Consider the following 54,260-nt stretch of genomic DNA (forward strand, 5'->3'; position numbering starts at 1 on the left):
TAGGGGGTGAGTCGGGGTAGAGCATCTTGATGTCTACATCGTCAATCGCATACAAAGAATCACAAACTCTTTCCAACTTGGGAGTTCATAAAATTGGCAAGTCAAACACCTCCTCTACGCGGGAGCCCAAGTCCATGAAAGAAGCCCAGTTACAGCTGGACAGCCCAACGGATAATTTACATCTCCTACATGTCACCAAGTGCCATGTAGAAGCTGGGGGGCATTTGTGGGAACCTAATTAAATCAAACCCTAGGTCAAATAATTCCTACCATTTGGGGATTATTTGACCAAATTGGGAATTGATCAACCTAATTGGGAGTTACTCAATTTAATTGGGATCCAATTAAATTGAACGTTACCTAATTAAGTTGAGAATTGATTTGGTTAATTATCACGTTCCCCAATTAAATGAGGAGTTACCTATGAATCGGGATTTGATTTGATGCCTACCACAATTAGGGATTTGATTTACCCTAATAAATCAAATCCCTAATTAATCAAATCAATCCCAAAAGGGGAGGAATAATTCCCTTCCATCTACGGAATTATTCCTCTGAAACCCTAGCCTCCGAGACCACTATAAAAGCATAGCCACACACAAGGGTTGAGGTACGCCTAAATTCCTACTAAACTCTACAGAAGTTATTTCTCAAAAACCCTAGCCCCCCCTCTCTTTCTCTCTCTCACACAAGGCTCCGGCCACCACACACGGCTCCGGCCACCCGGTTTTCCTTGAATTACCCTACCTAACTTAGGCATCGGAGGGCCTTTGGCCAACACCTCCCGGGTGTGGTCCTTTTACTCTGATCTGTCTTGCAGGGAGAAAGAGAGGCCGAGAAGACGAAGGAATATTAGGCGAATATTCTCGTGGGAAAATTTGCTCCCACAATATTCAGATAAATAATGGGGGCGTGGTGACACAAGTGCTCACGTTGTTGAAGAATTTTGGTGGTGGCAGTTTCGCATGCAAGACTTTCAACTTGCGCAGAAAATTTCTAATTTACTAATAATATCCTAGTAGAAACATGGATATTAATTTACTTGTGACAACTTTCACCTTTTGATAGGAAAAAATCTTAAAGAAGGGTGAGACTCCTCTGGACTCTTTGAGAGTGTGCTATTACAACTTACGTTGGATAATATTGAATAATCAAATCTTCTCTACAATTATTTTTTATTTAAATAAAATATATCGAAATGTTATTGATATAAAATCAATAATAAATCACATAGAATTTCCGACTGAATAATTGTGTAAATGATAATATGAGTCCAATAGCCAGATGATGTTAGTGTTTAATAAGCTTCTGATAAAAATGGAGGAATGAGTATATTGAAGAAGAGAGTGAAGGAAATAAAATGCTCTGTAAAACTTTTTGTATTTCGTTGGGTATATCAAGCTGTTTCACTCACAGCTCATATTAATGTTAGAAGAGAGAGAGAGAGAGAGAGAGCTAGACAAATCCTAGCTTCAATCTCAACCATCCAACTACACTATTAGTAAGATTATGACACCTGTCCAGTCAAGTCCTATGAGACTTAACAAACCGTTTTGACTATTATAGATAGCTTAGCCTATGAGCTAAGTATAACACTAAACCAGCAATTACATACTAAATCAGTTTACCATTTTTGCACATTAATACTCCCCTTCAAATTGTGAACTGATTTCACCCCAAGCAATTCTCTGAGATAAGAGAATTGTTCTCTTGCCAAAGCCTTAGTGAAGATGTCAGCTACTTGCTCCTTTGAAGGACAATAAATCAAGTTGATTACACCCTGTTGTAGAGCTTCTTTGATGTAGTGATACCTCCGGTTTATGTGTTTGGTTTTCTGATGAAAGATCGGATTCTTGGTGATAGCAATGGTTGAGGTGTTATCACAGTTTAGGGGTGTTGCCACAGTCTGCATTTCACCAAAATCTTCTAACACAAACCGTAACCAAGTAGCTTGTGCAGTTGCCTCTGATACACTCACATATTCTGCTTCAGCTGTGGATAGAGCAACACATTGTTGCTTCACAGATGCCCAAGAGAATACTCCACTACCGAATGTAAAAGCATATCCCGATGTACTCTTCATATCATCTTCTGATCCAGACCAGTCACTGTCACAGAAGCCTACCAAAACCGATCCTTCTCCTTTCTTATATTCCAAACCAAAGTCAAGTGTACCCTGAACATACCTTAGTACCCTTTTGGCAGTTCCATAATGTTTATTTGTGGGCGAATGCATAAATCTAGCCAACAGACATGCAGCATACATTATATCCGGTCTAGTTGCAGTGAGGTAGAGTAGACTTCCCACTAGTTTTCTGTATTCAGCTTCATTTGAAGCTCCACTTTCATCATCTCTCTTCAATTTGTCAGCTGGTACAAGAGGAATACCAACCGGTTTACAATCCTGCAGACCAAACCTTTTCAAAAGTGTGGAAGCATATTTCTTCTGGTGTATGAAAATGTAGTCTTCACTTTGGATAATTCCCATTCCTAGAAAGTGATGTAGCAAACCCAAATCTGTCATCTCATACCTCTGCATCATATCAGTCTTGAAATCTTGCATTAGCTCTTGAGAATTCCCTGTATAAACTATATCATCCACATAGATAGATACTATGACCAGATCCGAGGTTCCCCTGCCTTTAACATATAATGTTGCCTCACTTGTGCTCCTTTTAAAACCACATTGCACGAGATAAGAGTCTATTTCTCCATACCAGGCTCTAGGAGCCTGTTTCAAGCCATACAAGGCTTTGTGCAATTTATACACTTTATCCTCTTCTCCTTGCACAATAAAACCATCGGGCTGCTCTACATACACCTCCTCTTGAAGCACTCCATTCAGAAAAGCTGATTTCACATCTAATTGATACATTTTCCAACTGTTCTTTGCAGCCAAGGCAATGAGAGTTCGTATAGTATCCAACCTTGCCACTGGTGCAAAGGTTTCATTATAATCTATTCCGGGCTTTTGTGCATAGCCCTTTGCAACTAGTCTAGCTTTATGTTTTTGAACCGAACCATCCAAGTTCAACTTAGTCTTGTACACCCATTTTACTCCAATTATAGGTTTGTTGAAAGGTCTATTTACCAATTCCCACGTCTGATTCTTCTCAATCATGTTCATTTCATTTTCCATTGCCTTCTTCCAAGCTTCATCCTGTGCAGCTTCATCAAAGTTCTCAGGCTCCACTATGCATGAATGGCAACTTGCATAGATCTCACTCAGATTTCTGTACCTCAAAGGTGTGTCATCAATCGAGGGATCATCTGCAGGTTCTTCTTCTGTTTCAGGTTCTTGGAAAGTAGGTTCTTCTTCTGATTCAGTTGTTCTCATATCTGACAGTTCATCCGCAGGAAGTGGAATGCAGATTTCTTTCACTTTGTGTTGCTCCCAGTCCCATTTGCCATGCTCATCAAAAACCACATCCCTTGAAAGCAAAACCTTCTGAGTTGCAGGATTCAATATTCTGTATCCCTTCTCACATGTACCATAACCAATAAAAACTCCTATGGCACTTGTTGCTTCTAGCTTATTCCTTAACTTTCCAGGAATAAGTGAGTAACACACTGAGCCAAACACCTTGAGATGTTTAACTCCAGGCTTTCTCCCACTAAACTTCTCAAAAGGTGTAGTATTCTCCAAAGCTCGGGTTGGACTTCTATTAAGTAAATACACAGAGGTATTCACTGCCTCACACCAAAGCATGTAGGGAAGCTCCTTGTCATGAATCATGCACTTTGCCATTTCTACAATGGTTCTGTTTTTCCTCTCCGCAATGCCATTTTGCTGTGGAGAATAAGCTACTGTGAGTTGCCTTTCTATTCCCAGATTTTCACAAAACTAAAGAAAATCAGCTGAGATGTATTCTCTTCCCCGATCAGTCCTCAACCTCTTCACATGGTATCCGGATTGAAGCTCCACCATTACTTTGAATTTCTTGAACACATGGAATGTCTCGGACTTGTTTCTCAGAAAATAAACCCAGCACATCCTTGAAAAATCATCTATGAATGTGATAAAATATTTATTTCCACCTAGGCTTGCTGTTTGCATTGGACCACACAAGTCTGACTGAATCAGTTCTAATGGCTCCTTGGCTCTCCACTTTGATTCCTTAGGAAATGGCTCCCTGTGACCCTTCCCAAATACACAACCATGGCACAACACTTCACCTTTTTGGATTTCAGGCAGCCCCAATACCATTGCTTGGCTCTACAGTAGCTTGAGGCTTTGAAAGTTTAAGTGCCCAAACCTCTTGTGCCATATCTTGGAGCATTCTTGCACATTTGTTTTCAAGGCAATCTCCTTGATTGTGTTGAAAGTTAAAGGAAAACACCTGTTCCCCTTTTGCTTTACACTTACCACCATGTTACTTAAGGAACTATCATCAAAGATGTCAACCTTGTGATTTCCAAATACAAGAAAATAGCCATGCTCTGTCATCTGTTCTACACTTAGCAAATTTTCAGCTAGACTAGGTACAAGCATAACCTCCTTTATATACCTCTTACCCTTCATTGTTTCAATGATCAGTGTCCCTTTTCCTGCCATTTCAACTAAAACTCCATTGCCTACTTGAACCTTTGCTTTCACTTCTCTGACAATGTCTATAAGCAAGTCTTCCCTGGATGTCATATGATTGCTACATCCACTATCTATGTACCATTCATCACTCATCTTCTTTACTTCTCCAGAATGATTAGCAAAGAATAAGTTTCCGGTTTCTTCAACCTGATTAGCAAAGTTCACCTGTTGCACAGCCTTGTTTGTATGACAATATTTTGCAATATGCCCAATTTTGTTACACTTGTGACACTTGACCTTGTTCTTAAACCAACACTCTCCATAGTGCAATTTATCACAGAATTTGCATTTATTTCCAGTGTTGTCTGTCTCATTTTTCACAGAGGAATTAGACTTATTACCTCCATCACCCTTGTTGCCCCATTGCTGCCCGTGTGGTTTGGCATTCTTCTGAGACTTACTGGTGTGACCATTAGACCGTGTTGCCTTTGATCCAACGTTGAAGCTAGCAAAAGCCTTCTCTGCACTATTGTCACCATGCCTATTAAGACTCTGCTCATATCCTTTTAAAATAGCAACAACATCCTGAGCATCAATAGTGTCTAAATCTTTTGTATTCTCTATCACAGCTGCAATACTATCATAGGACTTAGGCAGACTAATAAGTAGTTTCTGAACAATTCGTTGATTGCTTAGATCCTCACCATAACTGTTCATTTGGTTGATCAGATCAAACAACTTAGCAATATATCCAGACAAAGATTCATTATCACTCATCCGAGTATATTCAAAATCACGCCTAAGACCCTGAAGTTTCACAGATCTTACCTGCTTATCACCCACAAATTCTTATTTCAGAATATCCCACGCAGCCTCTGCAGATTCCTGAGTTGCAATTAGTGGAAAAATTTGATCTGATACAGCCCCTTGGATAATACCCAGAGCTCTAGCGTCCTTCACCAAGTTCTCATGCATCAGCTTCGTCTCTGCCTCCTTGAGCTCCTCCGCCTCCTTCGTCGGAGTTTTGTACCCATTCTCCACTTGATCCCACAGCTCGTGCGAACGGAAGATGGTTTTCATTTTGATTTGCCAGAAATCGAAATTTTCACCATTAAAAATGGGTGCCCTGAGTTCTCCTCCTCCAGATCCAGACATGTTAGTCTAGATTACTGATTTGAGCTCAAGAATCACACAACAAGCTTTTGCTCACAGATTCGAACCCAACCTCACAGTCACAACGCCCAGAAATTCAGACCCAACCTGGCTCTGAGGCCATGTTAGTGTTTAATAAGCTTTTGATAAAAATGGAGGAATGAGTATATTGAAGAAGAGAGTGAAGGAAATAAAATGCTCTGTAAAACTTTTTGTATTTCGTTGGGTATATCGAGCTGTTTCACTCACAGCTCATATTACTGTTAGAAGAGAGAGAGAGAGAGAGCTAGACAAATCCTAGCTTCAATCTCAACCATCCAACTACACTATTAGTAAGATTATGACACCTGTCCAGTCGAGTCCTATGAGACTTAACAAACCGTTTTGACTATTATAGACAGCTTAGCCTATGAGCTAAGTATAACACTAAACCAGCAATTACATACTAAATCAGTTTACCATTTTTGCACATTAACAGATGGATGGTAGAAATGTAAACAATGCACTAGATCCTTCAATCAATATACATACCAAAATACTTAAAATTACATTACAGTACGAGATGTTGCCCAATAAGTGACTCCTATTAAATTTGCATAATGGATCATCTTCAATCAAAGATCTGACACTTCATTGTGAACAAAGAAGGAGCCAGTAGGGCCATCATTGGGCAGCAATGCTAACTTCACAATCCTGGCACCACCTTCTTCGACAGGCAAGACGCCGACATTGCAGTTTATATCTGTTTTGACAAAGCCAGGGCAGACCGAATTGATACGAAAATTGAGGTACTTCTTTGCTAGAATCCTTGTATATGCGTTCAGTGCTGCTTTTGAGACTGTATAGGCAGGCATAGAAGAAGGCCAGCCCTTACTTTCAAGTGAACCCTCCTTGAAATCTTTTAGAAACTCAGTCAGTACCTCATCTACTCTCTCTTCTGTTAGGTTTTCAGCATCAGTAAAAACTCCTTTAGCCCAATCGCTTGGTATGTTGTTTAACTTCCCCGCACCAGACGAAACATTAACAATTCTCGGTGAGTCAGATAACTGGAGGAGTGGGATAAGTGCTTCAGCTGTTCTTTTAGCACCATAATAGTTTATTTGCAAGCATTCTTCTGCAAACTCATAAGTTTCAGTCACTAGTTTACTCAAATCAACTTCTCCTCTTTCCTGCATCAGCCAAAACAAACTTATTATTATGGTGCTTATTGCCCACCACTTACAGATCAGTTTAAATTCTCACTTTGGCACGTACATTGAAGTTTGCCAAACCACAGATCAGTTACAGATCAGTTTAAATTCTCACTTTGGCACATACATTGAAGCTTTTAGTTTTTTATATGATAAAAATTATGCAAAAGACTTACCATGGCACCAGAGGCTATAACAGCTTTAAAAGCATCACCGTCTAATATGCTTCCATAAATCCCTGCATTGTTCACCTGTGCAGATTCCAACTGTTTCACTTTCTGTTTTCTTTTAGCAAAGAAAAGAACAGATTTTTTTTATATAGAAAATGAAATGAAAAGAAAGTTGATAGATCCTCTGAATACTCTGACAATCTCTTTGTTTTTACAACCATACCAACCATAAAGGCCAATGCCTTTAAAGAAGCACAATAATTATGCTACTTTGCCAACCCCTTAATTCCAGCCACTGATCTTTCTAGGGTACTTGTAAATTGTACAGAAAGGGATCATATCAAATATGAAAAGATTCCGAGAAACAAAAACAGAGTGGCAGACATAGAGTTAGATTTGAAAGTAAAATCTTCCACAACTGGTAGTTACGTTAATCTTGTTTTGTTCTTCAAAAAGCCTAAGACTTCTAATCATTAAAAAGATTAACTTGATGATGATATTATTAAGCTAGTTATTACTTGGTTTGCTATTTTTATTCTCCAATTTCATTTTCTATATTCCATATTTAATCTCCTTCTATCAAACCTGCCGATAGGATCATATACATACCAAGATAAACTTTTTCAAGAAACTTGCCGCTAGGATCATATACATACCAAGATATCGAGTTTCCCAAACTGGGTTTTGATGAAGTCTGCCAAAGAAGCAACAGTAGCAGGGTTAGCCACATCAAGTTGATGAAAAACCACTTGACCTGAGAGGCCAGACTCTTTGAGTTTCTCAACAGCTTCAAGACCCCTCTTCTCATCTCGGGCAGTTAAGACTACGGTGAACCCATTTGAGGCCAACTGCCTTACAGTTTCCAATCCTATACCTTTGTTTGCTCCAGTAACAACTGCATACCTAAGAAAATACAAACACCAAATTCATAGAAACAAAAACAATTAATGGGATTGGGAATCGGGCAAGGAAACAAAGCATAAAGAAGTCTAAAGTGCTACCTCTTTGTTGGCTGTGATGTGTTTTGAGCAGCCCTTATTAATTTTGTTAGCCCAAATTGCACCCACGTGTCTAAGAACCTTTGTAAGAAGAAATCAAATTTATTTCTTCATGGTGGAGGACACAGCAACCTTTGTAAGAAGAAGAACATTATTGATTCTTTTGTTCCTATATACACTGGAGGGAGGAAGCTTCTAATGTTTTCTTAGAAGTAATTGGAAATTGTGGTGAAAGAGGGACCAATATTTGTTTGGATTTTTGTTTTTAAGATTTTCAATTAAAAAAATGGCGCCGTGGTGACGCAAGTGCCCACGTTGTTGGAGAATTTTGGTGGAGGCTTTTGCAGAGCAGAGTAAGCAGTTTCAGTGGTGAATTTGACTACTCTTTTGTTTTTAAGATTTTCAAGGAAAATAATGGGGCGTGGTGACGCAAGTGCCCACGTTGTTGGAGAGTTTTGATGGAGGCAGTAGCAGAGCAGAGTAAGCAGTTTCGCATGCAAGGACTGGTGAATTTGACTACTCTAATGACCAATAACGTGGCCAACCTGTTAGAGGAAGATTAAAATGGGAAGCCGCAATTGTTGAAGTTGGTGGCCAATAATATTGCATGGAATGATGATGTCTTTGGTGGGAGACAATGCATGGTGCAATGGTGAAGGAATTTTTTCCTTCTTTGGCTGGCCATCACGTGGCTTCGTTGGCATGTGGTTGCTCTCATTTGGAGAGCTGCATGGGTTTATAAAAGGAAGAAATGGTGCATGCAAAAGAAGAGTGGGCATTTGTGCCTCACCATTTGGAGCCATGAGCACCATTGCTCAGAGAGGCTAAAATAGAAGTGAGAGATACTTCCACAAAGAGAGAAACACTAGAGAACATCACCATGAAGGTGGAGATAAACTCTTCTTTGGCTACACAAGATGTCGATGGAAGATCAAGCCATTTCAAAGGTTGAGTCTTCTTTATTGGTTCCTTGTGTTTGTGAGAGGTTTATTTCTTTGTATTGTTTTTAGTGTATTCTTTCCTATTGAGCAAGAACTTCTTGGTGTTCTTGGCTCGTGTGTGGTTAGCTTGAGAGTTATTTGTTTGGATTTTTGTTTTTAAGATTTTTAAGGAAAAGAATGGGGGCGTGGTGACACAAGTGCCCCCGTTGTTGGAGAATTCTGGTGGAGGCAGTTGCAGAGTCAGCAGTTTCGCATGCAAAGATTGGTGGTTTTGACTACTCTAATTGACTAATAATGTAAATAATAATATCCTATAGAAACATGGATCAAATTACTTTATAAGAAACAAATCTTACATACACACCACCTTTCGAAAATTCTGTCTTTTTCTCCCTTACTTATCATCCCCAATAGATTTGAAATACGTACATTGATGGTTAAAAATCTTAGATAGGACCACCTCACCGGTAGCACACTCAAATAAGGGCAAAACCCTCTGAATGTAGGTCTTAACTCTTTGCGAGTGTAATTTGACATGTGGCTGCCCTACACAAGACTCTCTCGGCGTTTATAGAAACTAGCAGTAGTCACCCTACGGCCCAAAACCAAAGGGGAAGGTCAAGTCAACTGGCATCTTACTGTGAGGACAGAAACACCTGAACTTTTTTTTTTTTTTTTGGGTGCAGTTTGCTTTGTTATTAAGTTAACGTAAAAGAAAGTTAACACAAAGACATTGCACTAATATTAGTCACGTAATTATTTATTGTTCAAAAAAATGGGCTTCTACTTTCTTTTCAGTTTAGTAAGAGGGCCTTATTTCCGTTCCCTTCTTTGCCTTCTACTTCTCTGAGCTTGTAAACTACGAATCCAAGAAAGACAGACCAAGAATAAGTTGCTTAGCTGCAGACCTATTGATATATGAGCTGCAAAAAAAATATAGCCTCCAACGACAGCCTACTGCGTACGATAATACAAAACCAAGCCTCATTTTTCATGAACAAGAGGGCTATAAACTGGGAACCACATGCTGCGACTCACATATTCCAGACTCTCCTCCTGCAACAAGAAGATAAAAACCAAAATAGATTTCAGGAAAATGACAATTTTTCTTCTAAAACTCTGGCAATATAAGCAAAAGCTAGCAAAGCAATTTTCAAGGTTCTTGGTTATGGTTGTTTGACTAGATGTTTATTAGAATAGCATTTTCTGTATGCATACGCCTTCACCTAAATATGTCCTCTTTGGCATCTTCAGACCTTTTGCAAAAGTAGTCTAACATGTAGAGCTTGCTTTCTAAATCAAAATTCGCTTAGACATTTTGTGTGTTTTAAAAAGAGCTTTTGTATTTTGTGGAGGGAAGATTGAATATCAGTTCTTACTTTTGACATGTACATGAGCTCTCTGGGAACCACATCACAATGTCCTTCGGCTAGTTCTTCTGCAACAGCTGCCCGAAGGACAGCAGCTCCAACCTCCACTGTTATATGTCGGATACTGCACCATATACAATAGAAACAGTCGGGTAATACAATCAACCAGTTGCCCCACCCTCCTCTCAGTTGTTACAGCAGTTGAGAATTGCGATGCCATTTTTGATAAAAATCAGACGAGCTCTTAATGCTGCGAGGAGCTGAGAATATTATCTGTGAATAGATGGATACAAGATGCCCTTTTGGATATCTTCATCTGTTATATATGAAGCAAGGCTGGACAGAATGATTGTGTCAGAAATTAATTTCAAACTTCAAGCGATGTTCACCTCTAGCATTTCTTATTGTAATGACACTTATCAAACGAGAGTTTCTTATATGGAAATTTTACTTATATGTGAAACAAGAAACTCCAAGTTGCAATAATGCAAATTAGTACTTGGTCCTGAGGCACCATGGTTGTCTTATGGGAAGGTTGTGGATCTTTGATAATGCTATAAATACATGTCTTAATCACGGACGTGGTACAAGCATTGTTGGAGTTCTTAATTAACTCATGTAGACATGTGTGTGTACAACATGGAATCGGTATCCTTCAGTAAAGAATAAGAATGCTCGGAAAATATGATTAAGCAAATCTGATATCAGAGTATTCGGTATGACCTAGAAAGATGTTCTAGTCATACTAATACAAATCATATAAGACTTGACAATCTCATTAGGGTTTCACACGCACCATGCCCTAGCAATGAGATTAAGAGTATTGTAATAGGGAAAGACCGTATTGCATTGTAATTCCAACTGAATAGGTTCTCTACTTATTCTACTTAGCTTGGATATCCATGACATACTGCTAGGTGTCACTCATGGATGGTTGAAGCCCTAAGAACTAATGATCCTAGCTAATATGGAGAATTAAATGGGGGTTTTAATTCACAAATCAATTACAAAGAGTTCAAATTGCCCACGACCTTGCTAATTAGAACCTATTGGATCGCACACTGTTAAACTTGAGTTATTTGAGAAACCGTTATGGAGATGATGAATTGAAGAGATCAATTAAGCTTAGTTAATTTGTTAAGGCAAAATTAATTATGAAATTAAGTTAAATGACACGTAATGTTGGAATAGACTTTAAACGGGGAATTTTGAATTCTAGGCTCATTGGGCTTTATGGGTTGTATGACAACTTAAACAAAATTGAGCCCAAGAGGCCCAATTTCAAGAGATAGGCGTTCATATGGGCTTTTGATTACTAGAGTCAACTTGTTGACTCAAGTAAAAGATGACTATCATTTTTTTGAAGCCTTATGGGTCATTAGTGAAAATCAAGAGAGAGAAAGAAAGCTCCAGTATTCCAAAAGTCTCTCTACACTTTCATACTATCTTAGTGATGGATTACTAGCATCATCCACTCACTAAACTCACCATCTTCTTCTCAAGCTCTAGTTGGTGAAGAGACTTAGAGGTTACCTATTTTGGTGACTTTTGGAGAACCTCTCAAGTTAGAGTTTTTGAAGGAGTCATTCAAGCTTCAACAACTTTGGTGGAATTCGATCATAGGGTTGAAAGCAAGCACCAAAAATAACTCCTCCTTCCAATCTTCTTAGAAGTAGGTTCTAGGAAAATAGTACAACCATCACTTGGCTTAAAAGATTCATGGGAAAAAGTTTGTTGTTGAACTCATAGATGCATGCTTAAGCTTCCCTTGCCATGATTTTATTTATCTATGTTGATGTTCAAATGAAACTCATGATTTTCTATAGGTTTTCTTCACTTTTACCCATCTTTACAGGTTTGGCTAGTTACTCTGCAATTGGGACTACGAATTTGGGTGATGTTGGTGTCCGTCCTAACAAACCTATGGAGATTGATCAAGTGGAATGAAAGGACCCGCCCCGAATTTCCCAAAACCCGAGGCAAATCCTGTGAAAATTCCCGACATCACCCTGATGTCGGGTCCACTTCTAAAGTTATACCCTTTTTCCCAAAATGGAATAAGGGTACGAGACTTTCTGCCAAAATTTCGACAGAGTCTCCCTTGTAAATTGAACATTTCCCAAAATTACAACATGCATAAAAACACATTTAATAACCACAACTGGCAGCATGCACAATATAATTTCACGCAATTCACATAAACTGCCTTCGGCCTTCCAATAATTCTCAACTACCAAGCATGCTAGCAAATAAATTCATTCCTTAAACAAGGCAAACGATAAATTCAAATATAAATTATGACTACTAAATTTCAACATACATCATCTAACTTTTTCAATTTCAACATACGAGGTTTTAACCTCCTAACACAATCACATCTATGTCTGCGGCTGCACCTAATAACCTTAGGCTGCCTACGTACCCTCACTGAGGGATCAAGCCACACGTAGTTCTTCCATAAAACCTAATTCCACATATAGGCAATACCTTATTTCATTTCTCTGTATTTCACATAATCTCCCCATACGCCGGTACTACCAACGCCACGTATGGGGCCTGTCAACACGCCGGATAACCTACGCCATGTGCGACCATACCATACTATCACAATATCTCCCCATACGCCGGTACAACCAACGCCACGTATGGGGCCTGTCTCAACGCAGGATAACCTACGCCACGTGAGACCTGAACATCATATCGCAATATCTCCCCATACGCCGGTACAACCAACGCCACGTATGCGGTCTGTCGACACGCCGGATAACCTACGTCACATGCGACCTCACCATGTTATCACAATATCTCCCCATACGCCGGTAGAACCAACGCCACGTATGGGGTCTGTCTCAACGCCGGATAACCTACGTCACGCGAGACCTCAACATCATATCACATATCTCCCCATACGCCGGTACAACCAACGCCACTTATGGGGTCTGTCGACATGCCGGATAACCTACGCCACATGCGACCTCAACATATTGTCACGTAATCTCCCCATACGCCGATACTACCAACGCCACGTATGGGGCCTGTCCGCACGCTGGATAACCTACGCCACGTGGGACCTAACTTTCACAGGGTGGTACTTAGGGTAGTGCTTATAGCACTTCAACTTAGGGTAGTGCTTATAGCACTTCAAACTGACATACTCTCACTTATCTAGACTTATTTCTAGACCCACGATCATTCACATAAACATAAAGTTCATAATTTCCATTATTAAAATAATATCTAAAAGTTTCCTACAATGATAATAAACACTTTAAAAATCTCAACCTAGTCAACATAGCTCAACAACGCTTAAGACCTGTCATTACGGTCATTATAATCCTCCTAGGAAGGTAAGACTACCTCGGAAGGCTCACTGTCAACCAAGGGTCAAACTACCCAATCTTGGTCAAACTGGCCCACGGGGCCCATGACCTCCAAATTCCAATCCGAAGGTTCCTAGGGGTTCTATAAGGTATAGGACACTCGTCCTGCAAGTTTAGTCCAGATCGGACGGTCAGATCGCTCATGATCGCACGATCTGACGGTTAATATAAACATAAACTTTAAATTATTAAATCAGAACATTTGAGGCTCCGAATCACGATCCGTGAATTCCTACACGATCCTAGAAATACCCAGATTAACATATATTAAATTCAAGACCATCCAACGGTCCCAATCTATCGAACCCGGATAACGCACAATAGGTGGTATCCCTTTCGATAGTCAAACGACATCCGAATTGAGATCCGCGAAATCCTACGCACTCATGAAAACCTAAGGATCTCATTGAGACAAAGTGTAACTTCACTACCCTCGCCCACGCGCCGGCAACGCTGGGTGCCCAAAGTGATTACGCATCGTCGAAAAATCTCAAAATCACGGCTCCAAACTCCAACCCTAGATATAACACCCTATTTGGAGCCACTTTTGTTCCTGGACCTACCCCAAAAACTGACTGGAAGTGGCCGAAATCGTGATCCCAAAATCGGCCGAAATCCAATTCAAAAATCGAGTTACCTATGTTCAAAATCGATGCAATCCTACCCAACCATCAGCTAGAGCATGGAAAATAGGTAAAAATCCATACCTTACTCGTCTGAATTGGTTGCCAGAGGAGAGAGATCGAGCTCCTTGAATTTTGGGTTAAAACCAGTCGGATTTTTGCATTTTTCGGCTATCACAGGTGGTTCCAGGGGCTGAAATTGGTCGGGATGGGAAGAGGGAGGTTGCCCGGTTCTTTTGGACCAGTGCCACCCCAAGTGGTGGCCGGATGCAACAGTGGTGGCCCAAAAACCACCGCGGTGAACAATAACAGGGGGTCTGTTTCTGCGCACAGGGAGAGAGAGAGAGAGAGAGAGAGAGAGAGAGAGAGAGAGAGCGAAAAATCTGATTTTTATAAAAATCTCATTTCGAAATAATTACGATTGTGCCACTGGGTTTCTTTCGACCATATCTCTCTCGTTACAACTCCGATTCGAGCCCACTACGTGTTTACGAACTCATCTCAGTACGACCTATCCAAAAATACTAGTCACTGCCCCAAACTCTCTCCGGGTAAGAAAATGACCAAAATACCCCTATCTCAAGGGTAAATTTGTAATTTTCCTTAAATAATTTCAATAAGGGGTTTAATTTGGAGTCGGGGTGTTACATGGAATCTCCTAGGAGCCTTCCTTAATGTGTTCTTGAAGCATTCCTTAATGTGTTCTTCGAGCATTCGTGGCTTGGCATCTGGCGAATGCTCTGGTGCTTGATCCTTGTATTCAGGTTAAATGGCTAGACCAGTTTTGTTATTGTTGCGTTGCGTGGTGTTTTCTTCTTTCTCCTCTTAGCTAATCTTTGATTCTCCACCTATCTTAAGGACTACATTTTCATAGGAGGTTTCTTTGTTAGTGTTGAGATGATACAGCGTGTTTGAGGGCTTTTTTATTTTATTTTCTTTCCTGGCCTGTTTGCATGATTAGTCTGTTCTTTGTGTTGTTCCTTGCATATTTCTCTTCTTTCATCACCAATTGCTATTGGAGTTGGCTAGAGATGGTGTGCTTAGTGGATGTTTTCTTTCTTCTTGGTGTATTGTGTTCTCTGCCGGGTGCTCTCAATGTCTTGTGGCTGTACAAATGTGATGTTGGACGAAGTGTGAAAAATTAATTAAAATAAAGTGGAGTGGGTCAAAGTTGTAAGAAAATCATGCAAGAGAGGAAAATTCCAATTAAATGTCAATTATGGCGCTAGGACAAGAAGGAAGGCGTATCATTGGGATTTTCTAATTGATTAAAGAAGTTTGAAGCAATTATGATTCTGTTAAGATTTGTATTTAATTTAATGTTTTATTTTATATTTGGAAGAATAAGTTATCTATTAGGATATTATTTTGTTATTATGATTTTACCTATGATTTTTATTATTTTCTTGTTAGGTAAGTTTAGGAATATGCTAGAACATAGGGTTTCCTACTGTTTTAGGGTTTCTTCGTTTTCTATTTAAGCCAACTCATGACATTGTATTTGTCAGTTTATTCATCTTATTTTAATCAATATATTTGAGGTTTACTCAATTTCTCTGATGGATTTCAGTTTGTTGGTGGATTCCGACATTGTTACTTGTAGGGTTATCATTCGATTTCCCTATCCCTATATCTCGCTGCGTCAAAAGGACTATAATTTCATAGCACGACTCTTTTGGCAATTGGATTGTGTTATAGTGTTCTCGTCGGAGGTCTATGTGTCGGTTTGCTGTTTTATTTTATCTTGCTATAGCATTGATCATGCGTGACTGTTTCAGACTCTCTTATTAGTCAATGATATATGATATATGTGGTACTCTTTCCTATCCTGGAATTTGTCCCTAAACAATGTTTTAACTAGGTCACTGTTTCGTGTCGTTCTATATGCGCTACTTTGATTCTATAAATGAATTCCATTTCTAAAAGAAGAAAAAAAAACTCCTTGTGTATGTGATCCAGATGCGACTGCCTTACTCAATACTCTTTTAGCCTTCATTTGGCAGCGTTGTCTCTCTTCTCAAAACGCAAGAAACTTGCATGCATCACAAGATGCTACAGGAAAGAACAAGGAGTAGTCACCCTAGGACAGCTAAGTCTTTCCCCTAAAACCAAAGGGGAAGGTTATCAAGCCAGCTGGGAGCTTCCGGTTAGGCCAGAAACACCTGACCTTTTCTTTTGTTATTTAAACAGTGTGCCATGGTGAAATTTTACATAGATAAAACATCATATATGCCATCCTCTTATTGAATGTAGAAAGAACGTCAAAAGGATCTGTTGGTGTCCAAAATACTTAAAATTACAGTACAAGATGTTGCCCAATAAGCAAATCGTATTAAATTTGCATAAATGGATCTTCTTCAATCAAAAGATCCGACACTTCATTGTGAACAAAGAAGGAGCCGGTAGGGCCATCATTGGGCAGCAATGCTAACTTCACAACCCTGGCACCACCTTCTTCGACAGGCAAGAAGCCGGCATTGAAGTTTATATCTGTTTTGACAAAGCCAGGGCAGACTGAATTGATACGAAAATTGAGGTACTTCTTTGCTAGAATTCTTGTATATGCGTTCAGTGCTGCTTTTGAGACTGTATAGGCAGGCATAGAAGAAGGCCAGCCCTTCCTTTCAAGTGAACCCTCCTTGAAGTCTTTTAGAAGCTCGGTCAGTACCTCATCTACTCTCTCCTGTTAGGTTTTCAGCATCAGTAAAAACTCTTCTAGCCCGATCGCTTCGTATCTTCTCTAACTTCCCCATGGAAGATGAAACATTAACAATTCTCGGTGAGTCAGATAACTGGAGGAGTGGGATAAGTGCTTCAGCTGTTCTTTTAGCACCATAATAGTTTATTTGCAAGCATTCTTCTGTTAACTCATAAGTTTCAGTCATTAGTTTACTCAAATCAACTTCTCCTCTTTCCTGTATCAGTAAAAGCAAACTTATTATTAAGGTGCCTATTGCCCACCACTTACACACCCACCCAAAACAAGAAAAATGTTGATTAAAGTTTGCCAAACCACAGATCAGTTTAAATTCTAACTTTGTCACATTCATTGAAGCTTTTAGTTTCTGATAGCTATTGATAAAAATTATGCAAAAAAACTTACCATGGCACCAGAGGCTACAGCAGCTTTTAAAGCATCACCATCTACTATGCTTCCACCAATCCCTGCATTGTTCACCTGTGCAGAGTCCAACTGTTTCACTATCTGTTTTCTTTTAGCAAAGAAAAGAAGAGACATTTTTTTATAGAAAATGAAATGAAAAGAAAGTTGATACAACCATACTGTTTCACTATCTGATTACTCTGACAATCTCTTTGTTGTTACAACCATACTATTACCAACCATAAAGGCCAATGCCTTTAAAGAAGCACAATAATTATGCTACTTTGCCAAACCCCTCAACTCCAGCCACTGATCTTACTAGGGTACTTGTAAATTGTACAGAAAGGGATTATATCATATATGAAAAGATTCCAAGAAACAAAAACAGAGTGGCAGACATAGAGTTAGATTTGAAAGTAAAACCTTCCACAACTGGTAGTTATGTGAAACTTGTTTTGTTCTTCAAAAAGCCTAGGACTTCTAATTATTTCAAAGATTAACTTCTTGATGATATTATTAAGCTAGTTATTACTTGGTTCGCTATTTTTATTCACCAATGCCATATATTTCATCTCCTTCAACTAAATCGCATTTGGATTATGAGTTAGATTCAAAAGACAGAAACTTTTTTCAAGAAACCTGCAGCTATGATCATATACATACCAAGATATCGAGTTTCCCAAACTGGGTTTTGATGAAGTCTGCCAAGTGTCACGGCCCGCATGTTCAAGGCCCAACCCGTTGGATTGATCATGCTAGACCTCTTAGCCCACATGTCCAGATTCGTTGTACAGTAGTAGGTAGACTACGGTTGGTGGCAGTAGTTGGTAGATGCCGGTAGGTTACATTGTATCTTAGCCACCTACCATGATGGTAGGTGGGATAGGGAATGTATATAAGGAGGATGTCACATTGTGAATCCTCACCTCACAACTTGTAAAGCATTGAGTAGCAATACAAGCATATATTCTCCCAAACGTTCTTATTGTGTTCTTGCTCTTGCAATTGTTCTTTGCTTGTTTCGATCTTATATTGTAGGAAGGAGGCTGACTTAGCTTGTTCGAGAGGCGATCAAGGCTAAGGCCGCACGGAAGGAAGACTCCGAAAAAGTCATCCCGTGACAGTTGGTATCAGAGCAAAAGCTCGAATCATTCAAAGAAGCATGTCGAAGAGCGGATCATCAGATGTGGAGACAGACCTGTCCAAGGTCAACATGGATCGTGGGGGCAAATCAAAGAGGGAACGATCTAGAGATGCGGTGGCCGTGATGGAGAAGCGGCTTTCTAAGATGGAGAATGCCGTGGTCGAGCTCGATCAGCGACTCGAAGAGGACGTCCTTACGAAGGGGGGCTTCGAGACTGTAGCGGATGAGCTTCAAGGCCAATTCCAGGGAGTACTCAACTCCGCGCTAGACGACATCAAGCTAGATGTTCAAGCCAAGTTAGATCATTTCTTAGCGGAGCTTACTTCGCTTCGTGATGAGATGAAGGATGTGAAGGGAGATTGGGCTTTGTGCAAGGAAGTTGTCTTGAACAAGACCCGGACTCCGAAGGAACCCAAGTTGCTAGATTCTTTCAAGCCCAAATCCTATAATGGGAAGAGGGAGGCGAAGGAGCTAGACACTTTCTTGTGGAATATCGAAAGGTATTTCAAGTATCTGAAGCTCGAGGATGATGAGCCCAAGATCAATTCGGCAACGTTGTTTCTCACCGACAATGCTCTCATGTGGTGGCGTCGTCGATCTATGGAGATCGAACAAGGTACGTTTACACTTGAGACTTGGGAAGATTTTAAGAAGGATATTATGTTGCATTTCTATCCAGAGAATGCCAAGTATGAGGCAAAGGAGAAGCTAAGATGGCTGAAGCAAACCGGGAGCGTGAAGGACTACGTCGCCACGTTCACCAACCTGTTGTTCGAGGTGCCTAGCATGATAGATGAAGACAAGCTCATGTACTTCATGAGTGGCCTACAGAATTGGGCCAAGCTGTAGTTACAAAGGAGACACGTCCAAACTTTGTCAGAGGCAATTGCTGCAGCTGAGTCTCTTGTAGAGTTCAAGAGGAGTGATCAAGGCGACTCCAAGTTCAACGGAAAGAAAGGTGGCAATGGATCCGGGGGGGGAGACAACAAGCCAAAAGAGGGTAGCAAGTCAGGAGACAAGTCTGACGGTCACAAGTCATCCTGGAAGAAGAATGACAAAGGTGACAAGGGGAAAGACAAGTCAAAGCTAGCTTGCTACTTCTGCGATGGACCGCACATGATGCGGGATTGTCCGAAAAAGAAAGCTCTGAATGCTATGAACCAAGAGAAGGGAGAGGAGGCCGAGAGGGAAGCAGGAATGGGGGCCATTCACCGCTTCAATGCCTTGCAGGCCAAAGGTGCTCAACCACAGGTTCAAGCTAAAGGAGTAATGTTCGTCGATGCCATGGTGAATGGCAAGACAACCCGTTGCCTGGTGGATACAGGTGCTTCGCACAACTTTATGTCCGTGCAGGAAGCAAAGAGACTTGGGTGTCGAGTCTCGAAGGAAGCAGGCAGTATGAAGACGGTGAATTCAACTGCCAAGCCCATTGATGGGGTAGCTCGTGGGGTGGAGCTACACATTGCCACTTGGAAGGGAGTAGCTGACTTCTCCGTGATCTCGATGGATGACTACGATGTCGTGCTAGGAATGGAGTTCATGGACAAGGTAAAAGCATTTCCCATTCCCTTTCACAATACTATGTGCATTACACAGGGTGGAACAATGCCATGCATGGTGCCAGTAGTGAGACAACAAAGCGGGACGAAGCTTTTGTCAGCCATGCAATTTTCCAAATCTTGGAAGAAAGGCGAACCGACGTTCCTTGCAACTATGAAGATGAATGTAGTTGAGAAGGAAGTCCAACCAGTTCCGAAAGCGGTGGAGGCAATCCTTAAGGAGTTTGCAGATGTCATGCCCAAGGAGTTGCCCAAAACCTTACCACCTAGGAGAGAGGTGGATCATGCCATTGAGTTGGAACCGGGTGCCAACCCCCCTGCCAAAGCGCCGTACCGAATGGCACCTCCTGAGTTGGAGGAATTGAGGAAGCAGTTGAAGCAGTTGTTGGACTCTGGGTACATCCAACCGTCCAAGGCCCCTTATGGTGCCCCAGTTCTTTTCCAGAAGAAGAGGGAGGGAACACTAAGGTTGTGCATCGACTACAGGGCGCTAAACAAGGTGACCATCAAAAACAAGTATCCAATCCCTTTGATTGCAGATTTGTTTGATCAGTTGGGAGGAGCGAAGTACTTCCCCAAGTTGGACTTGCGCTCAGGATACTATCAAGTGAGGATCGCACCGGGAGATGAATCAAAGACCGCATGTGTGACAAGATATGGGTCTTACGCGTTCCTTGTCATGCCGTTCGGCTTGACTAATGCCCCTGCAACATTTTGCACTCTTATGAACAAGGTATTCCATCCTTTCTTGGACAAGTTTGTTGTGGTTTACATCGATGATATTGTGGTGTACAGCAATTCTCTGGAGGAACACCTTGAGCATTTGCAGAAGGTCTTCCAAGTTCTAAGGGAGAACCAGCTCTATGTGAAGAAGGAGAAGTGCTCATTTGTCCAAGAAGAGGTCGAGTTCCTTGGTCACAAGATACGGGGAGGACAATTGCTCATGGAGGAGGGCAAGGTGCGAGCCATTCAAGAGTGGGAACCACCAATCAAGGTACCTGAGTTGCGGTCTTTCCTTGGATTGGTGAACTACTATCGCAGGTTCATCAAGGGATATTCAGCCATAGCCGCCCCCTTGACGGATTTGCTGAAGAAGAACAAGACGTGGGAGTGGACACCCCGATGCCAACATGCCTTCAATGAGTTGAAGAGGGCTCTTATGGAGGAACCAGTGCTGAGACTTCCAGATCTTAGCAAACCTTTTGAGGTACACACTGATGCATCAGATTTTGCTATTGGTGGTGTACTCATGCAGGATGGACACCCATTGGCTTTCGAGAGTCGGAAGCTCAATGACACGGAGCGGAGGTATACCGTTCAAGAGAAGGAGATGACAGCCGTAGTGCACTGCTTGCGGACTTGGAGGCACTACTTACTTGGTTCTCAGTTCGTGGTCAAGACCGACAATGTTGCCACAAGCTACTTTCAGTCCCAACAGAAGTTGTCACCCAAGCAGGCTAGGTGGCAAGACTTCTTGGCAGAGTTCGACTACAAACTAGAGTACAAGCAAGGGAAGACAAATGTCGTTGCCGATGCCTTAAGCAGGAAGGCCGTACTAGCAGCTGTCACACAACCCCAGAGTTCTCTCATGCAGAGGATACGAGAGGGCTTGTTGCATGATCCCCAAGCCAAAAGTCTGTTGGAGCTTGTCAAAGATGGGAAGACAAGAAGATTTTGGCTCGATGATGGGATTCTCTATGCAACAGGGAAGAGGATCTATGTTCCAAGGTGGGACAATCTGAGGCGAGAGCTACTGAAGGAGTGTCATGACTCGAAGTGGGCAGGACATCCGGGCACTCATCGGACATTAGCCTTGATGAGTGAAGCTTACTATTGGCCACAGATGCGGGAAGATGTAGACTCGTTCGTGCGGACTTGCCTTGTATGCCAACAAGACAAGACATTGCAGAAGCAGCCGGGTGGGTTGCTAGAGCCACTTCTTGTTCCAACCAGACCATGGGAGAGTTTGTCCATGGACTTCATTGTGAGTCTACCCAAGTCGGAAGGGTGTGGCTCAATTTTGGTGGTAGTCGACAAATTCACCAAGTATGATACCTTCATCCTCGCACCGGCAGATTGCAATGCAGAGGAAGCTGCAAGCTTATTTCTGAAGCATGTGGTGAAGTATTGGGGGATCCCCAAGAGTATTATCAGTGATCGTGACACTCGTTTCACTAGCAAACTTTGGACGAAGCTCTTCAGGCTATTGGGCTCATAGTTGAACTTCTCTACCAGCTTTCACCCACAAACAGACGGTCAGACGGAGAGGGTGAATGCGCTATTGGAGCTATACTTGAGGCACTATGTGAGTGCCAACCAGCGAGATTGGGCAAAGTTGTTGGATGTTGCTCAGTTCTCATACAACTTGCAGCAGTCGGAGTCGACAAGGTCAAGTCCTTTTGAGTTGGCAACAGGACAACAACCTATAACACTGAACACTGTAGTGTCAGGCTACACGGGGAGTAGCCCTGCTGCATACAAAACGGCAAAGGAGTGGCAGGTGACTAATGAGCTGGCTCGGGCTCAATTGGAGAAGGAAACTCGGAAGATGAAGAAATGGGCAGACAAGCATTGGCGAGACGTTGTGCTCCAACTAGGTGATATGGTCTTGTGAAGCTTAACCCTTCTTAACACAAGTCCACTAGAAGATTGCACAAAGCGTTGTTGAGGAGATATGAGGGTCCATTTCCTATCATCCGATCAGTGGGAAGAGCTGCTTACCGTGTGGTACTACCACCTCGATTGAAGATTCATCCAGTGTTCCACGTGAGCAATCTCAAGCCCTACCATGCCAACCCCAAGGAGCCAAGTCATGAAGAGTCTCAACGAGCTCCACCTTTGATGGTGACTTCATTTGACAGGGAGGTTGAGTGCATCATGGCCAAGCAAGAGGTACGATGCAAGGGTGTACTGAGGTACTTTGAGTACTTTGTCAAATGGAAGGGCCTGCCAAAGTCCGAAGGCAATTGGGAGAAAGAAGAGTCCTTGTGGAAGTACAAGGACATCATCGAAGCATTCGAACGAGACGGATCTACCGCGGCAGCGAGGACGTTACCAGATTAGGTGGGGGAGAATGTCACTGCCCGCATGTTCAAAGCCCAACCCGTTGGATTGATCATGCTGGACCTCTTAGCCCACATGTCCAGATTCGTTGTATAGTACTAGGTAGACTACGGTTGGTGATAGTAGTTGGTAGATGCCAGTAGGTGACATTGTATCTTCGGATCTACCGCGGCAACGAGGACGTTACCGGATTAGGTGGGGGAAAATGTCACGGCCCGCATGTTCAAAGCCCAACCTATTGGATTGATCATGCTGGACCTCTTAGCCCACATGTCCAGATTCGTTGTACAGTAGTAGGTAGACTACGGTTGGTGGCAGTAGTTGGTAGATGCCGGTAGGTGACATTGTATCTTAGCCACCTACCATGTTGGTAGGTGGGATAGGGAATGTATATAAGGAGGATGTCACATTGTGAATCCTCCCCTCACAACTTGTAAAGCATTTAGTAGCAATACAAGCATATATTCTCCCAAACTTTCTTAAGTGTTCTCATTGTGTTCTTGCTCTTGCAATTGTTCTTTGCTTGTTTCAATCTTGTATTGTAGGAAGGAGGCTGACTTAGCTTGTTCGAGAGGCGATCAAGTCTAAAGGCCACACGGAAGGAAGACTCCGAAAAAGTCATCCCGTGACAACAGGCAAACATAGTAGCTCTGTCTGCAAAACTGAAACTTAATAAGGTTTAAGATGAAAACAGAGGATACAGCAGGATACAAGCTGAGCTGCCTGCTTTCAACATTGCCGTTGATACAAACTTTCCTCTCAGTCTATATGCCTTTGCTTTGGTCTCAACACCTTTTTTTTTTTTTGGGTCAAAATCTCAACACGTTATTTTCCATTCTTCGTATTTTTCATTCTCATTATTGCTAGAAGGACCTTACATTGCATTCCTAATTGGCAGGCATTTTCTCAAACAAAGTCTATGCTTCTTCTAATAGCTTCAAGTTCCATTGGCATTTTCTCAAACAATGTCTATCCTGTTCTTTGTGACTAAATTTCCCTTACATACAGCCACATCGTGACTAATATTAAAACACTTAATTTGCATTGCAACCAAACTAATCTCTTCAAATTTTGAACCACTTGATGCACAGGGACTTGGATTGTCCCCACCAACTTCATCTGCAGGAGTTTGTTGTGGATATAAGGAAGGCCTTCGAGGCATTTGAAGGTTCTCAATGTCTCCTTTGAGCATCTCCACTACTTTATTCATTGAAGGGTGTTCACTGGGCTTCATTTGTACGCACCATAATGCCACCGTCATCATCTGCTTTACAATCTTCTTTTCCTCATTTGTTGCATCATCTCCTATTTCTATGTCCTTTCCTTCTTTCAACTGATCAGAAACCCATGTCGGAAAGTAGATTTGGCTAAATTGGCTTGAATGTTCTGTACCCACATTCACTGGCGTACCCTTAAATTTTTTAACGTTGGTCTAATTTTTGTCGGGATTTATTTATTAAAAACAAAAGTGCGTTGTGCACCTTGGATGCTCTTAACAACTTCACATACAAAAGCTTCTAACACTACAAACAATTAGCCACATTTGACAACATTCAGCTATCCAACTATGATCAAATAAATAGATACACAACATTTCCTATAAACAATGAAAATATTCACCAGAATAATTAAATGGTTAAAGGATTTCCAATTTTTTTTTTTTTTGTATTTTTGTATTTTTGTATTTTTTTTGTTTCCATAGATGTATCATGAATAATGATCATTGGTGGAGCTAGGTCCAAAACGATTAGCTGCCATTAGGTTAATTAGTCCACGCGTTTTTGGTTTTAGATGTAGCTCCTTGACTTTTATTACTCTTTTTATTGTGTCGATTTACCCTTTGAGGTAAATAATGAAAACATTGAAAATCTAAATTTAATGAATTATTTACTTGTAATTAAATTTCAGAATTTAAATTTGGAATTCTTTCATTGATAATATTTAACTAATATATGGGTAAAATACAAATTAATCAATGAATGTAAAGGCCCACATATTATACTAATCAATTAGGCAAGCACCCACATTGTATCTAACATACACGTAAAATAGTGTTCTTATTAGCAACGAAAAAAAACTTAGTAATAAATTGTGTTACCTATAAGTTATGAACATAAATTAGAATACTACCTATAAGTTAGGAACATATATGTGAAGACTACCTATAAGTCAGATACAAAAATAGACAAATAAAATTGCATGTTGCCTATAAAATAAATGTACATAAAATACTATTATTCATTGTCCAAAATATGAAAAAACACATATATATACCTCTGTAATAGGCAATATGACAATATACCTACACCATAGGATAATTTATACAAAAGTATATACTATACCTCTACCATAGCGTGAACAAAAATAAAAATAGTTACCTACAACTTTTCAAAGAAAACGAAAGGGGAAAAGAATCTTGTAATATGGAATGCCATGATCTTGGGTTAAATTCAAAATCATCAGCATGAGGAGGCTTTAGAATTATATGCGGCAATGTACAGATTGTCTATTGACCGTACAAGATCAACATTCTCTATCATAGTGTGTGTCTATATATATATATATATATATATATAGACAAAAAAGTAAGAAAATATAATAATAAGGTTTCACAGTGGTTATGTTCGCGGAACAATAGGGAATATTAATTTACAAACACTACAAAAAATGAGGCAATAGTAACTTTTTTTCATGACTTCTTTGGTGACTGTTGGTGGTGCCACAATAACCATTTTCAATGACTAAACCCTTTAGGGCTAGTTTGGCACTGCTGTGCTATAAAATAATCGCTGCCAGATTTACTGTGAGAGAAAGCAGTTTGGCGTTTGGTAAAATTTTTGTTAAAAGTATTGTCGGTATTGATTTTACGCATAATTAAAAAATGATTGCCGCATAATCATTAAACCCAGCGCCTCTTCGAAACTGATTTCTGCATAATCAGAAAATGAAAGCACCTTATTAGCTACTTTCTCTTATAGCTTTCTCTCACAGTAATTTTAATAATGAGTGATTTTCTCACAATTTACCAAACAGGTTGGGCTTCTCAAAATTTTAAAAAAATCACTTATTACCCCAAATAAGTAATGCCAAACGGGCACTTAGTTACGCTGCAGTTACGATTTAGGAGTTCGTAATATATGAAGCGTCACAATTGCCTTTTGTTACGATTTTTCTCACCAATCGTGACAAATTTGGTTGACTCAAATTGCTTCAAAAGTATATTGGGGCCATAGCATATCTGTAATGACCCAAACCTAAAATTCACATTTAATTAGTCACTTATTATGAGGAAAGACAATTTTGCCCTTAGAATAATTTATTAACGAAAAGTTCACTTTTTGATCAAAAAGGAATTTGAAAATTCTACATACACTATTGCGTAGAGCACGACGAAACGAGTTCGTAGACATGAAGTGGACTCGAATCGGAGCTTTAACGAAGAAAATACGGTTAAAATATCACGAGGGGCAAAATGATAATTTGGAAGAAAAAAACTCATATTTTAAAATCTCATTTCTCTCTCTTCCCTAAGTTTTCCTCTCTCTCTCTCTCTCTCTCTCTCTCTCTCTCTCTCTCTCCCGCTGTCCTCCTTCCCGTCGCCCTCTAAACTCCCATACCACATGCCACCGGCCACCACAAGCCGCAAGACCGGAGCCAAACGACCGGTGTCACGCCGCCACCACACCCCGCCCAGCCCGCTGCCAGCCACCGCGGTTCAACCGCCGAAAACTGAAAAATTGAGCCAGTTTTGCACAGGTTTGCAACCTCTCGTTCTCCCTTAATTCTTCTCCAAATTTGTCGAGTAAGGTATGGATTTCTACCTATTTTTCATGCTCTAGCTGATGGTTGGGTAGGTTTGCATCGATTTTGACCGTAACTAGCTCGATTTTCAAATTGGAATTCGACCGATTTTTGGCCTCCGTGTTCAGCCACTTTCGGTCAGTTTTTGGGGTAGGTCCAAGAACAAAAGTGGTTCCAAATATGGTGTTATACCTAGGGTAGGGGTTTGGAGCCGTGATTTTGAAATTTCCCGGTGATGCGTAATCGCTTTGGACACCAAGGGCTGCCGGCGCGTACGGCGGCGCGTGGGCATGGGTAGTGAAGTGGCACTGTGTTTTGATGCGATCCTTAGGTTGTCAAGAGCGCGTAGAAATTCGCGGATCTCAATTTGGATACCGTTTGAACCTCGAACGGATTTTCTATATTGTGCGATTTTCGAGTTCAATACTGACAGGACCCGACCCAATTTCCACTTTGGAATTCGAGCCAAGTCCTGTGCATGTCCGACACCTGGCGAATGTCGGGCACAAAGGACCTTTTTACCATTCTTGTTTCAAATTCTTTTTAAACTCTCCCTTAGACTTCTGCCGAAATTTTGGCAGAGTCTCCCATGTAATTTGACCAAATCCAAATTTTTTCCACCTGTTAAACAATCAAATAATTTCACACCAACTGCCAGAATAGGATAACCACTTATTTGCCAGATTCAGTTTTCCACTAAAACCAAATATCAGAGCAAATTCTAAAGTTCACAGGATTTCAAGAATTTTTTTTCCACAAAACTCTACCTTACTTGGTGATGCGGAAACTAGGGATGGCCCAGTGGTGGATCCTGCGCACTTCTATGGCCTGGGGGCGAAAAACAGGTTGAAAATGTGAGTGGACAAAAATAATGTTCTTGAAAACAATTTTATAAACATAATAACCCCCATTTAAAAATAAGAAGGGATCTAAATCGAGGGTTTGTCTATATTTCAATACAGGGTATTCAAATAAGCATGTAAAAACCTACTGATGACTGTGCTTGTATAACTGAACAAATATGTAAAGATATAAATGCACGAATATCAAAAAAACTGATATAAAATAACTAAAAGTCATAATTGAATAAAAGAAAACTCAAAATCCTTTAAAAATACCACCTATTTGTATCCTTGTCATATCCGTCAATTCCCCTGGCAGGTCTCGGGTGCCACGCAGTCTACCCTAGCCGCAAACTGGCGAATCAGGGGACTATGATCAGCCTGATCTGCCGGCAGGTCCTCGATGACACCAAGTCAGCTTGAGTCGCTCAGTCAGGATGCAGGGGACCGTAGTCAGCCTGATCCGCAATCCTGGTAGGTCTCGGGGACACAGAGTCAGCCGAGCCGCAATCCTGGCAGGTCTCGGGACACCAAGTATGCCGAGCCGCAAATCCTGGCACTCACGGTCCGAGCGTCCCCGAAACTCGTGAGGCAAAGTCAAGTGCACTGACGTAAACTGAAATCGGACTGGATGTCCGTAGACATCGGTCCAACTCTGGGTAATCACCAAATAAAGGGTGGGTACATGGTGGTTCTAAAATAAACTATTTTTAGAAAAATCTAATAACTCACTGCCTTTTTTGTGAAACTGAAATGTAACTGATGTCTCCTATGATAGAGTTCTCAAACTCTGCTTTTTATATTTCTGGAACTTCAGTAACTAAACGACACGTAAATCAAAGCATTGTACCCCCTCAAATCACGTTCGAAATGAATAGTTCATAAAACTTCTTCAAGATCAAATAATGAAAGTAATTCCATATAAACTGATTTATAAGAGCTTATTTGTACAAAATCATTATAAAATCATTTAAGTAATCTCATTGATGTAAATCATTTATATAACTCATGCATATAAGATTGTTTACGAAAGAAAGTCCACTCACTGGTGGTCCGAACTAGCTGGACCCTTAGTAAGTCCATCCTGTAGGTCGACCGGACCTCTGGTGCCTGATTAACCAAAGATAATAAATTAATAAACAGTTCAATAACAGAATTAATTTAAATACCCTGCCCCGGCTCCCAGAACTATGTGCACTCGTTTTAAATTTACTCTTATGCCTATAATAGCTTTTTAGATAGTTAGAACGGTCTTAAGAGACCCGAAGCCTCACTAAGCGATAAGCTGCCAGATCGGCCGATCCGGGACCTCCATGACAATCTGAGCTTCTCTGAAAGTTTCTTACAGAGAAGGAAACATGTTTCGCGAATTTGGTCCGAAACGTACGGTCGGATTGGCCAAAATCGCATTATCGCTTTAAATTCAAACCCTAGCCCCAGGGTTCGCTATTTCGGAGTATCTGGGACTCCGATTCGCAATCCGTCGAATCCGACATGATCCTGAAATCATGTAGTACGACATATCCAAAATTCAGCGCTATCCGACGATTAGACGACACTATACCCAAGGATCGCGCGATATGAAAAATCCATTCGGGGCTCAAACGGACTCCGAATCGAGATCCGCCAAATCCTACGTGCTCATGACGACACGAGGATCACAAAACTGCACAGAATTACTTCACCACCCTCGCCCACGCGCCCCAGCACGCGCGGGCAGATTCGGGTTTCTAAAGCAATACCAGGTGGCTGAAAAATCACGGAACCAAAACTCCAAACTCCTATACTAGGTAAAACACCCCATTTGGAGTCACTTTTGTTCTTGGACATACCCCAAAAAGTGACCAGAAACAGTAGATCACGGCGGCCGAAGTTTCGGCCAAACTTCAAGTCGAAAATTGATCGCTTTAGAGCTAAAATCGATCGAAACCCATACATCCATCAGCTAGAACACGAAAAATAGCTGAGAAACCATACCTTACTCGATCGATTTGGTGGAGAATTGAAGGAGAAAATCGAGCTCAAAGTTCAAACTGGAAATCCTGCGAAAATGGAGTTTTCCGGCGAGCTCCGGCCACGGCAACTTTGGCGAAGGGTCAAGAAACGTCGGCGGTCGAGTGGTGGTTCGTTTGGTACCAACGGCGGAGATCGGCTCCAAGTGTGGCGGCCGTGGCATCAAGGAGAAGGAGGAAAGGTCGGCGGCTGGAGCAAAAATCGGGAGGAGAGAGAAATGAGGAGAGAGAGAAGGAAAAAGGGTTAAAAATCTGACTTTTTGGCCAAATTACCATTTTGCCCTTCGCGGTATTTTGATCGTATCTTCTTCGTTACAACTCCGATTCGGGTCTACTCCGTGTCTGCGGACTTCCCAAATTCTTTCTTGATCAAAAAGTCAACTTTTTCTCTATTAAATTATGTGAGGGCAAAATTGTCTTTTTGCTAGAAGATATTATCCTTACTTTGTAGATATTTTATTTCTTTTTAAATATTTTGTTTTGGGTTATTACAAATATTGTTGAGCCGTTGGATCGTAATCAGTTTCGGATATGTTACTCTAGACAATTTCAGAATCGTGTAGGATTCGACGGATTGTGAATCGGAGTCCCGGATACTCCGAAATCGTGAACCCTAGGGCTAGGGTTTAGAAATTATGCGATTGCACGATCGTGATCACTCCGACCGTCCGATCGAGACTAAACCCTCGGGACATGTGTCCTAGATATATTGGACCTTCTAGCGGCTTCCGGATCATATTGTGAGGTCATGGACCCGTGGGGTCCCGAGTTGATTTTTTGGGACCTTAACGCTTTTTGAGTCCCAAGATACTGCTAAACTGGAAGGAAAGCTTTTATGGGCATAGGAATAACTTTAATTGATGCATGTACTTTTAGGAGCCGGGGGTCAGGGTTTTTAAATTAATACTATATTTTTATACTACGTTGTATAAAAATATTGTATTATATTTTTGAGTCAGGGTCATTGAATCATGCACCTGGGCACCAGTTGACCTGCAGGAGGGACCTTCAAGAGGTCTAGTGAGCTCAGACTATCAGTGAGTGGACTCTTTGTTTTTATAAATGAATTTAAGCAGTTCAGTTATAGTTATTGATCTTGAATAAGTTTTATTCAATGATTAGCGTTTTATAAGCTGTTATATGCTTTTAAATATTTTGATTTGCATGTTGCGGAGTTAAATTTCCTTTAAAGGATATAGGAAAATAAATTCTAATTAATTATCAGATAAATGGCAGCAGAGTTTTAGAGTTTACATAATTCAGTTATCCAGCAGATTTTCTTCAGAAATTTTATATTGTCTTAAACCACCTTGTACCCAGATACTAAATATTGCCTTCGTAATATATTGGTTGCCTTTGGTTTAGTCAGCATGCTTGATAGTTGCCCCACAAGTTCCTTGGTACTCAAACTCGTGTAGAGCGAGTAATGTTGATAAAGGTGGACCACGGTCCCCTGAATCCTGCGAGTTGCGGCTCGGACTGACCTCGTGTCACTGAGACCTGCGAGTATGTGTCACCCATGGTAATGCAAGGAATTGACAGATATAAGGAATTGACGGAAATAAAGGGTACCCCTAGGTGGTAGCTCTAAGTGGTTCGATTTTCGACTTGAAGTTTGGCCGAAACTTCGGCCGTTCGAAACTACTATTTCTGGTCACTTTTTGGGGGTTGTCCAAAAACAAAAGTGACTCCAAATGGGGTGTTTTACCTAGGGTAGGAGTTTGGAGTCTTGGTTCCGAGATTTTTCGGCCACCCGAAATCGCTTTTGACACCCAAAGCTGCCCGCGCGTGCTGGAGCTCGTGGGCGAGGGTAGTGATGTAATTCTGTAAAGTTTTGTGACCCTCGTGTCGTCACGAGCATGTGGGATTTCGCGGATCTCAATTCGGAGTCCGTTTGAGCCCCGAACGGATTTTCCATATCGCGCGATCCGTGGGTGCAGTGTCGTTAAATCGTCGGATCGCGCGATCCGTGGGTGATGTGATTTTATATAAATAAGTTTTATAAATGAGTTTATATTGATTTTATATAAATACGTTTTTAGAAATGAATTTATTTGAATAAATTTCTTTATTGATCTTGAGTAAGCTTTATTATATTTCCGAGCTTGATTAGTACAGAGATAGTTCCATAGTTTTGTGCTGCTTACGTACACATGCTAAAGAGTTATAGGAAACAGAGTTTGAGGCTTATGACAGATGAAATAGCAGCACAACTTGAGATTTCATTTATTATTCCGATTTTTCTAAAGGAATTTATTTTAAACCCACCTCGTACCCATTTTCTTTGGTGATTACCCACAGTTGGACCGATGTCTACGGACATCCAGTCCGATTTCAGTTTATGTCAGTGCACTTGACTTTGCCTCACGAGTTACGGGGACGCTCGGACCGTGAGTGCCAAAATTTGCGGCTCGACAGACTTGGTGTCCGAGACCTGCCAGGATTGCGGCTCGGCTGACTCTGTGTCCCCGAGACCTGCCAGGATTGCGGATCAGGCTGACTACGGTCCCCTGCATCCTGCCAGAGCGACTCGAGCTGACTTGGTGTCATCGAGGAATCTGCCGGCGGGACAGGCTGATCATAGTCCCCTGATTTCACCAGTTTGCGGCTCGGGTAGCCTGCGTGACGCCCGAGACCTGCCAGGGAATTGACGGTTAAGACAGGGGTACAATTTGGTGGTATTTTCAAGGATTTTGAGTTTTCTTGATTTAATTATGATTTTCAGTTGTTTTATATCAGCTCCTCTAATTTTTTCAGGCATGGATACCTTTATATATATTTATTCAGTTATGCAAGGTTTGAGTACAGAGCTTTTATACAACTTTGATTTCAGTATTTTATGCAAGCTTTGATTTCAGTGCTTTTGTGCGAAACTTTTCGAACTTGAATGTGATTTATATAGAATGCCTTGAATTTAGTATGCGTTATATGGAGAGAACGTATTCAGTTTTATTTAACTATTTTACAATGGGGGTTATTATGGTTATAAAGTTATTTCTAAGAACCTTATTTTTGTCCACTCACATTTTCAACTTGTTTTTCGCCCCCAGGCCATAGAAGTACGTGGGATCCACCACCGGCCATTCGTAGCTTCCGCGCCGTCAAGTAAGGTAGAGTTTTATAGAACATCCTTGAAAAACCCTGAAACCTAGACAAATGCTCTGATATATAGTTGAAGTTGAAAAATAGGAGTTGACATTTGTTATCTGAAAAATTCTGGCAGTTGGTGTGAATTTAATTGATTGTTTAACAGGTGGAAAATATTGGGTTTGGTCAAAATACAGGGGAGACTCTGCCGAATTTTCGGCAGAAGTCTAAAGGTGAGTTTAAAGCGAGAAGGGTCTTTGGTGCCCGACATTCGCCAGGTGTCGGACACGTACAGGGCCTGGCCCGGATTTCAAAGAGGAAATTGGGTCGGGTCCTGTCATAACTCCTTTGAAATTCTTAGTAGGTGCTCTGATGTTTTGCCCTATACTGAGAATTGAACTGTTGAAATGTATATATACACATGCTGGTAGTTGGTTGTACATATATATATACTTGTTTGACAGGTGAAAAAGTTTTGGTATTGAGCCAGTTACAAGGGAAAATCTGTCGGTTTTTCGGTAGAAGTCAACCTTGTTATTTTATCGTGCTTTGCATAGAAGGGCAAATAGGTCATTTATGCCCGACATCCGCCAGGTGTCTGACACGCACAGGGTCCAGCTCGGATTCCAAAGCAGAATTTGGATCGGGTCCTTTCAATATCCAATCAACTTTATTCATTTACTTTTTTTTTCTATTGAAATATTTTATTATTTTTTTACTAGGCTCACAAAATTCAACAAAATTTTAAATATATTTTCGATTTTAGAGTATTACATTTTCAGAAGAAAATAACCAATTTTTATTTGGAATATTTATGCCTTTTCTATTTGGTATACTCCTATAAATCCACCCATTACTACAACTTCATTGCCCATAGAAAAAGATTTTATTTATTTATTTTAAATTTCAATGGCTTAGAGTAAACAATTCAATAAAGATAAATTATTTGATTGCAATTTTATTACAATTCAATAATTAATTAATTACAATTTCTATTTTGTATACTTTGAGTCTTTCTTGGTGAATCCCGCATATATCTTCTTCATCATCTGTCAAGTGAAGAGAAAAAAAATCACATGAAAAAGAGGAAGACAACAGTAACCACATTAAGTAAAGCACGCTTTAGAAAAAAAAAAAAAAAAAAACCAAATCTAGTTTAGAAGAGGGGAAATATATATATATATATATATACAGTCCCGATCTCTTGGACCACAGGAGTCCAAGAGATTGTGGTCACCCACCGTTAGATATTAATCCAATGGTTCAAAATGATATATATAAATGCAATATGACATAAATGATTATTACCCGATTCAAGTCAACCGTTGAATTTACATCGAACGGTGAGTGACCATAAATCTCTTGGACTACAGGGGTCCAAGAGATCAGGACTGTATATATATATATATATATATATATATACATATACTTGATGCAAGACGAAGACTTGTTGAAGATAATGCAATGCAATTTTGGCTAAAAGTCACTTTTGGTCCCTACAGTTTTTTACTTCAACAACTTTTGACCCTGTAGTTTCAATTCCGTCAATTTTGACTATATAGTTTCATATTTATAGCAATTTGATGACAAGTTAGTTTTTAATTATACCACAAAAATCAGGAAAAAAACATAACCAAAGCAAGATTATAATTTTTTAATAGAAAACCACAAGTGGTGTATCGAAATTTAAATTAAGTATAATATTTTACTGATTTGGATTACAATTACAAGATTATAATAAAATATTTTATTAGAAACTTACTATTTATGTGCAGCCACAGTAGATTAGGATTTTATTTCACTTATTTAAATCAACAGTTTCAATACAAAAAAAGCCTTTTTTGCTAGTATATAGTAGATTGGAGGTGTGTAGGAGGTCCCGTTATTTTAGGGGCCATGTGCAGTCGCCCAGTCCTCCCACCTTGTGGGCTGACACGTCTTATACTTTTGGGCGAGTAGGGCCAAGGTAATGCGATCGTTGCAAGCTCACCGTCATAGCCCATGTTGACCGAGACCCAGCGGGCCAACCCATTTCTATTCCATTTACTATATTATATTTGTTTTAGAGGAAAAAAAAAAAGTTACAAAATATTATTATTATAATATATCTTAAAATTTAACACCTTTTCTTCATTTTAATAATAAAATTTTAAAATATCTTTTTCTTTTTGAACAAAATAAAAATAAAAATAAAAAACTTCCTAACAGCTTCAAATGTCTAAAAAGTACTTATTTATATTATTTTACAAGTTCTATTCCAACTTTACCCTTATAGCACGGTCATCCATCATCATCTTACCATGAAAGCAATACACCCCCAAAAGGACGCCATGTGGACGGTTTTTCAGCAAGGTGGGTTACACCGTGGAGACCTTACAGATAAAGACCATGGCGGCTCCACCATGGATTGATAACTCCATACGTAAATCTTAAATTATTACAAAATTATATTTTTCAGGTTTATAAGAGAATGACAAAAGGATAACATTAAATCAATTTTGACGGTTATGTTTTATCAAATGGTGATTCGGCATCGAGTCTTGTTATTAGGAATGCACAAGGGCGTCTAATTCCGCCGTTCGCTCAGGCGACTAAGGATCTGACGTCTGTCATCGCGACTTTCTTGGAGGCGAATTCGTTCGTTGGCGCTCCGGTGGCGCACGGCATCGACGCAGACGAGGCGCGTGGGAGCGTGAGCTTCAACGTGAGGATTTTGGCTAGGTTGAGTTTCGGAGAGGTGGGTGGAGGCTGAGGCGGCGGCTCTTGAGGGTTTTGTGCCGTGGCGTGGCGGTTTCTCTTTCGTCGGAAGGCGGGTTGGGTACTTTGGCCGGTGGGTCAAGAGATTGCCAGGTTGTTGTTTGAGATGGGGGCAATGCGTGTGGTGCAAATGGTAATTTTTTTAATCTCTCACTTTTCAATTGAAGTCTCTGAAATTGTGACAAGTTAGGAACGAGGAATGTGTTGTTGTATAATTAGTAGTAAGATGAGTTTGTGGATTTAGGTTAAGTTGTTGTATATATTTTTAACTACAACTCTTTTGTTGTTTCTGGTTAGTGATGGTTGCAATTGAGTTTGTTTTTTTTGTTTCTCCTCCCAAAATACTACATCTTAGCTGAGCTTGTTTGCTTGTTCTACTCAGTTGATTATTGTTGTGTTTTTGATAGAGATCAAGTAGAGCTCATTTGCCTTTAATGGCTCTTGGTGTTTTTTGATGGAGGCTTGCTTATTCAAGAGGATTTGAAAATGGATGGAGGCAACATTATTTAGAAAGAAACAGAGTAGTTGCTTAGAACATCTGTCTCATGCTTGTTTTGGCTTGGGTTATTAACCTCATTGAATCCACCTTACGAGTGGTTGTTTAGAACATCTATAGGCTTTGCCGATCCTAGTGGATTTGAAAATGGTTGGAATATATGTTCAAAAATGAAGAGCTTTTTTTAGGGTTGAGTATGGGATCAATGATCTAATAACAGAGTTGTGTATAGAATGTGTGTAACTTTTAGTTTTAACAGCAATGTCTCCTACTTCTGTGATGTGTGTTATCTATGTCAGAAGAGAAGATTATACCACTCTACCAATTATCAGTTTGGTTTAGTTGCGGTTTTTTAATTTTAATTTATTTGTTAATCAAGTTTGTCTGCCATATTCCTATGTTAAGAATTTAGAATTTAGTGAAACTGGCACTTCCCTTTGGAAGGTCTCCACGGTCTTCCCATGTGGATTGTGCAGCTTAGGCTAATGTTTTTTAAGCTTTTTCTTCGTTCCTGTCTGTGGTTCAGTCGTGTAGTTTGCACTTTTCAATCTTTTAGCCCAAATTGCTGACTCTATTAAGCTCTAGTTCACAAAAGGGGTATGGTATTTCCACATCAGAGTTGCATCAGATTTCAGCCCTAGAAATTAAGGAGGTTAGGGATTTGCACTAAGGTTTTTGAGTTTGAGTTTGAGTTTCACTTTGGTCCAAATCCAAGTCTGTAGCTTTGCTCTGGGTCTGTAAACTCTTACATATGGTTTAGTCATTGTCGGTAGAACTGGATTCTAATTCAGATATGGAGATTATTTGACGTATAGGGTCTTGTTTAATTTTGAACCCTTGATTCAAGCATAATAAGCCCACTCGATAACATATCCATATACAAATGAATTGTTTCTCTGGGGCAATTCATTTGTGTAAGCCTATTTGTCATCAAAGTTCAAGTCATTGCATTTCTGGCAGGCAGTTTCTCAAACAATAACCAAAGCCAGAGGCTGATTATTTGCTTAAATCAATTACAACATGTAAACATATTTGTGCTATGATCAAATACAGAGTAGAGCTGCTAACTTTCCCTTACATAGATCCACATCGTGACTAATATTAATTCACTTCATTTGCATCCGCAATCAAAGTAATCTCTTCAGATTCTGAAGCACTTGATGCACAGGGACTTCGATTGTCCACACCAACTTCATCTGCAGGAATTTGTTGTGGGTATAAGAAAGGCCTTGGAGGCATTTGGAGGCTCTCAATTTCTCCTTCAAGCATCTCCACTACTTTATTCATTGAAGGGCGTTCGATAGGCTTCATTTGTATGCACCATAAAGCCACCATCATCATCTTCTTTATGATCTTCTTTTCCTCATCTGTTGCATCATCTCCTATTTCTATGTCCTTTCCTGCCTTCAACTGATCAGAAACCCATGTCGGAAAGTAGATTTGGCTAAATTGGCTTGATTGTTCTATACCCGCATTCAGGTTTTTCCTTCTACCAGCCATTTCCATCAATAGCATTCCGAAACTATACACATCGGCTTTGTATGAAACACCTCCAATGTTTTTGTAGAACAGTTCTGGAGCAATGTATCCCATGGTTCCTCTTGCTGCAGTCAAAGATACAATGCTATTATCCAATGGGTATAGCTTTGCTAACCCAAAATCAGAGACCTTGGGAGTAAAATTCTCGTCTAGAAGAATGTTGTGAGGCTTGATGTCAAAGTGCAAAATTTGCATGTCACAGCCTTGATGGAGGTAATCAATACCACGAGCCACTCCGAGTGCGATTTCAAATATTTTATGGCAACTTAAAGACACATCTCCTTGTTGAGAAAAAATGTATTTCTCGAGAGACCCATTAGACATGAAATCATATACAAGAGCACGTTTTGAACCTTCAACACAGAAGCCAATAAGTCGCACCACGTTAACATGACGAATCCTTCCAATGGTAGCAACCTCATTGATAAAGTCTTGGCCATTATTAGTTTTGGACTTGCCTAACATCTTGATGGCTACAAGGTGACCGCGGCGGAGCTTTGCCTTGTATACAGAGCCATAGCCTCCTTCACCCAATTTGTCCTTGAAACCTCTGGCCATCTTTTTGATGTCCGAGTAAGAGTACCTTATTGGCATGAGATTATTATTACTCTGTAGAAAGTCTTCTATATTCTCATACATTGACAAGTGCCTCCTTCGCCATTTATATATTAGCAGTGCAGTTACAAAGGGAAAACCAAATGTAAATTTGGCTGCTACGTATAGTACTGCATGTTTCACAAAAATGGAATTAATGAACACGAAGTATAATAATGATAATAATAATAATATACTCCTTTGCAAATCCATCTCAATCAAAATAAGAATATTAATGTTCCACTGATCCACGAGTATTCTCTTACCTAGGAAACCGACTGCACATCCCAGAAGCTTGGCAAAGTAGAATCTGGGCATATCCGTAGGCAACAAAGGCCCATCAGGGTTGAAGAGCCTATATGCGGGGTGAAGACATGCTTCTGCAACAGAAGTAAAGAAATCAATCGATCAATGGAATGACTAAGGTGGTTAGTCAAGCGAAAAGGACAAAGAAAAGTAAACGTCTATTTACAGAGTTGAGGGATCCACTCGCCTAGAAACGCTAAGATCCCCAGGTACCAACGGATTTCTACATTGCGAAAGAGAATTCTGGTTAGACCAACATAAATTATACACAAATTATGAAAAGAAAACTGTAACTGATGGAAATTACAGTTTAACATGCTATCACAGTCATCAAAGTGGTCATTTTGACGTCCAGGGGTAAACTTGATATTTGACATAGTTTCAGAGGGTACTATAGTAAATAAGCCATCTTTAATATATAATTTATAATTTAAAGGTTTGTCAAATGTCTAACCTTCTGGCAATATTATGTCTTGTTGCTCGCATTGAATTCCATTGCCGGTGTTGTTCAGACTGCAAAATTCCCCTGATCCGCAAGTTTCTGAACATGCATAATAAAACCATGAGAGTTCAAAGCCATGCGCTATTTCATTATATATTCCTTTGCAAGACGTCATGTGCTCCTCAGTTGAAGGGGACACCATAACCATTAGTGTTATTTTGCAGGAATCCCCAAAATTGTATGACCTTGGGCCAGCACGCCCAACCGGAAATTTTAGGAAATAAGAATATGTTGTTAAATTGGAGAAAGAAGAATTGGAAGAAGAATAGTTGTTGACCCCACTGATGCATGGAGCTGTTTCAACAATGAGATGGGAAGGATTCATTGGAATTTCACAGCTCAGGAAGATTATAGACATTAATGATTCTCTATGGTAATACCCAGGAAGAGGACCTGTATAATTGGAGTAATAAGAAAAGTTGAAGAGGGCCAAGGAGTAGAGTGGGTGGGAGAAGTAGTTGTCCTTGATCTTGTGAACACCAACATCCACAAGTCGGATTGTGAAGTTATTGTAATTGATTGCTTGTACATAATACTTTCCTGAAAACAAGTATAGCACTGCATGATGAGTAGTACCATTTCCCTTGGCCTCACAAGATAGCTCGAAGCTTTTGTTGCCGCAGTGTTTAGAGTCTCCTTTCAATCGGAATGGAGAGCTTATGTTAATATTTCCACAAGAACGGATACAATCAGAGTTATCAGCTGTAATATTATTGGAAGATGTTTGGGAACGAGAGGAAGGAACAAGAAGAAGAAGGAGCACTGTGTAAGCCGCAAATAGGAGACTTCTTCCAGACATGCTGCCAGAGCGCAAGGGAAATTTCCAATTTAGTGCAGTTTTAACTCTTTAAATATAAAGTTTTTATTTATTTATTTATCTATTTTTTGCATAATCAGATAAAAATTAAGAGATCACCGTACACGTCGGGCATTGACTAAAACATCCAGAAGGAGTGGGGCCCATGTCATCTAAAGTAATCCACACAACGAAAAGAAAAAAAGAAACCCATGTCCATATATCATATCGTATCATCTTCAAGGATACTTGTACTCTGCAAATAATTTATTGCCATCATGAATTTCTCACGGTGGTTGCTCATGATAGTCGTAATAGTAGTAGATGCACTCAATGGTGGAGTAGGCCATGAAGATTGCAGAGAAACAAGATGTCACCCCGACGGCCCAGCCATCCGATACCCATTTCGCCTTAAAGGTAGGCAGCCAATCCATTGCGGCTGCCGGGGATTTGATTTTTCGTGCACTGACAACCAGCCTATACTTGAGTTACCATCGTCGTCAGTTAAGTTCCGTGTTTATGAGATTAACTACACATCTCATGAAATTAGAGGAATAGCTTATGATGGTTGCTTGCCAAGGGAGTTGTTTTACAGTAATGGTTCTTATCCCCTTGAATTCGCAGGCCGCGCAACCTTATTCAGTTGTCCACCGTCAACAGTAAGAGATAAATATTTTTCCCATGATTCTTCTTGTGTGAAGAGATTGAGCCCATGCCATGGCAACAATTCTGGTAACCATATTTACGCTGTCATTGATGATTCTTGTTTCATTGGTTACATGCCCCTAGTGTCTTGTACCAAGGTGCGTGACTACCCATCAGATCCTGCATATATATCTCATGAGAACATTGCATTGTACCAAGGACTACTTTTGTTATTGCATTGGTCCATTCCATCATGTGAACATTGCAAAGGTATTTTACACTCCAAGTTTACTTTCCAACTATAATTTCAAGATTCAAAAGATTCTATACGCAAACTATAATTTTGGATTTCATTGATTTGAAAACCGGCCCTTATTTCATGAACAACTTTTACAGGTCATAATCTTAGAAGGACAAATCTGAAGATATTAGGTGAGCTATATCCGCAGACCTTCATTTCATCTAATTTTTTTTTTCTTCTTCCTTTTTCTTTCTTTTATGAACATAATGGTAGGAAATTAATCAAGGGTATGTTTGGAACAGAGTTTAAAATGGCTAAAAACCCTTTAAAAAATGTTTGACACAAAAAGAAAATATTTGCAGGTATTTGCGCACTGTGTTTAGTTCTAATAGCGACGGGGACGACAATCTGCTATGTCTACAACTCAAACAAAAAGGAAAAAGAAAATCAGCTTAGAATTGAAAGATTTTTGGATGAATACAGAGCGATGAAGCCAAGTAGATACTCCTATGCTGATCTTAAGAGGATAACAAGTCAATTCAAGGAAAAGTTGGGTCAAGGTGCCTACGGAACAGTGTTCAAAGGAATGCTTTCCTCTGAGTTACTTGTTGCTGTGAAAATCCTCAACAATTCAAATGAAAATGGGGAAGATTTCATAAACGAAGTGGGGACAATGTGTCAAATCCACCATGTCAACGTGGTTCGCTTGGTTGGAATTTGTGCCGACGGATTTATTCGTGCTCTTGTTTACGAATACTTACCAAATGGTTCTTTGCAAAATTTCTTATCATCAGCAGATAATAAGAATTCATTCATTGGTTGGGATAAGTTGCAAGATATCGCTCTAGGAATAGCTAAAGGAATTGAATATCTTCACCAAGGATGCGACCAACGAATCCTGCACTTCGATATCAAACCACATAATGTATTGCTAGACCAAGATTTCACTCCAAAAGTTTCTGATTTCGGTTTAGCCAAGTTTTGTGCTAAGGATCAAAGTGCAATATCGATGACAACAGCCAGGGGGACCCTGGGCTACATTGCACCCGAAATCTTCTCAAGGAACTTCGGCAATGTCTCCTATAAGTCGGATGTCTATAGTTTTGGAATATTGTTACTTGAAATGGTTGGAGGCAGAAAAAACTTCAAAGTCATGGAGGACTCCACTAGCCAAGTCTACTTCCCAGAGTGGATCTATAACCTTTTAGAGCAAGGCAACGACCTACGAATCCATATCGGTGACGACGACGGAGATGTCACAATTGCTAAGAAACTCGCAATTGTGGGTCTGTGGTGCATCCAATGGCATCCAATAGATCGTCCTTCAATGAAAGTTGTAGTTCAAATGCTGGAAAAGAGAAGGTGAGAATCTAGCCATGCCTCCTAATCCTTTTGCCAGCACTTAGAGTTGAAGGAGAATATAATATGAACAGACCTCTACGCTGAAGAAGCATCTGTGTCTGCATGGATTACACCACTCCCTAATTATGAGATGAGTCTTCGAGTGTTCTTATAATAAGATTGTTATAGTATTGTCGTGTGTTAAGCAGATAGTACTAGTTAATTAAGAAACTGGTTTGAGTTCAATAAATTTCAATGTAAAGTATTAATTAGATAGCAATAATTCATCAAACTTGCAGTACATGTTATAATTGAGACTAAGATAGTGTCTCTCTTTCTATATATTCATATATAATTGAGTATTTTTGAATTATAGAAAGGAAAAAAAGGGTGACCCATTGATACATGTGCTATAATTAATTTAAGGATATGAAGCAATATTGTGGTTGAGCGTATACCAAGGTGAATAAAACCTGTTACTTTTTAATTTTGATTTAAATTAGAAAAGATGACATATAATAAGAATTCATTCTTTAGTTGCAAGATATCGCTTTCAGAATAGCTAGGCTGTCACCCTCGAATCCTCCACTTCCTATATAAACACCACATAATATGTATTTGCTAGATAAAAACAACAGTTAATACAATGTTAACCAATCGTTTGGGTCAACTTAACAATATCATTAAAATGATCCAAATCGTTCATTGTTTAGGTAATGAATTAAAGATCACCCTTACAAAAAGTTACCAAATCTGAAAATATTCAGGCATCTAAGTGCGATAAAAAAATAATACACGAACACAATACTTCCTATAAATAATTAAAAAAACCATTCATGAAAAAAATTAAATGAATAAATGATTTTCAATTTGATTAATTTTTTTCTTATTAGCCCACAAACCGAGTTAAGCACAAAGTCCTTGAGTTTATATATATCTCTAAATAAATTTTCTTGGTCCACTCCTCTCATGACAATCAAATAGTCTATACATTGTTTTCAAGAGAATAGACCATTCTCTCTACTAAACTCAAAGGTGTAGAAGATACCAAGTATGTGCTCAAAACTGTTGATTAATATTCAAACACAGCTGTTATGAGAGGTACTTGTCTATTTATCATTGTCCACATTCTAAGCCACCCTAAGAAAATTTCCTTTCAGGTGAAGAAGACATGAAATTTCCAATGGGCCTATTGAAACAAGAGTGCATACAACGTAGAGGAAGACTTTGACCATATACTAATGTTATGTGGTTCTCATCCTATTCCAAAAGAAAAAAGGACTAAAAAAAAAAATTAAATAAAACAAAGAAAGTTCAATGAGAACTAAACACTTGTTCCACAACCACAATAGACAACTACTTAAGCTTTGGGAATCTCTCCAACCCACTGTTCAAGTCAGGAAACATTTTCTGCATTCGTGATTATTTGGACTTTATAATGCCTTTGGGTCCACTTAATAATATCATTAAAATGGATCCGAATCATCTTCTTTGATTTTTCTGTGTCATGATCTACTTGACTTTTCTTATAAGAATGCAATCTCATTTAAATTTCATCCAAAAGCCAAAAAATTGACACATCAAACATAGATTATTTTTAAATAAAACAAAATTGCTTCACACCCAAAACAAACATTACGAAACATTAAAATAGATTGTTGCTCTCTTCCATCACCTCCTCCTTTCATCTTCAAAAAGCAAACCAAACCATACAAGAAGAACAGCAACTCATAGATATGGCATGTTCTTCAAATTTCACACTGCAACCTGTTTAAAGAATACAAGTGTCTTAGTTACTCAATTCAATTTTACTTCAATATCTTGCAATTTCTCTCACCATACACAAGATTTTCTTCCTCCATTCCAAGTACAAGATACGATAGTTTTACAAGAAAACATATGAAATAATCAAATCTGACAATTTGCCCATTAATCAAAACCTAATAAAGTTCATAGTAATCTTCAGTAGTTTCCCATATAAATTATAATAAGCTATAGATTTTTTTTGTATTTCTTTTTTTGGCCAAGATAGGAGATTTGATTGTGTTGACGTGAGTCTCCTAATTAATTAAGGCTTCCTTGATTAATTAAGGGATTTACTTTCCTATTTTTATATAGTTGATAAATCATCGTATAATTAGGAGATACTTTCCTAATTCTTTACTGTATCTAATTCCTTGTATAGCACATGTAAACTCTTATATATACCTCCATATGGAGAAGAATAAAACTCAACATAATACAGTCAAACCATATTCATATTTTAGCATGGTATCAGAGCAATCGATCCTCGGTTGTCTCTAAATGCTCATATCAAATTTTCTTCAAAAAAATGAAGGTTCAACATACATTCAAAATGTAATTATTCGTTTAATTGTACATGATCAAATCTAATCATTAATGGCATATAAATTCTCATCTTACTCATTTTAGACAATAGGGATATAATAGGAAGAAAAAAAATTTAAATACAAATTAGTTAAATACAAAAGTTTATGCATTTCTTGGGAAACCCTAGCCTCCTTTCTCCCAAAAAAAATACTCTTAGAGCGTTTTCCACTTTGAGGGGAGAGGAAGCCATTGTTCTGCCCCCCTCTCCCCTCTTCTCTTCCTCTCTTCCTCCTTTCACCTCTTCCCCCATTTTCAGAGACAAAGGGTTTTCCCTATGTGTCTTAATTTTGTTGTACTTTTCATCCAACCATTATAGGCGGTTGCGGCTCAGCGTCTCTTCACCTGCATTTCGGAGTCGGATCGCCACCACCATTTTTTTTGCAATTTCTTTACGTTTGGAATAAGTTACAGAAACTCTTTGGGTTCTCTGTGTAGTTTTCACCTCTCCTTTTGTGAGAGTTTTTCATCTCTCCTTTGTGAGAGCTTTTCATCTCTCCTTGGTGAGAGTTTTATTTGTATTGTTATGGCTTAGTTTTTTCAAGTTTTATCTTTTTTTTATTATTCTAAGTTTGCAATCTTAGTTGGGATGCCTATGCCAGAGTTTCTTCAATCTTGTATGATCGTTAGTGGAGACATACCTGATTTTCTTAATTTTGATATTAGACCGCTCCGTTACTGTAATGGCCTTTTTGTGGCTAGTTTGTATTGGCCCTTTGTAGCTAGTGGCTTTTTTGGCTAAATTATGAATGCAACCATAGAATTTCTCAACAAAAAAAAAAAAGTTAAATACAAAAGTTTGAATCAACATGTCAAATATGGAATGTAATCTACGTGGCAAACTAGTTAAAAGACTTATATCAACAAACAATAATTCGAAGACTAGACCCAACCATTGATTGGATTTTTGGACTTCTATCAACTTTTCTATTTTCTTTTTGTGGCTTTTAGCCTTTTCAATATTGCCCTTCTCTTGAAAATTTACTTACTCCACCACTAATGATGACCTAAAATATGAATGGTTCAAATAATGAGATGACCTTATAGAGTAAGCCCAAACAAATAATTAACACCTTATTAACTTACTAATTGAATCCGCGCTTGACGCTGTTCTAGATATCCAAATAAATGAGTCTTGGTCAGCAGGACAATAAACCAGTCTATTGTTTGTTTCAAGAAAATAGGACTATTTTCTCCGCTAAACTAAGAAGTTTTCAGGTATTGTGCTCAAAACTGCTGAATTTTTAAACAAAGTTGTTGTACTGCATGTGGGGATACTTGTCACGTTATTGTTGTCTACATGCTGAAACATCCCAAGGAAATTTCAGGGCAAGACTACTGAAATTTCCACACAAAAAAACTTTGCCGGCATCAGTGAAAGACTTTGACCATTTCAAGTCTATAACGAAGCAAGGATCCAAGTGCAGGCAACTTAAACGAAGACTTTGACCATATATATTTATATATTTCATGATAAAACTTCTTACTTTTTAACTTTCATTTAAACTATAAAAAAAAACAACAAAAAAGTAAGAAAATATAATACTAAGGTTTCATAGTAGTTATGTTCGCGAAACAATAGGAAATATTAATTTACAAACACTACAAAAAAATGAGGCAATAGTAACTTTTTTTCATGACTTCTTTGGTGACAACAATAACCATTTTCAATGACTAAACCCTTTAGTTACGCTGCAGTTACGATTTAGGAGTTCGTAATATATGAAGCCCTTTAGTCCCACATTTAATTATCATATGATAATACCTGTTACTTTCTGATTTTGATTTAAATTATAAAAGATGACATATAATAAGAATTCATTCTTTAGTTGCAAGATATCGCTTTCGGAAATAGCCACACTATAACGAATTGAATATCTTTACCTAGCTAGGGTGTCACCACCGAATCCTCCTCTTCCGATATAAACACCACATAATATGTATTTGCTAGATTAAAAAAACAGTTAATACAATGTTAACCAATCGTTTGGGTCAACTTAACAATATCAATAAAATGATCCGAATGGTTCATTGTTTAGGTCATGAATTAAAGATCCCCCTTACAAAAAGTTACCGAATTTGAAACATTCAGGCATCTAAGTGCGATACAAAAATAAGAGACTAATTTTTTTTTTCTTATTAGCCCACAAATCGGGTTAAGCATATAGCCCTTGAGTTTATATATATCTCCAAATAAATTTTCTTGGTCCACTCCCATCAACATGACAACAAATTAGTCTATATATTGTTTTCAAGGGAATACACCATTCTCTCTGCTAAACTCAAAGCTGCAGAAGATACCAAGTATGTGCTCCAAACTATTGACTAATATTGAAACATAGTTATTATGAGAGGTACTTATCTATTTATCGTTGTCCACATTCTGAGACACTCCAAGAAAATTTCATTCCCGGTGAAACTTGTAATTTGTAAATTGGGGCCATATGCATGTTCCTCCTACTTGGACCCAACAAGAAAATAGAAAAGCATAAATTTGTACATAAAACGTGTAAATTCGGGGGCTATTGCGTAACATCTTGTCACTCCCACTAGAATTGAACTCAACAAAAATCAACAGAAAGCAAAACCATGTTATGTGGTTCTCATGAGGTTTCAATGGTGGTTGGGCATCCTCAAAATGTTAAATTGAAAGTCATAGTCATAGTATGTATGTACTAAGTATTGATAAATAGTATTTTAGAAGAGAAAACGTTTGTGGCAAAAATTAGACATAGTCATTAGTCATCAGTCATCTAATCGTGGTAAAAAAAAAAAATTAAACGAACCCAGTACTTCTATAAACAATAAAAAAAAAATTCAAGATAATAATTATTAAATGAAGAAACGATTTTGGATGTGGTTAATTTTTTCTTATTAGCCTACAAACCTAGTTAAGCATAGAGCCATTGAATTTATATCTCAAAATAAATTATTCTGGTCACTTCTATCAACTTGATGATAAATTAATCTATATATTATTTTTAAGCGAATAAATCATTCTCTCTGCTAAACGTAAAAAGGAATTTGTGAAGACTAATGAAATTTCCAAAAATAAGATTTTTAAGTCTAGTGAAGCAAGAATCCAAGTCTAAGCAGGCAACGTAGAGGAAGACTTTGACCATGTTGTATGGTATATTTCCTCACCACAACACCACGCACACGGAAAGAAAATCATGTCTGATTGTTCTCATCCTATTCCCAAAGAAAAAAAGGACAGAAGAAAAAACAAACCAAGAAAGTTCTATGAGAATTCAACAGTTGTTCCACAATAGACAACTGGCTCTTCTCTCAAACCCACTCCTCAAGTCGGGACTTCATGGAAGCAATTTGAGTCCCACATATATATTTAATGATAAAACATGTTACCTTTTATTTTTATTTAAATTATTTTTAAAGAAAAAACAAAAAAGTAAGAAAAAACTAATGGGGTTTCAATGGTGATTGGACTTCTTGAGCTAACAACTTCAACATCAAAGAGCCACCTAGGTTATGCAAAAACACAAGGCTTGTTTTTCCTTACTAGATCAAAAAGAAAAGCAAATGACCCACTAGTATAGTGATTTGAAGTAATTGCTTCCCATACAAAATCTTGGGTTCGAATCGTAACATTCGTGTAGTATGTGTGAGTTTAGTACTATTGTTCCTATGAATAGGAAAGGTCCTAAAAAGAACTCAGGAAAAGTGTTATCAGAAAATGTAAAATTTTAATGCTCCAATAATTCGGTTAAAATTAACTTTTGGCCTTTTGATGTAGCTTGGAGTAAAAGATACCCCATTCAATTGCATTGAAATCTATTACTTTCAAGGAAAAAAAAAATGCTAGACAAATAAATACATTGAAGAGGGAGAGAGAGTTCAATTATTGATGGAAAGTGGATCGTATGCCCTTCAATCATTGGGCCGCGTTGAGCTTTTATGATTTAAGCATTTCTTTAGGCTAATTTGGGTTGGGTATGAGTTTTAGTACTTCGGCCCAAGCCTGCCCACACAGACAGAGCCATTAGGGCTTGAACTTGTTTGGTAGAACTTAGTTTGGCTAGTTTGGGCTACATTGGGTTAGTTGGGCTGGGCTAGGCTGGCCCAATAAATATTTTAATATTTAATTATTTGTTTTTGTTGGTTGCATAATATTATTTGTTTTCTATTAATAGACTAAATATTAGTAAAAGATTAATTAACACAATATATATTAATAGTAAGGGCAAGTAGAGGTCATTTGACTTTGAAGGAGGATGGAAAGAAAATCATGTTTGATTGTTCTCGTCCTGTTCCCAAAGAAAAAAAAAGGACAAAAGAAAAAACAAATAAAAAAACTGCAATGAGAATTCAACAGTTGTTCCACAATAGACAGCTTACAGTTCTCTCCAACCCAATCCTCAAGTCGGGACTTCATAGAAGCAATTTGAGTCCCACACACACGCACGCGCGCGCGCACACACACACACGCATATATATATATATATATATATATATATCATTGATATGTTGAGTTCCACAACATATTTTATCATTATATATATATATATATATTTAATGATAAAACATGTTATCTTTTATCTTTATTATTTTTTTTTTTTAAAGTAACAAAAGACTAATGGGGTTTCAATGGTGATTGGACTTCTTGAGCTAATAAACACAAGGCTTGTTTTTCCCTTACTAGATCAAAAAGAAAAGCAAATGACCCACTGGTGTAGTAATTTAGAGTAATTGCTCCCTATGCAAGGCCTTGAGTTCGAATTCTAGCATTCGTAGTGTGTGTGAATTTAGTACTATCGCCTCTCTGAATAGGAAAGGTCCTAAAAAAAAAAAACTCAGGAACAGAAGTGTTATGAGAAAATTTGAAATTTTAATGCTCCAATAATTCAGTTAAAAATAACTTTTGGCCTTTTGATGTAGCTTGGAGTAATAGATACCCCATTCAATTGCATTGAAAACTATAACTTTCAAGGAAAAAAAATGCTACACAAATAAATACATTGAAGAGGAAGAGAGAGGGAGAGTTCAATTATTGATGGAAAGTGGATTGTATGGCCTTCTATCATTGGGCCGCGTTGGGCTTTTTTGATTTAAGCATTTCTTTGGGCTAATTTGGGTTGGGTATGAGTTTTAGTACTTCGGCCCAAGCCCGCCCACCCAAACAGAGCCATTAGGGCTTGAACTTGTCTGGTAGAATTTAGTTTGTTTGGTTCATGCTACATTGGGTTAGTTGGGCTAGGCTAGGCCTGCCTAATAAATATTTTAATATTTAATTATTTGTTTTTGTTGGTTGCATAATAGAATAATTAGTAAATTGAGCTTAGGCCCATAAAATTCATTTTAAATCACCTACAACCCTTTTCTTTAGTTTTCTATTTAAAATACCTAAAATTTTCAAATAATACCCGATGACTAGGATCCAATTAAGCAATTTACCTAATATAACTTAAAATCTGATTTATTGTATTTTTAGGATTCCAAAATTACCCATATTTATAATTTAATGTGTTATAGGGGGTGTAACTAATGACACCTGTTCAATTTGGAAATATCTCCAAATAGTTGTAATGGATGTAGGAACTAATAGTTGTAATGGATGTAGGAACTAATTTAGAAACTTATTTGAAATTAAATATTAAATTCCACATTAAAGTATTAGTAATCTATTTTACGACTAGTAATCTATTTTTGAATTAATGGTGTTTTCCTTCTATGAATTACGACTAGTAATCTATTTAAAGTATTAATAATTTAAATTCAATATTAAATTTAGGAATTAATGTTGTTTTCTTTTTATGAATTATACGACCAGTATTCTTTTTTATTATAGTTTTATGAATAATAGTGTACATTCTAATTATGTTGAAAAATAATTTGATAATCTATTTATTGTTTTGTTTTTAAAACATTTTTTTTAATGAACCTATTTTTTCTCCAAATATTGTACCTATTTTTTTTCTTTATTACTTGTTTTATGAAAAATAATTTGATCATCTTTTTATTGTTTGTTTTATGAAAACAATTTTTTTTTTTAAATGAGCCTATTTTTTCTCTCAAAATAATGTACCTATTTTTTTTTTCTAAATAATGTACCTATTTTTTCTCTCAAAATAATATACCCATTTTTTTTTTCTAAATAATGCACCTTTTTTTTCCCTAAATAATGTGCCTTTTTTCTCTCTCTAATAATGTACCTAGTTTAATGAACCTATTTTTTTCTCTAAATAATGTACCTAGTTTTTTTTTCTCCAATAATGTATACCTAGTAAAACAATTTACCTAGTATAATGAGCTTATTTTTTTCTTCTAAATAATGTACCTATTTTTAATTTATACAAAATGTGCATAAATTTCAATTATACAACGTACTTATTTTCTATAAATGATTGTGTACCTATTTTTAATTTATGAAAAATTTACGGAAATTTCAATTACAAAGTAATTGACCTATTTTTGTTAATTTTTTTGGGTAAATAATATACCTATATTTTTATACGTATATATTTATATTTTTCATATGTACATTATTGGATATGTAATTTACATATTTTTTTTATTTGCAATTTTAAGGGGCCATATGTTAGAGGGAATGGCAACCAAAAGAAATGGGGTGATTGATATGCTATTAATAGGGAGTTTTAATTACAATTATGGCAGTTAATGAAATGCTTGGAATAAATTGCCTAGAATAATTATTAGTAGATATTAATTAACACAATATATATTTATAGTAAGGGCAAGTAGGATGGAGGTAACATTATTTAGTAGAAACTATAAAGAAACAGAGCAATTGCTTAGGAACTCCAGGGTCGGATCCACAGAGGAGCGAGGGTGGTCAATTGACCCCTGCAACCTCTGAAACCTCCATTAGAGCAGCAAACTTGACCATCGCAAAGTGTTTGACGAAATGCCCCAAAAGGGCGACCTGTGTGCTGCTGGGTGGGGCTATAATTGCTGGGTTTTCGAGGCAGGGAGATGGAGAGGAGGAATAAGATGGAAGAAGCATAGGAGGAAGAAGAAGAAGAGTGTCTCATTTGGTGGTGGTGGTGGAAAGCAACAGCTGCTGCTTCTGGTTGGAGGTCGTGAGGGTAAATAGGTATTAACAAAATAAGGAAAGAGAAGGTCAAATAAATTTTTTTTAAAATAGCGTAATTAAATAGGTATGTCCAAATAATTATAGCCCAATTCGTGTAGGGCTTTATTTTCTATTTTATATATTTTTTTGGTGGACGTGTAGGGCTAGTTTGTATGTTTTTTGAATTATTTGGTTGATGATTATAAGCGGCATCTATCGCAAGTGTGGGGCCTAGCTTCACAGCGAAACTTTATGAGGTGCAAGTACTGAGAGATCAGTTGGTGACAGAGCGGAATTTGGTTGATAAGTATCAGCGTGGCATCAAAAGATTGAAAAGGGATAGGGCAAAGACAGCAGAGGAGAACCAACGCCAGTTTCAAATATTGCAGGAAGAGAATGAAAAGCTATCAAAAATTGTATATTTTTATTCTAAAGACATGCAAAAGCAACTGGAGGCCTTGGAGAACCTAGGGAAGCGCAAGCTAGATCACGAGAGGAGTTCAAGAGAGAATTGAGTGATCTTTAGGGGCTCAAGTGATGAGGCCCACTAAGCGATGCTTGAAAACCCAAGAGAGGATATCGAGAGGGCCACACTGAAGTCTCCTGCTGCGGAAAAATGAAGCTTTGGTTTCTTTACTTTAGAAGTGAATGGTGTGGTTGATTATTGTTGTTGTTTTTTTTATATGTTTTATAATGTGGACAATTGTAATGTGGTTTACTCTATTAATTAAGACTTATAATATTATCATTTCATTTTTTTATTATATTTTGTATAGAATTTTTTTACCTTTTAGATGTTGACCCTTGCAAGGAAAATTCTTGGATCCGTCACTGGGAACATCTGTCTCATGCTTGTTTCTACTTCGGTTATTAAATGCTATAAATCCACTTGACGAGCAGTCGGTTAACAAATCTAGGCTTGCCGATGCTAACGGATTTGAAAATGGATGGGATCAATGATCTAATAACAGAGCTGTGCATGGAATGAGAGTGTAACTTCTAGTTTTAATAGCAATGTCTTCAATCCTTTTGCCCAAATTGCTCACTTCAAACCCACTGGCCATTATCAATCCAAGTCTGTAGCTTGCTCTGGGGTCTGTACTCGGTAGAACTAGATTCAAATATTGAGATTATTTGACGTACAGTGCTGAAGGTTGGTTTTCATTATTGATNGGCACAGTGTCACGGCCCGCATGTTCAAAGTCCAACCCGTTGGATTGATCATGCTGGACCTCTTAGCCCACATGTCCAGATTCGTTGTACAGTAGTAGATAGACTACGGTTGGTGACAGTAGTTGGTAGATACCGGTAGGTGACATTGTATCTTAGCCACCTACCATGTTGGTAGATGGGATAGGGAATGTATATAAGGAGGATGTCACATTGTGAATCCTCACCTCACAACTTGTAAAGCATTGAGTAGCAATACAAGCATATATTCTCCCAAACATTCTTGAGGGTTCTTATTGTGTTCTTGAGTGTTCTTATTGTGTTCTTGCTCTTGCAAGTGTTCTTTGCTTGTTTCGATCTTATATTGTAGGAAGGAGGCTGACTTAGCTTGTTCGAGAGGCGATCAAGTCTAAGGCCGCACGGAAGGAAGACTCCGAAAAAGTCATCCCGTGACAGTTGGTATCAGAGCAAAAGCTCTAATCATTCAAAGAAGCATGTCGAAGAGCGGATCATCAGATGTGGAGACAGACCTGTCCAAGGTCAACATGGATCGTGGGGGCAAATCAAAGAGGGAACGATCTAGAGATGCGGTGGCCGGGATGGAGAAGCGGCTTTCTAAGATGGAGAATGCCGTGGTCGAGCTCGATCAGCGACTCGAAGAGGACGTCCTTACGAAGGGGGGCTTCGAAGCTGTAACGGATGAGCTTCAAGGCCAATTCCAGGGAGTCCTCAACTCCGCGCTAGACGACATCAAGCTAGATGTTCAAGCCAAGTTAGATCATTTCTTAGCGGAGCTTACTTCGCTTCGTGATGAGATGAAGGATGTGAAGGGAGATTGGGCTTTGTGCAAGGAAGCTGTCTTGAACAAGACCCGGACTCCAAAGGAACCCAAGTTGCTAGATTCTTTCAAGCCCAAATCCTATAATGGGAAGAGGGAGGCGAAGGAGCTAGACACTTTCTTGTGGAATATCGAAAGGTATTTCAAGTATCTAAAGCTCGAGGATGATGAGCCCAAGATCAATGCGGCAACGTTGTTTCTCACCGACAATGCTCTCATGTGGTGGCGTCGTCGATCTATGGAGATCGAACAAGGTACGTTTACACTTGAGACTTGGGAAGATTTTAAGAAGGATATTATGTTGCATTTCTATCCAGAGAATGCCAAGTATGAGGCAAAGGAGAAGCTAAGATGGCTGAAGCAAACTGGGAGCGTGAAGGACTACGTCGCCACGTTCACCAACCTATTGTTCGAGGTGCCTAGCATGATAGATGAAGACAAGCTCATGTACTTCATGAGTGGCCTACAGAATTGGGCCAAGCTGGAGTTACAAAGGAGACACGTCCAAACTTTGTCAGAGGCAATTGCTGCAGCTGAGTCTCTTGTAGAGTTCAAGAGGAGTGATCAAGGCGACTCCAAGTTCAACGGAAAGAAAGGTGGCAATGGATCCGGGGGGGGAGACAACAAGCCAAA

At 38.9% G+C, this 54,260-nt stretch overlaps 2 protein-coding genes and 2 pseudogenes across 2 annotated transcripts; 1 reads left to right on the forward strand and 3 right to left on the reverse strand.

Annotated features, from left to right (window-relative positions):
• Positions 1–5,862: 5,862 nt before the first annotated feature.
• LOC117612844 ((+)-neomenthol dehydrogenase-like) lies at positions 5,863–8,190 on the reverse strand. The gene is made up of 5 exons (XM_034341484.1): positions 8,171–8,190; positions 8,042–8,119; positions 7,697–7,943; positions 7,047–7,121; positions 5,863–6,849 (listed from the first exon to the last, which is right to left on the reverse strand). The coding sequence occupies exons 1-5, from the start codon at positions 8,188–8,190 to the stop codon at positions 6,295–6,297; spliced, it is 975 nt and encodes a 324-aa protein (XP_034197375.1). The 3' UTR covers positions 5,863–6,294.
• An 8,494-nt stretch (positions 8,191–16,684) lies between these two features.
• LOC117612845 lies at positions 16,685–18,166 on the reverse strand (annotated as a pseudogene).
• Positions 18,167–37,192: 19,026 nt separating this feature from the next.
• Positions 37,193–39,956, reverse strand: LOC117612846 (LEAF RUST 10 DISEASE-RESISTANCE LOCUS RECEPTOR-LIKE PROTEIN KINASE-like 2.2). Its single transcript, XM_034341486.1, has 3 exons — positions 39,110–39,956; positions 38,616–38,729; positions 37,193–38,480 (listed from the first exon to the last, which is right to left on the reverse strand). The coding sequence occupies exons 1-3, from the start codon at positions 39,954–39,956 to the stop codon at positions 37,318–37,320; spliced, it is 2,124 nt and encodes a 707-aa protein (XP_034197377.1). The 3' UTR covers positions 37,193–37,317.
• Positions 39,957–40,130: 174 nt separating this feature from the next.
• Positions 40,131–42,449, forward strand: LOC117612842 (annotated as a pseudogene).
• The last annotated feature ends 11,811 nt before the right edge of the window (positions 42,450–54,260 follow it).

Source organism: Prunus dulcis, unplaced genomic scaffold (assembly GCF_902201215.1).
Source record: "Prunus dulcis unplaced genomic scaffold, ALMONDv2, whole genome shotgun sequence".
Taxonomy (NCBI): Eukaryota; Viridiplantae; Streptophyta; class Magnoliopsida; order Rosales; family Rosaceae; genus Prunus; species Prunus dulcis.

Bases quoted from the DNA above. Each gene is read 5' to 3' on its own strand.
- LOC117612844 (XM_034341484.1), bottom strand. From the start codon at position 8,190: ATGTTCTTCTTCTTACAAAG. The intron at 8,120-8,170 runs GTTGCTGTGTCC...CTTCTTACAAAG, and splicing joins ATGTTCTTCTTCTTACAAAG to GTTCTTAGACACGTGGGTGC. The intron at 7,122-7,696 runs GTATGTATATGA...GAATCTGCACAG, and splicing joins TTGGGAAACTCGATATCTTG to GTGAACAATGCAGGGATTTA.
- LOC117612846 (XM_034341486.1), bottom strand. From the start codon at position 39,956: ATGTCTGGAAGAAGTCTCCTATTTGCGGCTTACACAGTGCTCCTTCTT. The intron at 38,730-39,109 runs GTTAGACATTTG...CTTCTGTTGCAG, and splicing joins AGACATAATATTGCCAGAAG to AAGCATGTCTTCACCCCGCA. The intron at 38,481-38,615 runs GTAAGAGAATAC...TGAAACATGCAG, and splicing joins ATGTGCAGTCGGTTTCCTAG to TACTATACGTAGCAGCCAAA.